The sequence below is a fragment of the Carya illinoinensis genome, chromosome 13, assembly GCF_018687715.1.
Source record: "Carya illinoinensis cultivar Pawnee chromosome 13, C.illinoinensisPawnee_v1, whole genome shotgun sequence".
Taxonomy (NCBI): Eukaryota; Viridiplantae; Streptophyta; class Magnoliopsida; order Fagales; family Juglandaceae; genus Carya; species Carya illinoinensis.
In genome coordinates, this window is record NC_056764.1 from 31,448,110 (window position 1) to 31,519,354 (window position 71,245).

The following is a 71,245-nucleotide window of genomic DNA, read 5'->3' on the forward strand; positions in this document are numbered from 1 at the left end:
ATGGGAGCTGGGGACAGCTTGGACTCTCTTTTGATTTCTAGTGGAAAATGGTAAAATATTTATGGCCATGTGGTCCATATATATAGCAATCTTGTTTTTATATATAGTTAATTAACTCCTACCTGCTGCTTCTCAACTACCGCTTCACACCTTGGCTAACCTAGGCTATGGTTCTAAACCTAATTCCTTAACTCCAGGGCCAAAGCCATGAAGGCCTTTCCTTACAATACATTGCCCCACTTACAGAGGTTTGTTGCCCTCGTCAAAGATCAATACATGCACATCACTTTGGTAACCAATTATATAAATTAAAGTATATTATATACGAAAACACCAGTATTATCTAAAATAGTTATTATGAAAGTTTGTACAAAACAAAAATGTGATCTTAGAGGTTCTTAAAAAAAAAAAAAAAAAGACATCTAAAATAATGCAGGTTTGATTTGCAAGGTTGATACCGACACTGCATCAGCACAGAGCCCGCATCATTACTGCCGTGTTCGTACGGTATCAATATGCATGAAAACAGCTTTTATGATGCCGGAGTACGACTGGGCTGCAAAGGCAAAGGTTGGTTGATCTTAAAGGATAAGTAGTAGTGTGGGATAGACAGCTAAAGAAATTAAGGTGGTACACTGTTCTTGTCACATAAAACCATGGAGGGTGTGAGAGATTTGGAAAGAGATCTAGATGAGATGAGGGAGTATTACAGGCATGGAAATACTAGGGAAGCATCATGGAGGAGGTCACAGCTCAAAGGGTTGCTCACTCTCCTCGAGGAGAAAGAGGGAGATATCTTCAAGGCTCTAATGCATGATTTGGGAAAACATCATGTTGAGGCTTTCAGAGATGAGGTACATGAGATGAAATGTCTTCTTGAAATACACAAGTTTCCAACTTTTCAAGGTTTTATTTCTTACATTTTTAGGATTTAGAATTGTTTTGGGAAAAAAAAAACAAAAAAGGAATGTTCAAAACAAGCTGGTTAGAGAAGAATCACAACCAAAAGGAATTGAAATGATATCTTTACAACGATGTAAATAGTGGTAAAGATTATTGAGTTCATTTTAGAGATACGAGATCATATGCATTTGATCTGATCTTGCTTTTCTTCAATTTCTTGTGTACACTGCCTTCATTTGCAGATAGGAACCCTGACAAAGTCGCTGCATTTTGCATTGGGGTCTTTGAAAAAATGGATGTCCGGCAGAAAGGTAAGCGCATCCATCAGTCTTTACATTACATTGAAGGAGTATGTTTCCATGGCCATGGGAATTAAGATGAAGGAGAACAGTAGAACCAACTTGTATGTGTATTACGTGATCATCACAATGAAACCCAAAAGAATAATTTACTGTGATTCAAGAAGAAAAATTTACTTAAAGTTGTCAAATCCGAACTAGTGGAGATCTTTTACTAACCACCACTGTAATAAGATGTAACAGTGATATTCGTTTGCTGTTACAATATCGTTGACAGGCTAAACTGCCACAAATTGCTTTGCTTACAACTGCAAATATTGTTCCCGAGCCGCTTGGCCTAGTCCTCGTTTTTTCATCTTGGAATTTTCCCTTTGGTGAGTAAATTACTTCCTAGAACAAGAAAAATAATTAAACCCTCCTATCATGACTGCTCCAGTCAGCCACGATAAGAAATTGTCGCCATTATGATACCAAATGTAGGACTGTCGCTGGAACCACTGATTGGGGCAATAGCTGCTGGAAACACAGTGGTTCTGAAGCCCTCGGAGTTGGCTCCTGCATGCGCTTCTTTTCTAGCAAATACTATCCCTGCTTACGTGGACAATAGGGCTATCAAGGTTTTCCAAGGTGGACAAGCCGTTGGGGAACAACTGTTACTGCAGAAATGGGACAAAATCTTCTTTACAGGTAAGACATAGTATGAGCTGATCTCTCATATTTCTTTGATTCATTTTGGTTTTTAAAACAACAAGAATAAAACAGAACTAAATGGCAAAAGTTAATGCCAGGAAGTGCACGCATTGGACGGCTTGTCATGTCTGAGGCTGCTAAGCATCTGACTCCTGTTACTTTGGAGTTGGGTGGAAAATGCCCTGCTGTTGTCGATTCTCTTTCTAGTTCTTGGGACAGAAAGGTAAGTGCAAGTAGCAGGACTAATTTTCATATCCCTATTGTGTCCAATAGTTATTGTATATGCAAATTATACATAACTACAATTTGCTGATCTTTTGTGCTGTTAATCACAAGGCTACGGTAAAGCGAATTCTAGCTGGGAAATTTGGTGCCTGTGCTGGTCAAGCATGCATAGCAATAGATTATGTTCTTGCAGAAAAGGAATTGGCACCAGCTCTGGTACGAAAGTAATAGAAAATACATCTAATGCCCATTTTGGAATTCGAGGTTTCTTAGTTTCCAATGCAGCAATATGTTGAAATGATGATATTCCTCTTCAGGTAGAGTCGATGAAAGTCAAGATCAATGAAATGTTTGGGAAGAACCCAAAAGACTCACACAGTATTGCAAGGATAATAAACAAACAACACTTCTTGAGATTGAAGAATCTTCTGGAGGAACCAAGGGTTAAAGCTTCTATTGTTTTTGGGGGCTCATTGGACGAAGATAGCTTGTAAACAACATAACCTATTCTTTTTTGTCCATGCTCATGCTGGATGTAATTTAAGCTTTTTTCTGTATATATATATATATATATATAGCATCCTCCCGCATAATTGAGGGACTAATTTCCTTCGACAGTGTACTGATTTCAAGTTAATGATTATATATAACTCTATTCTGCAATTTAATAAACTTTGATGCAGGTTCATAGAGCCAACAATATTGGTGAATCCCCCACTCGAAGCAGCTATCATGACAGAAGAAATCTTTGGCCCAATTCTTCCAATAATCACTGTAAGATACACACACACACGTCTCTTTGTTGGTTTTTGTTGCATCACAGCCTAATTACTTTGAACTCTCGTCTTCTCTCTCTAGTCTATAACAGAATCTTAAGGATCAAACAGCTTCTATACATCCTTTCTTCAGCTATGGTTTCTTGTCTCTCCAATTCCAATTCAGAGGCCCTTAGACTAGAGCCTGAATTCTTCCAAAAAAACTACAGTTTCTTTGTTAATTTAGTCAAACACCTGTAGGGAACTATCTGACCTCTGTGTTTTTTTATTTTCGTCACCAGAACACTTACAACACAGCCTGCAGGCCGCTTTCATCCTCAATGAACAAAACAAACGAGCCTACCAAGTTTTCATCATCATCAGTCCAAATTTTAGGAACCAAAATAATAGACACGAGCATATAAAATAGGCAAACAACATTTTATACCTGTCCAAGTGATTTTTTTGACCTACTGTTTTCAAAGGCCCAATTTCAACCCATAGCTTGCCCATTACAATCTAATTTTTGGGCCATCGTTGACCCAATTATCCAGCCCATAGTTTGACCCTTTCTAGGCTATTGTAAAACAGGTGGTCATCGTGTAAAATTACTATTTGTTCTAAAAATTTAAATAGATGAAAATAAGTAAATTTATTATTTTTAAATTTTTGATCCAATATGTGAAATATTTAATTAAGAGTTTTGCTACATACAGTCACTTTCGCGTACTCTTTGTGAACTCCACTAATATAATGGGCCAAAGTAGTTATTTTATATTAAAAAAAAAGTAATGCAACCAATCACATTAATAAAGTGTGCAATGAGTGCACAAAAGTGACTACATACAAAATTTTTGTTAATTAAATGAGGTAACATGTAGGGTTCTACCATGATACTATGAAAAATTACCGCTTGTATTAAAAGCTTAGCCTAATAGGAATATGTAGATTTTATTATTTGTATTATATTCTTAACACAGTCTAATGGTTGTATATTTAAAAAGGGGGGGAAAAAAACTCCCTTCCAGTTTGCAACTTCAAGTTCGATATTTTTTTCACCAAGAGTTTGAGGGGCATAGAGTATATCTTCGTAAATAAGAATCAGGGAATTTGTATATCTTTGCTAATATCATCAAAATATCAGAATTTATTTAGATAATAAAGATGTAGCCTTAGGGACTTTAAAAAATCTTGTCTTCTCTCTCATTATCTTATAATTTTTTTGATCTCTTATATTTATTATGAGCAGGCCAAGTAGTTACAGTACTAGTGAAAGATGAAGTTGCACACTAAAATATTCTTTAATCGGTTTGACAGTTGGAGAAGATTGAAGACAGTATACAATTCCTAAATTCAAGGCCCAAAGCGCTTGCCATATACTGCTTCACCAAAAACAAATCACTAGAGAGAAAGATGATATCTGAAACATCATCTGGAAGCATGGTTTTCAATGATGCAATTGTTCAAGTATGCTATCAATAACTCAACTGCTTTTGCTACTTTTTTTAGCTTTAAAACAGGGAATTCAACAGTCTCAAGATGAGACATCTCTATTGAGTATTGCTCATATATTTTTTTTTACAATCTTGTCTGCTTAAAGCCTTGTGTTGGCTATGTGCAGTATGCTGCTGATACCTTGCCATTTGGAGGAGTTGGGGGAAGTGGGATGGGAAGGTACCACGGGAAGTTCTCATTTGACACATTCAGCCATGAGAAGGCTATCATGAGAAGAAGCTTCCTCTCTGATTTTTGGTTTAGATATCCTCCATGGAACGCTAACAAGTTGCAGCTCCTTGAGAGTGCCTATGAATATGATTATCTTGGGTTGCTCCTCACCATACTGGGCTTGAAGCGATCTAGACGAGAATCTTATACCACTTAAGCATATTTTCACTGCCAAATACATTACTATATTCATCATCCTAAGATGCATGGGAAGAAGAAGAAGAGCATAAACATGTTTGTTTGAGTAGTGGTGTAATCGATTTAATCAATGAAAGTGTGCACATCCATTGCATAAGCTTTTAATGAACATTGTTGTGATGTGTCTTGAATATAGTAAGTTGAATGGATTGTTAGGCTCCAAAATAGTTTGTAAAGCAGTCTGTAAAGAGCTTACAATAAAAAAGAGTAAGATGTGGACTATATTTATTAAGGTATTTAGAATAAAGAGTTTTTTATTCTTTTTGTGATCTAGATGTGGAAGATTATGATCTGTCAAGTCCAATCTAGTCATTTTACTTCCAAAATTCTTATATTTATTTTGTATTCATTTAATAATAATGACACATTATAGTTAAAAAAAGGATAAAGAGAATTTTCAAAAGGACTTAATGCAAATCAATCATACTTTTTTGTCATCAACACAGTTGTATGATTGATGTGGAGAAAGATAAACACAATTGTAAATATTCAAGTGGAGTGTACTTAATGAAATAATTCCAAACAAAAATATTGAATATTATAAAACCAACCTAATGCATCTGCCAAATGCATATAGTTAATGAAATGTTAAGATAAGAGGATTATAAAAAGATCCAAAATGCATTTTAACCACAATAGTTTGCTAAATGTAGAGTGAACTGTTCATCTATGTAATTTTTCTATTCATTTTTCCTCTTTCCTTATTTCATTCTTTGTTTTTAAACCAAGTATGCGAGAAAAAAAAATTAATTATGGGAATATTCTCGTAAGAGTGATGCTACTTTGCCGCCCAGCGGTTACCATTGGGCGTGCATAGGCTAAATGTCACTTTCTATTTTTTTCTTCACATTTTTAAAATATATTTAACTATGTTTAAAAAATAAAAAAATATATCAATACATTAATATTCACTTTCATAATCATTAAGTAAAAAAAATTAAAAATTAAAAAATTAAAATACATGAGTAGTCAAAATGAGAGGGCAAATTCATGGGACACACTAGCATTTTCCTTTTTGTAATATACTAATTTTGTTTTCATTTTTTTTTAATTTTTGATTTAGGTAAATTTTGTTATTTTGATTGTAGATAGACACAGCACAATCATATTAACATATGAGGGGATATTGCAAATATTGAAAGATATGGAGTTCTTACAAATTTATTAGCAGTTAGAAGAAAGTAATATACTTTTTAGTTTTCAATATAAATTAAAAATAAAATTTATATAATATAAAAAAAATAGAAAAATTGATGGTACATTGCAAAATCTATTGAGAAATAAATTTGTAGTTATGCAAATCACACGTATTATTTTTTTTTTAAAAAATAAGTAAATATAAGATCTACATGAAAAAATTAATTTTTAACAATAGACTTTACTCTTTTTGAAAAACAAATGTCCGAATTTTACATGACTTATCTAATGTTGCACTTTAGATATACCATTGGTCTAACAAATACAATCATTAATTCTAATAAGCAAATTGGAATCCTAAAAAGGGAAAAATGAAGCCTATTCTCTTTGCTTCTGCGCAAAGGAGAGTGTTTCCATAGTTGGTGGGATTCGAGTGTTACTGAGTTTTCATCATGAATGATCTGAGTGATGCTTGGAAAAATCTTAATTTGCAGGATGAGGAGTGCAAGGAGATCATTGTTGAAGAGGCAAATGTTTAGGAACTCCATTGTTGTGAAAGAAAGAGTTTGGTGGGGAAGGTTTCTTCTAATAGGTGAGTTAGTTTAGAAGTGATCAGGGCTATGATGGTTAAGGTATGGAGGATCGACACAGCTATTACGTTTAAGAGTATACGTGATGACATGTTTGTTATTACGTTTTCAATAGTGACAGATAAAGACTGTGTTCTTGCTGGTAGATCTCGGTTATTTGATAACCATATCCTAGTGTTGAAGCTTGTTGATGTTAATGTGCAACCTAATTAGATGTCGTTTAAATCAAAGAGGTTTTGGATTCAACTCCACAATCTGTCGATGGCCTGTATGACTCGTCAATTTGGGATGCAAGTAGGGAGTTCGATTGGGTCATTACTTAATTTTGATATCCTGGATGATGGTATTGGTTGGGGTTGGTTTCTGTGGATTATGGTGGACATTGATCTCGACAAGCCAATGACAACAGGTTGAATGATCAAATGGAATGGAAAAAGTATGTGGATCCCCATTCAATATGAGAAGTTGTCGAAGATCTATTTTGCATGTGGACGCATTGTGCATAGCAAAACTGGTTGTGATTCTTAGTCTCTGAATGGGAATCAAGGTGGGGGAGGATAACTTGGTTCTTGGTTAAGGGCAAACATTATTGGTTGTAAGTGAGGCTTTGTTGATCAGGGATCACCATCCAACGACCATGGTGGCAGGAGGAGAGAGGGGTTGGGGGAGGCTGAGAATAGGGTGCAGGTGTCCTGGACTTCTTTGGATAAGTTGGAGGAGGTTGGTGACCAAGGGGTAGAGGTCGTTGAGTCTCCTAATGTTGAGTCTAACAAAGTCCATGCCATTGCGGTTGGAGTGTCATGCCAGTTAGAAGAGCGAAAGACACATGTTGGGGATAAGTGTGGGGGTTCAAAATTAAGTTAGAAAGGGGTTGGGGGCTGGAGTCAGTAGGAGAAGTGCATGATAGCCTGGATAGTGATTTGTGGGCTAGTTTGTCTTAGAGCCCAAGAGTTATTCACCAATATTGGGGCCTAGTGAGGCCCAAAATCAGCCCAAGCTTTCTGAAGACTATTCTAAATCGGGAAAGGGGATAGTTGGGAACAAGGTATTTGCAGAACAGGTTGTGATTGAGTAGTCGATACCAAATGAGGTTACTGTTCGAGGGAAGGTAATAGTGGTGAAAATGGGTAGATGGAAGCGGTGCGCTCAACTACAGGGAGAGCCAGGTCAATGTTCCACCATGAAGTCTAGTAATAAACGATTTGCTTCAATTGGTGGATGAGAAGAGTGATGAGGAGGGCTTGGGAACCTTTGGTCAGTTCAAGATCTTTACCTCTTGGTAAAGAATAAGTCACCCAAAATTCTATTTCTAACGGAAACACTTTTGGTATCTTCTAAAATGGATACCATTCATCGGAGATTGGGTTTTAAGGGGTGTATTTCGGTGGATCCTATGGTTCGAAGTGGTGGAGTGGATTTATTATGGGGAGAAGGTATTGATTTTGAGCTGCACAATTATTCACTGAGACATATTAGTGGATGCTTAAGGGGAATGGGAAGTATGGTAGACGACTTGTGATTGGCTTTTATGGTGATCCAGAAACTAGCAAGAGATATCACTCGTGGGAATTAATTTCTAGACTAAACCCAGGTTCAATGCCATGGTGCTTAATAGGTGACTTTAATGAGATATTATCTCAAGCTGAGAAGGTAGGGGTAGAAATATACCTAAGTTTTAGATGAGGTGCTTTTGAGAAGTTGTGGGTTTGAATGGCTTAGTGGATGTGAGTTGTATAGGAAACCCTTTTACTTGTAATAATTTTCATTCTAATGACAGTTTTAATAAGTTAAGGTTAGATAGGATCTTGTGAATGCTTTTTGGCAAGAGGAAGGCAATAAGGTGTTAGTTAAGGGACTAGTGGCTAGAAGTTCAGACCATAAACCTCTTTTCATTTCCTTTTTGAAAAGAGGTAGATGACTGAATAATAGTCTCAGGGGCTTTAAATTTGAAGCTGGTTGGGTTCATGATGCTGCTTGTAAAAGAGTAATAGAGAAGATGTGGAATGATAATGAAGAGGCCATATTATGGAGAGGGTTCAAGGGGGTCTTAGGAGATATAGTAAACACTTGTCTGTTTGGAGTAGGAACAGATAATCAGGAAGGGAGAAAAAAATTTCTGAGCTCACTAAACAACTTAGCAGGTTAGAAGATGATGGGAGGGGGGACCATAGCTAAAAAATGAGAGCTCTACATGATGAAGTAAATCTGTTACTTGACCAAGAGAACCTGAAATAAGGGCAGAGGGCTAAACAAAATTGGTAGAAAATCAAGAGATTATAATACTAGGTTTTTCCATAGCTGTATAAGCCAGAAGAAGAGGAAAAGTCAGATTTATGTTGTTAAAGATGGGTCTTCTACAATTTGGTCTGGACAGATAGGAGTGCAACAAGCTTTTGTGGAGCATTTCAAAGGGATTTTTCAATTGACAAATCCAACTAATTATGATCTTGAGGAGGGGTTGAAGAACATGGAGAAGAGGGTTAGTGTTTGAGGTTTTGAACCATGCTTTTTCCAGGATAGTTGATAGGTGGTGGGCAATTTAGTGTTTGAGGCAGTGTTTGGGTTCTTAAATGGGGGGCACTTTTGCAGAGGGGATCAATACGACTAATATAGTTTTGATCCCTAAAATTGAAAATCCAGAGAATGTGATTGATTTAAGGCCTTTTAGTCTTTGCAACGTGGTGTACAAAATTATTGCAAAGGTGCTTGCAAATAGACTGCAAAAGGTGCTGCCTGAGATAATTTTTTTGAACCAAAGTGCTTTTATTCCTGGTAGATTGATTTGAGACAATATTATGATAACTTATGAAGCTCTTCATACGATGAAACATAGACTAAAAGAAAAAGGGGTACGGTGGCTATAAAACTATATATGTCTAAGGCATAGATAGAGTAGAATGGGCATATTTGAAATTAGTTATGGAGTAAATGGGTTTCAGTAATAAGTGGATTCAGTTAATCATGTCCTATGTAACTACTGTTACATACTCAGTTTTGGTTAATGGAAGAAATAGTGAAGAATTTGTACCAACTAGAGGCTTGAGGTAAGGGATCCCCTACCCGTTATCTATTTTTATTATGTGCTGAGGGACTCACTTCTCTACTTCAATAGGCTGAGATTAGAGGGGCTGTTGCGGGAGTGGAAGTGAGCAGGGGGCACTAGTATAAGCCATTTAATGTTTGCTAATGATACCGTAATTTTCTGTAAAGGCTGACTTAAGTCAGTGGCAAGTTCTACAAGGGATCTTACTAGTGTATGAAAAGGCCTCTGGTTAACAACTGAATATGAACAAGACTTCCTCATTTTTTAGTACAAATACTAATAAGTCAGTAAAGGAAGAACTGGTTAGAGTGATTGAAGCAAGAGAGTTTGGTGTAGCTAAGAAATATTTAGGTCTACCTGCTATGGTTGGAAGGACTAAGTGTAAAACTTTCAAAAGTCTTAAGGATATAATCAACAATAGAAACAAATGTTGGCATAATAAATTTCTTACTCAAGCAAGTAAGGAATTCCTTATAAAATCAATGCTACAGGCTATTCCGTCTTATTCAATGTCAGTGTTTAAACTGCCTAATAAACTGTGTAATGAGATCTCATAATTGTTAGCTGGCTTTTGGTGGGGACATTTGGATAACAATAAGAAATTACACTAAAAAAAATGGAGTGATGTGGGTCTCCCTAAGGGGTTAGAAGGGATGGGTTTTAGGGATATGGGTAACTTTAATTAAGCTATATTGGCTAATCGGTTTTGGTGGCTTTTGATTAATCCCTGTAATCTAGTTGCAAGAGTTATGTCTGAAAAGTATTTTAAGGAAGGTGACATCTTGAGAGCTTATAAGGGAGTAGGTTCTTCTTTAATTTTGAAGAGCATATGGGGAGGAAGAGATTTGGTAAGGGTAGGTTTAAGGTGGAGAGTAGGGAATGGGGATAAGATAATGGTGTTGGGGGAGGGGGGGGAGGGGGGGTGGGGTTAAATGGATCCTAAATCCCATAACTTATACCATTCAATCTCCTATTATTGTATTGCATTAGGATGCTAAAGTGAATGCCTTGATTGATGAGAAAGGGCAGTGGAAGCATGAGATCATTGACAGGGTGTTCAAGTCTGATGAGACAGAGGTATTAAGGGCCTGACAGTGAGCAGAAGACAATCTAAAGACAAACTTATATGGGGGCATTCCAGAGATAGAAAGTTCTCAGTTAAGTTAGCTTATTTCCTACTTTATGATTAACAAAGGACAAAAGCTAGTGGTGGTTCAAGTAAATATGGTAATTTTGGGATGTGGAAGTAGCATTGGGCCTTAGTAGTTCCAAATGTGGTGAAAGTCCTCATATGTAAAGCAGTAGGGGAAGCTCTACCTACTAAAGGGAATCTATTAAAAAGGAAGATCACTAAGAATGGGCTATGTCCAGTATGTCAGCAGAAGATTGAGACAAGCCATCATGTGCTATGGAGTTGTGTGGTAGCTTGAGATATATGGGCAGACATATTGAGTCATCTACAGAAAGCTAAATGCATGAGAGGTGACTTTTGCTTGTTATGGGAAACACTATTACAGCAAAATACTAAAGATGAACTTGAAGTGATTGCAAGTGCATTTAGAAGGATCTGATTACGTAAGAACAAGATGGTCTTCCAAGGTATTTGTGATAGCCCTAGTAAGGTATGGTATGGGGCAAGAATGGAGGTAGAAAACTTCCAAAAGGCCCAGGAAACCATAAGGGTGCAACCTGAGGGACAGTGACAAATTAAATAGTTTGAAATGGTCTCCTTAGTTGAGAATTGGTTAAATTTGAATTGGGATGCAGCTTTAGATGTGGAAAAACACTTGATAGGTGGGGGGATTGTAATTAGGACCAAGGTTGGGGATCTAATAGCCTATGCAGGTTGGTCCAGGAAATATGTAGCTCATCCTATGCTGGCTGAACTTTTAGTCTTAGAGTAAGTATGAATAGTGAGATGAGAATTTTTTGTTTTAGATGAAAGTTTAAAATATTATTTTTTAATATTATTATTGTTTTGAAAATTGAAAAAATTGAATTGAGATTTGAAAAAATTGAATTATTTATTATATTTTGTGTGAAAATTTGAAAATGTTGTAATAATGAGATGAGAATTTTGTGTCTCATCCCACTTGCCAAATTTGTCCTTAGAACGAGCTATAGAACTAGTTAGTGAGTTGGGGCTTCATCAGATTGTCTTTGAACGGAATGCACTTAATGTGGCTAAAGAAGTAAAGAGCAATGATGTTAGTTGGGCGTGGTATGGCAAGAAGATTGAAATTTTGAATAAGTTTTTTGTCTTCATGATAACTAGACAGATTCGATTTATCCCAAGGAGTGGAAATCAAGCTGCACATATGATGGCCAAATCAACGATTAGAAGGCTATCACGAGAAAAAGCTTCCTCTATGATTTTTTGTTTAGATATCCTCCATGGAACACTAACAAGTTGCAGCTCCTTGAGAGCGCCTATAAATATGATTATCTTGGGTTGCTCCTCACCATACTGGGCTTGAAGCGATCTAGACGAGGATCTTATACCACCTAAGCATATTTTCACTGCCAAATACATTACTATATTCATCATCCTAAGATGCTGGGGAAGAAGAAGAAGAAGAAGAGCATAAACATGTTTGTTTGAGTATTGGTGTAATCGATTTAATCAACCAAAGTGTGCACATCCATTGCATTTTTGAATTGAGCTGAAAGAAGCTATGAAATTATATCTTTGTGGATATGTTTAGTACCCTCTGTGATCAGGCAGAAGCATTTTGTGAGGGTTGTTGTAATGTGTCTTGAATATAGTAAGTTGAATAGATTGTAAGGCTCCAAAACAGTTTGTAAAACAGTTTGTAAAGAGCTTTTGTTTGTTTGTTTGTTTGTTTGTTTTTTTGAGCAAGTTTTACATTGATATTAAACCAAAGTATGAAATACAAAGTTACGAGTATTTAATTATACAGATAGGAAAGGTGGGTCTTTCCCACTATGAAAATTCAGCAAAGAATGAAATATTTGGATTAAATGGATGTTACCAAAGGCTTGCGTCGCCGCTACCCATTGCCCTAGATTGTGCATGCATCAATTTTGTAATTGATGGATTTTTCTCAACTTCAATTCTTTAAAGGATTGTAGAAGGTGTTTGATGTCATTGATGATGGGGCACATGGTCCAATTCAGAACGGGAGAGAGGTTTGAGATTGTTTGGAGTCCCCTTCTAGAATTATTTTTTTTTCTAGATCCTCTCTTTTTGCTTCTTCAATGGCCATCGATGCTACGTTTGCTTCTCCAAGATTTGGGTTCACACTGTTGATGAGGTCTGTTTTTGCAAAAGTGATTTCTCCTGTGTCTTTCCAACATAAGGTTGCTAGTATGCTACCCTGTTTTCTGACTGCAATATCAAACATGATAAGATGGTAACCCCCTAGGTGTCTTTCTTCATTCATTTCAACCTATTTGTTTTTTATGGCCCATGCATTTGAGTGATGTTGAAAGATTTTTTGAGTCGACTCAACAAAAAGAGAGGGAGATGGAATGATCTGATTATGCTCCATTTTATTTCTAAGAAACCAAAGATTATCCATAGCAATTGTTGTAAAAATTTGAAAGGATTGATGCTCATCCTCAGGTATGTTGAGAATCTCAGAAGGGTTGAGAATGTTTTTGATCTAATTTGAGAATGGTTGCCTTGCAAAAAAGGTGGTATCAATTGGCCATTTTGAGTTTTTCCACACTATTCTAGAATAAATACAGTTGAGGAAGAGGTGGAAGAGTCTTTTGGTTCAATTTTACATAAGGGGTAGCCAAGTTGGTCATCATCTAGATGAATGACATTATTGATCAAAGTTTTAGTAGGAAGAAAGTTATGGCTTGTTTTCTAGAGGAATAATTTCATCCTATCTTGTAGTTTTAGTTTCCATAAACACTTCCAATTTATGGGATGATTGTTGGGATTTAAGGTGTTGTTTTTTATAACAAGAGCTGCATAGGCGGATTTAACTGAAAATTTTCTAGAAGAATGTTGGAACCATTTAATCTTATCTTAGATATTGTGGAAATTATGATTGATCGAAGGAATTTTTTGTATTTCCCTTGAGGAAGTTTTTGAGAAAATAGTGTTGAGGAGAAGTGTATTCCAATACCTTGGTTCCTCTAGAGTAAGCTCAGAGACTGTCATGTTTTGGTCTAGAACAGTGTCATTGGGGTTAGGCAGAGGTATGGAATAAGAGCTTGTAGGTATCTAGGGATCAGTCCATACCTTAGTTGAAGTCCTGTTATTGATTTGAAAGCATATACTAGAACTTAGAAAGTCTCTTTATTTGAGAAGACTTTTCCAGAACCAAGAGTCAGAGGACTTGGGAAGAACTTTCTAGAAAGTTTTTTACTGCAGGTATTTTTTAGAGATGACATCCTTCCAAAGGCTAGTTTTCCCAATAAGGAGAAACCAAGCATATTTAGTGACAAGAGCAGAGTTGAAAGATGCCATACGTTTGAGGCCAAGACCTCCCATAGACTTTGGTAAACAGATAGTCTTTCATGATTTGAGAGTAAATTTCTTTCTTCCATTATCCTCAAAAACCTACCAAAATCTGCGAAAGAGGGAGTCCATGTTTTTTGCCATAGCTTTGGAGATGAGTGTTGAGGATATGACATATGAAGGGATTGTACTAACAACCACTCTTATCAGGACAGTTTTTGCAGCTTGAGAAAGAACTTTTGTTTTTCAACCTTGAAGTTTGTTTTGGATTTTTTTCATTATTTCAGCGAGAAATTTTTTTCTTTTCAACACCATCTGTGAGAGGTAAACCCAAATATTTGGAGTTAGGAGGGGAAACTCTAAAATTAAAGTAGTTTTTGACATCCATAATAGAAGCAGGAGTGGTGTTCCTATTGAAATGAAGAGAGGATTTTTGCTCATTGATATATTGACCCGACCAAGAGTTGTAAACATCAAGGCAATCAAAGAGATTTTGGGCATTTGAATTCAGCAGTCGAACCAAAGAGGAACAAGTTATCCGCAAAGAGTAAGTGAGAAATAGAGGGGCCCTTCTTGAAAGTTTAATGCCTCTTATGTAGTTTAATTCTTCTTTTTTGGTGATGAGTCTAGAAAGAACTTATGTGCATAGGATGAAAAGGAAAAAGGATAAGGGATCACCTTGCCTGAGGGCTGAGACCCCTTGTAGGTTGGAAGTATCCATGAGGGGTGCCATTGACAATGTTTGAGTAGGATACAATTGAAATACACTCTTTGCTCCAATTGATCCATTGATGTTTGAACCCTACTTGGTGAAGAACAGAAAGAGCATGGTTCAAACAGAAAGGAGAAAGGACTATTCCATGGAGTCAAAGGCCTTTGCCATATCAATTTTGATGGCCAGTTGGCCTATTCTGCCCCCCCCCCCCCCCTCTTTTTTTTTTTCCTTTTTGTGGAAAATTTCTTGAGTCAAGAAGGTGTTATCTTGGATGAGCCGACTAAGCATGAAAGCACATTGACAAGGGGAGATGATGCTGGGAAGGATGGCTTTGAGGCTATTAGCAAGAATTTTTGCTATAATTTATAACAAACATTAGACAAGCTGATAGGTCGAAATTGATTAACATCATTAAGGTTATCCACTTTTGAAATTAGGACCAGGTTAGTATGATTGAACTCCTTGATAAGTTTGCCATGGATAAAACAAACTCTTTACAGCTGCAATCATGTCTATTTTAATGACTTCCCAAAACGTTTTATAAAAGAGACCCATAAAGCCATCAGAACCATAAGCTTTTGTTAGGGAGAGTTTTTTTTCACAATGAGAGTGATTTCTTCATCTTTTGGAATTTTGTACAGGAAGTCATTGTCCAAATCCGTTATCTTATTAGGAAACAAATTCTCCATTTCCTTAGGAGGGACAGGATAAGAAGTAGAGAAAATGTTTTAGAAGTGATTTTGGATCTTAGAGATGATGGGGTGTTGATCTACCGTCCATTTATTTCTATTTATTTTGAGACTCTCAATTTTGTTTATTCTTCGTCTAATAGAAGTAGAAGCATGAAAGAATTTAGTGTTAAGATCAGAGGATTTGAGCTAGGTTACCCTGAGTTTTTGCCTCCAAAGAATTTCCTCTCTTAGGAGCAACTCATTAATGTTTTCTTGCAAATAAAATTCCAGGGTGTTGGAGGAAGAATGAGAGTCTTGATCTTGGAGAGAGGATAGGACAGAAGCCAAGGATTTGAATTGAGTTTGGATGTGCCCGAAACAATTTTATTCCATTCTCGAAGATCTTTTTTTGTAGTTTTGAGTTTTTTTTTTTTGAGAGAATGAAAGATGGAGTTCCTATGAAATGGGAATTCCAGACAATGTTTTGAATATCGTACTGGTCAAGACATTGGAACAAAATATTTCGGTACCAGTACGTTTCATGTACCGTTTCGGGATAGTCGATATATAAATAAATTATATATATAAATATATATATATATTAATTATATTACAAAATAATAGTCTATATATGAATAAATTATACATAAATACATATATATTTATAAATTATAAATAATAGGGTCTGAATTGGGGATAAAAAAAATGAGCTTGTAGTTTAAAAAAATGAAAAAAAAAAAAAAGTAAAGGCCGAAATACCGGCCGGTACGGGCCGAAATATCGGCTGGTATAGCCGGTATTTGGATCGATACAAAACAGGTAAAATTTCTGTACTGGACCAATGACCAGTATGGCATGTACCGGCCGAAATGGTACGAAATTTAAAACATTGATTCCAGACCTCTTTGATGGTTTTAAAAATGGAAGGGTTTCGAATCCCGAATTCTTTGAATTTGAAAAACTTAGGAGAGCTTATCTTATTTGAAGTTTCTAAGAGAATTGGGGTATGATTTGACGAGACACTAGTGAGGGTGGTAAGAGAAGCTTGAGGAAAGAGTTCAGCCATGGAAGGTTAGTTATAGCTCCATTGAGTTGCTCTTTGATGAGATGATGGTCGAACCTGTTATTGGTCCAACTTTGGACTAGTGAAACCTAAGTCAACAAAGCCAAACATATCCATGAATAATTTGAGCCCTTTTGGATTGGAAGATTGAGCTATTGGTTTGCCCCCTGTTTTTTTAGATTGAGTGAGGATGGAGTTAAAATCAGTTTGAAAAAACAGGGGGCAAACTAATTGTCCAATCTTCCCAAAAAAGAATCAGCGATGTTGGTAAGCAGATCCCTAAATTGTTGCTTTTTTCTATAAGGTGTAGGGCAGTATGCCAAATTGAGAAGCCACGACATATGGCTGGGATCCGAGTACACCAACAGAGAAAATACAAACTAGTCATATTTGCAGTCTCCATGTCAACCCTAGGCCGATACAAAAGCTAAAGGCGCCCCATTTTCTTAAAGAAGGGGCGTGCACAAAATAAGCAAATCTCAACATATAAACAATACCAGCAGTGTCATTAGTAGAAAGTAGGCTTTCAGAAAGGAAAATAACCTCAGGGTTATGGATCATAATATTTTCCCTAAAAGATATGATAGCGCAAGGTCGAGCAATATCTCGACAGTTCCATGCTAGAAGTCTCATGTAGCTTTCAGTGGTAGTGAGGACCCTGCCACCTCAGCCATTGGACTCATGGGGAAGATATTCATAGTTTGAGACTGGACTTTGTTACCCGAAGCCTTTGATTCTTGGTGCTAGTAGAGAGCATATATGATTATGGTGGGGTCAATCTTCAAGATTTTCCTTTGGACTCTCTTCTTTTTTGGCTACTGTGAGGTCTTGTTTTTTTACAGGAGAGTTTGTTGTGCTAGCAATCATAACCCTAGCCTCATGAACTCCATAGCCTTATTCTCGGCAGTTATCTGCTTCCACTTGAATTGTGGTAATGAGATGACATTTTTTGTGGGGTAGGGAATGGTTGCTCTTCTCATTAGACATGTTTTTCCTCTTCTTCATCGTCTCGTTTGGAAGGTTGAATGTGGGATTGGTGATGGTGAGAGATGAGGTCAAAGATGAGTCTATTGGAGGGGTTTGATGGATTTGAGTGAGGATTTGGGTTGAGCTAATCTGGAAGGTATTAAAGGCTATGTAAGCCTTCCCCAAAGGGCTGACCAAGAATGAAACACTATGGTTGGGCTAATGAAATTCTGTTGGCCCATTCTTTTCTTTGAGTTGGGAGAGAAATTGTTTGAGAAATGAGGATTTGGGCTTGGGCTCTTCTTCTGGGGGGGGGGGGGGGGGGGGGCAAATGGCTCTATTGGATTAGCCAGAATTGAGAACTTTGAATTTGTTGTGTGTTGGCCCAGAGGAGACCTAAACTTCAGCATTTCATAAGGTTGGTTTGTTTCTTTTGATCCTGAGAGCAACGTTTGGAGGGAAGAAAAATCATTTGGTGTTAGAATTGTTGGGAAAAGAGAGACCTTATTATGTATGGTGACCGTTTTGCTGTTCTCCATAAATGGAAAGGTCATTCTTGTCTAAATGCTTCGATCATTGCTATGTGGAGATTGACTCAGTTTGCATGGAGCAAATCTCACAGCTTCCAGAGGTTGACTTTCATTGATATGAATAGTGACATTTGTAGGTTTGCCCTATTGTTGCTGGATATTACACCGAAAAGCTTTTTGATGCAGAATTCCTTTTTGTGGCCTTCGTTGGTATTGATGTTGATAGCTTTCCCTTTACCAAGATGTTCTACCTGGGTTTTCTTCCCAGGGGACTCACTGGTTTTTGGACGAGTTAGGGTATATGGATGTGATGGTTCTCTTATGCGCACTGGAGGGAGGGATGGAGGAATTTTTTTCATTTGTTCGAATTATGGGACTACCTGGGGGACTAATAGTGGTTGTTCTCTTAGAGGTTCTTTGGGTCTCATTAGTTTGCGAGGTTCTTGAGTGTTGGCTCTCATCTTGTGACCAAATAAAGGTTCCTCAGCAAAGCTAATATAGATGGGACATGCTTGATGAAGGTCGCCCAGTCTCCTATATCCATAACAAAATTTAGATAATCGCTCATATTTGAAGTTAACCTTAGCTGGACTCTTGTTGAACCTGGGTAGTATGAACACTTCGAAGAGGGGCTTGTCCGTGTTGATCTCCACCCTAATTCTAAGAAATTGTTTTAAACAGGTTTTGGGGAGGTATGCTTGGTCGACTTCCATTAAATGACCCAGGATTCTGTCTATTTTTTTGCGTTTTCTGTCGTCATCATTTCAAGGGGTAATCCATAGATATGGATCCAAAATGCAGAGTGTGACAGGTCTATTTCTTGGAGATTGAGGCTTAGAGGCCATTCTTTGAGCATCACGTGATACCTTTTAAAATTCCAAGGTAATTGGTTAAAGGCTATTTTTTCAAGTGGGGACAGGAAAGTGAAAAGATAGGTATTGGTTCCAAGTTCCTCAATAGTGAGACCAGACACAAAGCTCCAAAACACACATATAGTAGAGTGAAAAATATGTTTGTTGAGAGTTTTAGATGAGACCAATTTACTGACCAGTGTTTGGTTGGAGAACTTTATAGCAATTTCTGGAGCTGGTACCAGGATGGTGTCGTCCCATGTTAGAGTTTTTGTTTGTTCAACGAGTAGGTCAACACTTGATTTTTCTCTCTCTTTTGACATGGGTCGGTGATGGTGGGTAGAAGATGGGGGATGTTTAGTAGGTGAAAGATTCTGGAGGTAGGGTATAGGGAGAGGTTGGTGAGGGTTAGGTGGGGGTCGTAAAGGGGGAGACTACGAAAAGGAGGAGAGAACTCATCTTTAGGGAGAGAGCAGTGGATACCATTTCGATTATTTTTTGTAAAGAGTTTACAATAAAAAGAGTAATATGTTGAATATTATAACGTGCACCGAAATAAATAATTCCAAACAAATATATTGAATATTATGAAACCTACCTAATGCATATGCCAAATGCATATACTTAATGAAATGTTAAGATAAGAGGATTATAAAAAGATCCAAAATGCATCTTAGCCACAATAGTTCGCCAAATGTAGAGTGAATTGTTCATCTATCTAATTTTTCTATTCATTCTTTCTCTTTCCGTATTTCATTTTTTGTTTCTTAACCAAGTATGTGAGAAAAAAAAAACTATATTATGGGAATATTCTTGTAAGAGTGATGCTACTTTGTAATCATTGGGCGTGCCCTATAGACTAAATGTTACTTTCTATTTTTTTTTTTTCACATTTTTAAAATATATTTAAAAAAATAAAAAAATATACCAATACATTAATATTCACTTTCACAACTATTAAGTAAAAAAATAAAATTAAAATATATGAGCGGTCAAAATGAAGAAGTAAATTCATAGGACACACTAATATTTTCCTTCTTGTAATATACTAATTTTGTTTCTCATTTATTTATTTATTTTTGATTTAAGTAAATTTTGCTATTTTGATTGTAGATAGACATGTCACAATCATATTAACATATGAGAGGACATTGCAAATATTGAAAAATATGGAGTTGTTACAAATTTATTAGCAGTTAGAAGAAAATAATATACTTTTTAGTTTTCAATATAAATTAAAAATAAAATTTATATAATATAGAAAAAGAATAGATAAATTGATGATACATTGAAAAATTTATTGAGAAATAAATTTGTAGTCATGCAAATCACATTGGAAAATAAATTTGTAATTATGCAAATCACGCGTATTATTTTTAAAAAATATAAATAAATATAAAATTTATATGAAAAAATTAATTTTTAACGATATATTTTATTTTACTTTTTTAAAAAGAATGTATGAATTTTAGATGACTTCTTACTCTTTAGATATACCATTGGTCTAACAAATACAATCATTACTTCTAATAAGCAAATTGGAATCCTAAAAAGCAAAAAAATAAAAACACAAAGAAAAGGAAAATAAAAATAAAAATATGTAAAGTGAGGTAGATTTGATTCCGCATGCACACAACGGTTCATTCCAATTTCCACGTTCAAAAGGTCCCGAAAATGAGAGGGAACATTTCCCGCCAACCTTCTCTCTCTAGAAAACTCTCCCTCTCTCAAACCCTAGCACCACCACCTCGACACCCATCTCCACTCTACTCTTCTGCACCACGTCCATGGCGGATACCCCAAAGAAACCCCTCCGTTCCCCGAGAAACTCTAAACTCCAATCCCAGTTCAACTCCAAACCCTCACCTTCTCTCACCCCTGTGACCCCGCGAAACCTATCCCCTCGCAGATCCACCCGGCGAACCTCTCTACATTTCAGTCCGGACACTCCCCACAAACTCATCAACCGTACCGAAATTCCCAATGAAGACTCCGCAAGAACCCCAAGACATGTTAACAACATCGCGGACAGATCTGTTCCAACGTCCCGGGAACCGATCAATAAAGCCGAAGAACTGGGTGCATATTCCCCCAGAAATGCGAACTTGGTTAAAGCACCAACATCCGCGAAAAGGAGTGGAAAATCGAGACGCAAAGATGGTGGAGATTTCGTCGAAGTTGAGGTATCGTTCTCGCCGGTGTCACCAGAACAGTCGGAGTCCACGAGGAGGAAGAGGAAGAGGGGGGGTGGGAGGGAGGTGGTCACGAGAGCAATGGCTTCTTTGAAGTCCGAGAAGAAGAGCGACTCGGTACCGCCACGGAGGCGGGCCACGAGGCGGGTGTATTATAAGAAAGTGGTGTATGATGGGGGCGAATTTGAGGTGGGGGATGATGTGTACGTAAAGAGGAGGGAGGGAGCAAACTCGGATGATGAGGAGCCGGAAAGGGAAGAGTGTAGGGTGTGCTTTAAGACCGGCAGAGCTGTGATGATTGAGTGCGATGATTGTTTAGGTGGGTTTCATTTGAAGTGCTTGAAGCCACCATTGAAGGAGGTGCCTGAAGGGGATTGGATATGCGGGTTTTGCGAGGCTCGCAAATCGGGCAAAGACGTTGAGCTCCCAGTACCGCCAGAGGGGAAGAAGCGGGTGAGAACAATGAGGGAGAAATTGCTTTCGAGTGATTTGTGGGCTGCCCGTATCGAGAGGTAGTAGCCTTTTTCTAAGTTGAACGATGTGAATTTATAATTTTGCTCTAGTTGTAAACTGTTAACGTGTGTGGATTTGATGACTCATTGGTTGGAGGTTCACAGCATATGGAAAGAAGTGGATGGTAGCTTTTGGTGCCAGGTGCGTTGGTATATGATCCCGGAAGAGACTGCAGCTGGAAGACAACCTCATAATTTGAGGAGGGAGCTTTATCGGACGAATGATTTTGCTGACATTGAGGTGATAGACGATATTTTATCTTGATTATTTAGTAAAAATACTAACATGGTTCGGATTCTTTAAACTGCCTAGCATTGTGTTTGAGAAATTGCTCTGTGATGTGGTACAGTACATTATTCGTGCGCAGCAATTTGTGTGTATTTGATACTCATACAATTCTACACCTATTCTATAATATGGTAAATGCTTTCCTCAGTCATTTGTTTGAGGTGGGAATCTCAATTCCGTATTTGGAAACAAATAAGTGAGATAATAATGCCTAGAAACATATAAATTTAGGAGGAAAAAAAAAATGAGAGAAAGCGATGGATTTAACTACCATTATGGGTGTGAATGGATGTGGATGTGAATTGTATGCATTTAAATATAGTGACACAGAGTCACTGACATCTGGCCATTATTAAAGGCTCAGCAAACAAAAGAGAAATGTTGGACAACCAAAGTATTCATACCTACCAAAGCAAGTTCAAATTATCTAGTTTAACAAAGCATTTCTAAACCAGGTGTGGTAAAGTATATTGAGAAGCTTCAAAGTGACTTTTTGGAATTGTGTGGAGGATGAGTCTAAGTGCCATATAGTTAGTTGGCTACAATATGCACTCCGATTTCCTACAACTGTTTGGGGTTTAAGAACCTGATTGTGTTGAGTGAGTACTACTGGGGGGATCAGGCCTTGAAGGTCGGTACTGACAATTGTTTAGAATCTCTTCTTGCAAGGAGACATCAGTGGCAATCCACGTCAGTGTAGGATAGGAAATGGTTTGGTTTCTCCACTTCTTAATCTTCTCTAACATTTAGGATGAAAGAAACCGAGAGGATAAAATGGGGTGGATTCCTTCCAGCAGAAGGGAGTTTTAGGTCAAATAATTCTATCAAATTCACATCCTGCAACACCGTAGTCATTCACGGTAGCCTTGTTTGTTCGGATGATGGATCTAGGGAAGATCTTGATGATAATTTGAGGAGGGGACACATAATGGTGACAGATTGATTTTTTATGTGCAAGAAGAGTTTAAAAACCATTGACCATCTATTGCTTCACTGTAAAGTGGCAAAGACATGGTGGATCTCAATCTTCCACCCTTTTGGGTTTGAGTTGGGTGCTACCCCAACGGTTGGTGGAGTTAATGATGGCTTGGGGAGGTAAACTGAGAGACAACTTGAGTGCGGATGTATGGAGGATGACCCTTTTTTCATCATGTGAAGTATTTGCAGAGTCTCTGAGTTCTCTCCCCTTAAACTAGGCATCCCTCCTATGTTGTGCCCTAACAATCTTTTAATAAAACGAGATAGACTTATAAAATAATCACTGCGAACTGGCCAATATGAGCAAACATTCATCAATAAATGTTTCCAATGTTCCCATTAGCAGACAGTTGAATTTGCCCCTATAAGCAGTTAAAAGTAGGGCATCGTGCTAATTTCTGAACCTAAATTACCACTTATTTTTAAAAGTTCTCTGAACAATTTGTTAAATAGTCAATTTGGCTCTTAAAGTTTGGAAGTAGCGTGAAAGTGAAAATTCCTCTCAATTTCTTGAAGTAGCTTTTAATGATAGTTGTAAGCACAAGTTTCTATTCTCTCTTGCCTATTATCCTTACACTCGTAATAATGCTTATGCACATTGCTGCAGATGGAATCTATTCTTAGACAGTGCTCTATCATGAATCCTAAAGAATATGCCAAGGCCAATAATGAAGGGGATGATGTTTTCCTATGTGAATATGAATACAACATTCATTGGCACAGTTTCAAGTGTCTTGCTGATATTGATAATGGTGAAGAGGTAAGCATTTCAGATGATAGAGGCAGCATTTGGGGTCTCCTATGATAACAAAATTGGATTAGAATTTAAAATTTATTGCTTACTGCACTTATCAAGTTTATGGGCTTTCTGTTATTTGGTAGGATGGCGAAGAAGCTGACAGTGATGAAGATTGGAAACTGTGCAAAGATTCAGATTCTGGTACCGATGAAGACATTGAATATGAAGAGGAGAACTTAAAGAATTTACTAAACAAGCTAGCCCCTCCTCACGTGTTGGCTGCAGTATGACAGCATTCTTTACTGTGAACTTGTGTCTTTTTAGCTAGTTTTTGTTTATTCAAAATTGAAGTAGTCTGTAATTAATACAGAACTCAAGGAAGGGGCAATTCTTTGGGCTTCAAAAGATAGGGACCAAGAAAATCCCTGAGCATGTAAGATGCCACAAGCAGACTGAACTAGAACGAGCAAAGGCAACACTTTTGTTAGCATCATTGCCTAAATCTCTACCTTGCCGGAACAAGTATGTGATAATTGAGATGTCATAGGCTTTCTTTGATGTTGAGTTTGTTCTTACTTTCCAATGAAAGACACATGTTTTTTCAGAGAAATGGACGAGATAACTACATTCATTAAAGGTGCTATCTGTGATGATCAATGTTTGGGACGTTGCCTCTACATTCATGGTGTTCCTGGAACTGGCAAGGTAGGCTCTAGCTATAATGAGTAAAACAGAATTCTGTTGTCTGAGACATGCTTCAGATTCTTTTAATTTTCTCCATGCATAAGCAAGTTTTATTTATTTGATAGTATCGTCATCATAAAACTGCAGACAATGAGTGTATTAGCAGTAATGAGGAATTTGAGGTCCGAAGTTGATGCAGGAAGTGTGAGACCCTACTGTTTTGTGGATATTAATGGTCTAAAGCTAGCATCCCCAGAGAATATATACAGGGTAAACATAAACAACGGGCCCTGTTTTCTTTTTGGGATTGCATTCTCTAGTTGCTATATAGTGTACCCTATTTTCTTTCAGGTTATATATGAAGCATTGAGTGGGCACAGAGTCAGTTGGAAAAAGGCTCTCCAGTCGCTCAATGAACGATTTTCGGATGGAAAGAAAATTGGAAAAGAAGATGACCGACCTTGTATTCTCCTCATTGATGAACTTGATCTTCTTGTTACCAGAAATCAGTCGGTAACTGGTTTATTTTGTGATTTGAAAATTTGTCAATCATAACTTAGTTATTTTGTTTTAGATATTTGATCAACTATAGAATGTGAAATATCCATGACCTTTTATGTCACAGGTTTTATACAACATCCTTGATTGGCCTACTAAAGCACATTCCAAATTGATTGTGATAGGTATGGTTTTATGTTAGTTAAGGATCCTTCCAGCTTAATGATCTATTCTTATAAAACTAGCAAAAATAATGATATTTTCTATTACAAGAGGCATCAAGAAAGTTTTAAGTAAGAAAATGAAAAATAAGATATTAAGGACAAAGATGAGGATGCTGATGGCTGCAATGTTATTTCTTTGTATGGATATAAAACCAGGAATAGCAAATACCATGGATCTTCCTGAAAAGTTGCTTCCTCGTATTTCAAGCCGTATGGGTATCCAAAGGCTTTGCTTTGGCCCCTATAACCATCAGCAACTTCAAGAAATTATTTCCAGTCGCCTTAAGGGCATTGATGCATTTGAAAAACAAGCTATAGAATTTGCATCAAGAAAGGTCAGTGTTTTGCTCTTTGTTTCATAACTGAAACTTGATTATTGTTTTCTTTAATTTCTCCTCCGCTGAATTGGTCGCACATGATAAAATCTCAGTGGATATATATCTTTTGTACTCAAATTTAACATTCTGTACTTGTATTCAGGTTGCAGCAATTTCAGGAGATGCGCGTCGTGCTCTGGAGATATGCAGGCGTGCAGCAGAAATAAAAGATTACCATATCAAGAACCTAATCTCAACTAATAATTCCGTTTCTTCAGGTATTTGGACTTCTGCTTTGTTTGCATGCGGAGGATTATCCCTCCAAACTTAGTTGAGTTTTTGGTTGTCGATTAAAATCTTTTCCTGGGTACATTGTGCTCATGTGCATGTAAAATGCTTTAACACATTTGTTCAGCGAATGTTGACTTTACATTGGGAAATAGATACTCCATGATTTTTCTTTGTCAATTGTATTTTTTCTTTATCAAGATGTTGTGATGTTCCATGTCCACTTAACTAGTAAAACTGTGTGAAGAAACGTGTGCCTGATCCTTTCCTGACCCACAGGGCGGAATCAAACCTGGCCAGCTTTAGTGGCTTTAAAGTAAAGCCACTGCACCATGAGAAGTCGGTTTTGTGTTGTTTTCCCACTACTTATATTTAATACATCTCTGCTTTCAAGGAAAATCACTTGTTGGCATGGTTGAGGTTGAAGCAGCTATCCAGGAGATGTTCCAGGCTCCTCATATTCAGGTGGGTTTCACATTTGGTTTATAATACGCTGAGAATAACGAATAGTGTTCTATTTTTGGTTCACAAATACACTGCATTTAGTTAAATGATAAATGACATGTTGGAAGATACCAAAATTTTCCAAATAAGGCATGTAAGGTTATGAGATATATATATATATATATATATTAATGTCAATACGGTATGAGACAAATTAGATGTGGATAGACAGACCATCTCAAGTTTAGCGTGCCGAGGGGAGAAGCTGTTTTCTTTTGAGATACCAGAATGGGTCTTGGAGAGTTGATTTTTTGTGAACATGATCACAGTTTGTTTCTTTAAGAACTGTTACAGCAGAGCAGCTACTCCTGAAGGATCAAAACTAGTACATGGCACAAATAATTAAATAACCACTTTCTGATTGCATGCCTTTTCTGCCACATCTGTGCACAAACAGGATTCAATTGCTAGTTTTGGCAATTACTATTTCTATAGGGGTGAGAATAATATTTTTTATTTATATTGTCCCTCTTGCAGATTGACAACCACCTTTTGATCTTCTAGTAACTACCTTCACAATGTTTTTTTTTTTTCTTTTTCTTTTTCAGGTAATGAAGACTAGTTCCAAACTGAGTAAAATTTTTTTGACAGCTTTGGTGCATGAGCTTTATAAAACAGGAATGGGCGAAACTACCTTTGAAAAGGTCAACTTCTCACTTAATCTTTGTGTTCTTCATTCCTGATTTGATGATCTTATAGATTTCTTTGCATCTTTGTCATTTAACGATGTGTAATTTCAAAGCAAAAACATTTTTGACTAATTAAGCTTGCTGACTAGTGGAAACCTTGGAGAATGTTTTTTATTCCTTTTTGTATCAGTTGAATATCTGGTACTCACGGACGAATATGAGACTAGGGGAAGACGCCAAGGTCTTAATGTAGTATTTTTTTACACAAAGCGGTTACAGGGATCACTGTTATTGAATATCTGGGGGTTTTATATATACTGAATTTTGCATTGTCCTTGCATGATTGACAAATTAGGGAACTCTGCAAAAATAAAAATCCTAGAGTGATTAGTTCGGCTGGTAATCCCTGAATAGCACGATTAGATACAGAATAAGCATGATTTTAGTTCACTGGATAACCAGCTGAGAATGTGGAAACTTTTCACTGAGCAGGAAGTTTTGGGTTACTATATGTGTGTATATCTTTAATGAGGTTTTATTTCTCTTGCAGTTGGCAATGACTGTATCATGTCTCTGTACAAGCAATGGAGAGGCATTCCCTGGATATGACACACTCTTGAAAGTTGGGTAAGTCATGTTATACTATTGTTTTCTTTCAAAAGACATTAGGAGGCAACATTTGTCTTGCAGTCGTAACCTCACTATTACTTTGACGTATAATTCAAGAAAACTACCGGTGACAAAGGGATCCTATAAAAAGAATTCTAAAAACTTACGTGACAAAGTGCCACATCATCAAACTTTTTTTTTTTTTTCCAATTCCCCCCCACGTCCTGAGTGACTAAGTTCCCCCTCCTCCTTTCCCAAACCTCTCCAGACCTGAGCCCAGAGAGAGAGAGAGATGAGATAGACGTGTACCCGCTGGTGAGGGGCAAAGGCGTCATGTCCTGCTAGAGAGAGAGAGAGAGATTCGTACCTTCTGGTGAGGGGTGACGACATCGGTGAGATGAAGATGCCTGGCGGTGCAGAGACGTTGGTGTCACGGGAAGTAGCGGCGGTGCTAGGTGCACGAATGGGGGGTCTTGGGGGTTTGGGAAAAGGGAGTGGGGAGGAGGGGAAGGGCAGTAGGGAGGGGGGAAAATGATTATAAAAAAAAAAAAAAACCTTAAACTGACATGGCATTGTGTCACATCAATTTGAGTAATTCAAAGTGCTTAAGGGAGTATGGAAACCACAGCTCACACACTCGTATGTTGGCGCACATCAATTTGTGAGTCCCTTTGTATTGCTTTATGTTGTCTCGTATACATATTTGATATCAGTTTTTTCAAAAACAATAATCACTCGTGTTTCACTTTGCATTCCAGGGTATTTTCTGGCCATTTTAGGGATGGCCCTTAACTTTTAGGGGTTAGCTCAGGTGGTAAAGATCTTGGGTTTGAGGGTATGCTCCCCTCAAGTCTATAGTTTAAATTTCCTCGGGTGAAAATAATTTTTAGGAGTTTTTGGACTGAAGAATTTTTCTCTTGAATTATTCGAAGTACACTCAGAGAAAACTCATTGTCGAAAGCCTGTGCACTCTTGGGATTAGTCTGGATGTTGTACTTAGACACACGGTGCCAATTAAAAAACAAAAATTAGGGATGGCCTTTTTATAGGTTTCTTATTATCGATTTGTTTAGATGCATCTGAATTTAAAATGGATTTCCATTTTATAATGTCATTTTGCTTATGAGTAATGCTACTCATTATCTTAATTCTCATCATCCTTTCATAATCTTATGATAGAACATTAGATGATGGGAAACTATTTATTATATTTTAGTTGTGAACCTATTATCTAATTGCACATCATGAAATGATGTAAAATAGATGGTGAATAGATTTTTTTTCTTTGCCTATATAGTGTGATAACAAAATGGTACTACTTTTGCTTCAATGGCCCCCTAAAATCTATAGAATGAAATGGAGCTCATTTAGCCATTGATGTTAATTTATTCCATGTTGAGTTGCGAAACTAAAATTCTAGTCTATTTTTTGGGGCAGCTGTAAGCTTGGTGAATGCAGAATTATTTTATGTGAATCTGGTGCTAAGCACAGACTCCAAAAGCTGCAGCTCAATTTTCCAAGGTCAGTTGTCTATCAGGCCCTCAGCTAAAACTGTTTGGAATTAGTGACCTGGCAAATTTTAATTAATGTATCTAGTTATACGAACATGAAAGGAAGGGTCTTCCATCCGTGCTTACACTAAGCCTCATTTTCTCGTCATTTTGGATATATTTGCACGTGCAAGAGCCACTAGAGTAGGGGATGTCAGTTGGAAATATATTCTATTCAGATAATACACATTCATTTACTGAAGTATAACCTCATTGGTCCTCTAAATACTGCATCTAGATTAGGAGAGTAATTTCTTTTCCAGATTTAAACTACCCCAGCAGGATCCTGCGCAATTCTGGAAATTCGTCAACCTCCTAGATTTATTGTTTATGATTGGATTGCCCTGTCCACCACAGTGCATGTGGCCTGTGGATTTGTTGGGCAATTTTGTAAGAATAGAGGTGGGAAGAAACAAACGTTTTCTTGGGTTAACAAATTATAACAATTACTGCATCACTATATTCCCTACTAGTACATTTTGTAATACTATTGAATGCTTTATACTCATGTTTCGATGTCAAAAGTGTAACACTATGCTTTCTTCATTAAATCGATCATTTATCCATCACAAAACTTGGACAGCAATTTAATTTTGAATGATTTCATTCTGTTCCGTGCAGTGATGACGTGTCATTTGCATTGAAAGACAGCAAGGATGTTCCTTGGTTGGCAAAGTATCTATAATTCAAGACTCCGGCAATACAAACAGAACAATTTTAGCCTTGGTCTACATTACTTTATTCTAAACTTCTATTCATTTATGTTATTTCCAGATTGGGAACTCACAATATCTTTATTTCCTTCTCTTAATTATAATAAACACAAGTTTATCTGGAGAAGGTGTATCTTGTTTTCTGAGGCATTGCTATATCCCCATTGGAAACAGTATGAGACAAACTGAGCAAAATCTGAGGTGAACTTTTGTTTCTGGACTACACATTCATCTGCACTATCCGTAACATTTTCTCTGCAACATGTTGCCTCACATCATTAGACTTTAGTTGAATATTGACCATCCAAATGTAAATTAATCTGGATTCTTTAGCATTGGCCTGTGACTGCTAGCTAGGGACATAGATTGTTCATAAATTATTTTCTGAACAAGATTGAAAGAAACACTACTGCCTTATTTGAATGTTGTGATGAGATGAGAAATCTGTAAATAGTAATGAAATGAAATGTGAATAGTAATAAAATAGTTTGATTTAAAATGTTTTATGGAATTTTGGAAAATGAGAGAAAATGTTGAATACAAAATTATAAAAGTTAAATATTGTTAAAATATTATTTTTATTTTGAGATTTAAAAAAGTTGAATTGTTTTTTGTATTTTGTTTAGAAATTTGGAAAAGTTGTTATGATTAAATGAAAATTTTGAAATTGAAAAATATTTATATTTAAGTGATGTTCAGATGTTGAGATGAGATAAGATAAAATGAATTGAGACAATCTCAACATTCAAACTAGGCCTTATCATAATAAATTAAGCAAAAGGTCCATACAAATAAATAGTGTTATCACGTACCTAATTTGTTGAATGAATTATTAAAGTCTCATTTGACTCGTGAAGGATAACGATCACTCACCCTAAAATTGGGACATTAAGAGCATATTAGTACAACATTTTTTTTTTATTGGTACCGGGTGTTCGAAAGAATAAAGTTTCAATTAATTTAAGAATAGTATAGGACTTATGTTTGGAAACACTAGTCATTTCATCTCATTTCTTAATTTTTTTTATATATAATTTTTTTCTTAAACATCACTCAAACACATATTTTTTAATTTTAAATCTTTGACTTTTTCATCTAATTATTATAACTTTTCTAAACTTTCAAATAAAATACAAAAAATAATTTAATATATTTTCTAATTCTAAAAAAATAATAATATTAAAAAATTAAATTCTAACAATATTTTAACTTTATAATATTTTTATTTAATTTTTTTCTTATTTCTCAAAACACAATACAACATCTTAACTCAAACTATTTCATTATTATTCATAAAATTCTCACCTCACCTCATTTCCCAAGCATTCATTAACTTTCTAGTTAGTTATATAAAACATACCTTATTATAATCATTAAATAAAATTATCAAAATATTTCATTTAATATATATATGTACTAGGTGAAATAACTTTCACGTTTGCTTAGTTTATATTTGTTAAGAACTAATTGTTTATTAATAAGGACGTAATGGTTTTGGTTAATTAAATAATGATGTAATGTTTATGTAATTTGTAAATAATTATACGCTGTGATATATTATAAAAGAAGAGCATTAATAGAAGCTATAACATGGTCCTATAAATAAACATCGCTTACAGTTTTAGGAAAATTATTTGAGATAATTTTGATTCTAAAATGACGATCCAGCATTTTCCTCATCTTGCATTGCCTCAATAGAGAGGACATTAAAATGCCTATACTTTTTCTCCTTCAATTTCTTTGGTTCTACATAAACTTGAATCTTCCAATTTTTTTTTTGATAATTTCTCCACTACGCTTTTAATATATGGTCGATGTTCCTATAAAATAAATTTTGAGGCAATGTTACATAATTAATAAAAACCCAATTTCTTTTTTAATTAACTCATTATAACCAAACTCAATTTTTGAATAAAAATTTTAAAAGATACCTCTCCAGCATGTTCCATCAACTCAACTGCTAAACAACCAAATGCCTCTTCTACTACTTCACCAAACATAGTATCACCAAACATGCATGAGTTTATGACAAACTACGAGCAGCAGAATAAACGTAAGCACGAATTTATTCTAACAACTTAAAAGACATGCATGAGTTTTACATAAAATGCAAAATCAACGGGTTGTGTGACGATGAACTCACTGAGAGAAAAGGCTAGGGACGATGGAAGTAGCGGCTAGACAAGATTGAAGGTGTAAGGGGTGTTTGAGGAGTGACTGTGCAACGGCGAACTCATCGAGATAAAAGGCCAGGGACGACGGAAGCAACGGTTCGACAAGATCGACGGCGCGTTTGAGGAGCATGAGATGGGCAACAAACAACGGACTCGGGTGGCAACGGTCGGCATTTTTTGGGTAGGTAATGACAACGTCGACGCCGCTGGACGTCACCGTGTCGTGGTTGGAGGTTGAGATGTATGTTCGGAGAGGGCTGTGGATGGCTTTGGGGTGCTCTGTTTTGGGTGAAAGAAAGCAGAGGTTGGGTGGGTTGTTGCTGTGCTTGAAGGAATTCACGTGTGTTGCTTGTTGCCTAGATGACTAACACAAGAGGGAGTGAATTGAGTTGTATTAAAAAAATAACAATTATAAATCAAATATAGAATATAAAATATAAACAAAATATGAAATAGCAATAAATATAAAGAGTAAGGGTAAGAGAGAAGCAAACTCAGAATATTAACAAGGTTTGACCCCACTGCCTATGTCCTCACCTCAAGCTACCTCTTGAGGATTCCCAAATTCACTGTTCAACCTCCTTCAGGTAGAGATAGAAACCTGTTACACCTTTGAACAACAAAGGATCCGTGTAGAACACCCTCTATACTTGCAATCACCTTACACGTAGTGATTCAACTATTCCCTGTATATAACACTTTATACACGCACAAGAGTTATACACACACTTTTTCTGATACAAGAGCTGATAGTGAGTAGGTTATCAGAAAACACTCCTTAATGAGTGAAATAAGAACAATACAGCGCAAACTATATCTCTCTCAAAATGAACAAAAATTAAGGTTCAATGCTTAGAGAAGAGAGAATGAAAGCTTTGAATGAATGTTGTATGCTCTAGATATTATAAATGTGAAGCTCTTAAATGATCTATTTATAGGCATATAAGACTTCATATTCAAATTTAAAAAGATTCACATGTCAAAGACAACATCATTCACTTTTTCAAAAAATTCAAATAAAATGTTCTTCTTTTTTTATTGTCAAAAACAATATCATTCATTTTTCAAATACTTCAAATCTAATATTTTACTTTTGGCATATGACAAAAGGAGCACACTTTACTTTTCAAAAAATTCAAATATAATCTTTTACTTTTTGTATATGACAAAAGGAGCACACTTTACTTTTCAAATATTTCAAACAAAAACATCTACCTTTTGCATAAGTAAAAAAAAATCAATCACTTTTGAAAATATTCAAATAAAACATGCACATGTGAAAAATGAAAATCAATCATCTTTCAAAAGTTTTAAATTTAATTTTTAAAATATTCATGCACATGTAGAAAATGTATTTTAATGCTTTATGATAAAATATTAATTTTGAGCCTTAATCCTAATTTTGAATTTTTAAGAGATTTACAACATTACTCTATCACTTTAATGTGAACTTGTTCCCTTCTTGCTCATACTTGTTTTCTTGATGTGCTTGACTCCATTGTGTAGACAACTTGAACTTGAGACTCCTTTATTCTTTGAATTCATTTGTTATCATTAAAATTCATGTGTAGATATATAATTACACAAAACTTGAAACATTGGGTTCAACATTGCCTTTGGGCGGCAATAGCTCTCGGAGTGGCTGGGGTGTTTGCGTTGCTGGACTTCATGTCACAACTCCTATGAGGATTGCTTGGGGCCACACCTCGACATAGCTCTTGGAGGGTCAGGATAGTCATATGGCTAACCTGCATGTATACCTTAGCTCATGCTCGGACATGCAATAGGCGCCCATGGAGGCTTGCGCATGCGCATACGTGCTCCAACACCACTTAGCAAGGTTAGTGGTGTGCCCTCATAGGCACGCTATCCAGCGCAAGGCTCCAACCAGTGCTTTGCAGGCAAGGCTAGTGGCATACCCAACAAGCATGCCATCCAGCGCACGGATTCAGCCTGTGCCTTGCAGCCCTAGTGCCCAGACCATCAGTTTGGGCCATGCATGCCCATTGCCCAAGCAATCAGCCAGGGCAAAGACCAACACCCAAGCCACTTGATTGGGTCTTATAGCAGTAGCACGGCACCACCCTGTGCCCACCATTAGGCCTAGGTATGGCACCATGTCATGCCCACCATCAGCAGACCACGCATAGCATTATGCCGTGCCCACCACCAGACCAACGCATGGCACCATGCCATGCCATGCAACCAGTCATCAGACCAGACCAGGACTAGCCCAGCCGTGGGCCATGCATCATCCTTACCCACCATGGGCCTTGCATGCCACGACTACCATAGGGCCTTTTATCTATTATGTTTATTTTATTTATTTGCTTTATTTATTTAATTTAATAATTTGTTAGGGACCTTTAGGGTGTTTTCAATTTGTAAGCTCTATAAATAGGACCCTTAGTCATTTCATTTGCATCTTTTGAATATTAGACATTTTGCCTTGTGTGGCAGGCCATTGTGCCTAGGATTCTCTATTCGGTGCTTAGCACTTGGGCTTCTTGGGATAGAATTCGTTAATCTCCAAGGAGAATGATCATATATTACAATTTGTAAATAGGTATGATTCTATTTATCTTTATTTATCATTTGAAGTTTCCTTTTGTTGCCCAGATGACTAACACAAGAGGAGGTGAATTGAGTTGTATTAAAAAAATAACAATTATAAATCAAATATATAATATAAACAAAATATGAAATAACAATAAATATAAAGAGTAAGGGTAAGAGATAAGCAAACTCAGTATGTTAACGAGGTTCGGCCCCACTGCCTACGTCCTCGCCTCAAGCTACCCCTTGAGGATTCCCAAATTCACTATTCAACCTCCTTCAGGTGGAGATAGAAACCTATTACACCTTTGAACAACACCGCTACAAAGGATCCGTGTAGAACACCCTCTACACTTGCAATCACCTTACACGTGGTGATTCAACTATTCCCCGTGTAGAATACTTTCTACACGCACAAGGGTTATACACACCCTTTTTCTGATATAAGAGCTGATAGTGGGTAGGTTATCAGAAAACACTCCTCAATGAGTGAAATAAGAACAATACAACACAAAATATATCTCTCAAAATGAACAAGGATTAAAGCTCAATGTTTAGAGAAGAGAGAATGAAAGCTTTGAATGAATGTTGTATGCTCTTGGTGTTGTAAATGTGAAGCTCTCAAATGATCTATTTATAGGCATATGAGACTTCATATTCAAATTAAAAAAGATTCACATGTCAAAAACAACATCATTCACTTTTTCAAAAAATTCAAATAAAAGGTTCTTCTTTTTCAATTGTCAAAGACAACATCATTCACTTTTTCAAAAAAATCAAACCTAATATTTTACTTTTGGCATATGACAAAAGGAGCACACTTTCCTTTTCAAAAAATTCAAACCTAATCTTTTACTTTTTGCATATGACAAAAGGTGCACACTTTCCTTTTCAAAAAATTCAAATCTAATATTTTACTTTTTGTATATGACAAAAGGAATATACTTTACTTTTCAAATTTTCAAACAAAATCATCTACTTTTTGTATAAGTCTAAAAAACATCAATCACTTTTGAAAATATTCAAATAAAATATGCACATGTGAAAGATGACAATCAATCATCTTTAATATTTTTAAAGTTTAACCCTTTAATCAAGGTATGCACATGTAAAAGATGACAATCAATCATCTTTCAAAATTTTCAAATTTAATTTTCAAAAATATTCATGCACATGTGGAAAATGTATTTTAATGCTTTATGATAAAATATTAATTTTGAGCATTAATCCTAATTTCGAATTTTAAGAGATTTACAACATTACTTTATGACTTTAATGTGAACTTATTTCCTTCTTGCTCATGCTTGGTTCTTTGATGTGCTTGACTCCATTGTGTGAACAACTTGAGTTTGAAACTCCTTTATTCTTTGAATTCATTTGTTATCATCAAAATCCATGTGTAGATTTATAATCACATGAAACTTGAAACCTTGGGTTCAACACCTTTCAATCTTTGTACAATTCGTGAATCAAAGTTGATTGGTTATCTTTTGTTTTTTGGAATTTATATTTGTTATTGTTATAGAGTGTTGTTGATTAGAGGGGCATTGTGCTTCTCGGATTTGTAATTGCGTTCTTCAAAGTTCTTCTTGTGTTCATGTATTTTCTTGCATGTTCGTAAGTTTTCCTTGAAGTTTCTCGAAGATTCCCATTTACCAAACACCGATTTGGCCAACCCTAGTCCCACCAGTTTCCATACACACCCACACCACTTTCCATAGTTGACCATCAATCCAAACCTTATTTACCATATTGAGCCATTTGGCCATAGCCTAATTGGCTTGATCGAAACCCTACTTCCCATATTACCCCCACCTTATCTTTCCATATATTATTTGATTAGTCATTATTCCTTAATTGACTCAATCAAATCTCATCCCCAACCAAATCAAATCCAACTCTATTTTTATCCCTATATTTGGCCAACCCATTCCAAATTGAAATAAAAATTCCAATCCTAATAATTTAGATCACCATCCACCTAAACCCATTCCAATCCTAATAATTTAGGAGATCACCATCCACCTAAACCCTAGCCGAATTTCATCACTACCCTTGGCCGAAACACACATCCAACCCTAGCCTAATTCACCCATCTTCCAACCCTAAACCACCCAAGTGGCGCCTAGCATTCAAGAGAGACCTTGTTGTGCCCCATTACCACCATACCCTAGATCACTATAGCCCATACACCATCATTAGTCTCACCATTAAACACTAGCCACCATTTACCAAAGCTTCCATACTGGGTTACACGTGATCAAGACCAAGTATAGGAGTCCATTCGGTCAATTAAGGAGCAATAAGGAGAGGATAGAACCCTTAGTGTGTGAGTACTTGATTGTGTTGTGTCTCCAGCCTGTCCAAAAATCACACAAGATGATAGAGAAATAATATTTAAGTGGTTCGGCAACTTGCCTACGTCCACTGAAGCGAAAATTCAATATTTTCAATATGTTTGTACAAAATTACAAACACTCATGAACAATCTCTCTATCTCTCAAATGGCACTCCGTTCTGGCTTTCTCCAGAACCCAAATTTCACCCTCAGCCCTCTGCCCGATCTCTCACCTCAGTGAGGATGATTTTTATTTTCAGAATTCATCTCCTTTTATAGGATAACCATGGGGGACAAGACACATGCAATTTTCAAGTCTTCTTTCAGTGCAGCTTGATCAAGAACTCTCTTGGTCAATATTTACTGTAAAATTATGGTGGAGTGGGTGGGTGGCTGGGTAGGTAGCTGCACATGCAAATTCCATTTCACACTTGGGGGGTTTTCCAACAATCACCCCCTCCACCCAAGTGTGCCATATTAGGATGCTACAAACGGTTGCATCCTTCAAATGATTGCACTCCTTCATTGGAATGCTTCTTGCTTTACTGCACAATCTCAACTCTCTAGAATTCTTCTTTCGTTCGAGTCCATGCGTCTGCACTCATGCACACCTTGAGCCAACTGAGCTTCACTCGAGCCACATCCGAGCGAACAATCTGCCTGGTGCCTTTACAGCTTTCAAACCAGACTCCAAAATCCTACAATCACACCAATCTCCAACTGGGAGACTGGTTCTCAACATGCTAGCCTCTATCTCTAGCATGATCCCTTATCATCTATACAATTTTACAGCTCATGTCTTTATCTTAGAATACTAACTAAAGTGATGCATAACTTTAGTTCATCACGTACAGTGCCCTTAATCAACACATCTATATAGGGCAACACATATCCCACTGCACTGGGAATCAATGGTCTCGCACGGACCTTGACACATATTAGAGAACTTGTTGCTGAGGTCTCCATCTCTGATTTGACTGACTCATCCTGCTGCTGCTGTCTTCAGTCGCATGTGCCCATCTTGTGTGCAATCTCCGACTTGCATAATCTCCTTTCTTGCAAGATTTTTCTTCATACCGTAGTTCACTACCTTCATTCAGCAGGATATAATTTAAGGTAGTAACCACCATGGATGTCTGATCGTTTTGGCAGTTATGTGATCATCAACTTTAGGTGTAGACGTCCCTGGAACATCTGACGTTCTATTCCCATCTCTCACAACTTTGCTTCATGTCGTGGTCTAGGGAGATTTCTTCATGTCCTTATCTAATTCACACGACTATTACCACAAGCCAAGACCAATAAATCATTTGTGACCTTCCACGCTCTTTTGAGAAAACACACCTGAATGACTGTTGTCTTCAAGCTGTCTTTAACAGCATTGTGCATTGCAAGAAATACAACGTCTTGTATTTCTTCAATCACCATATTCACAACATCATTCTCAGTTTTCTCCTAATTTTAGCAGTTTCTTGTGGTCTGTCTTGCCACAAACTCGAGATCTTGCCAGAATTTCTTCTGTGTACCTTCTCATCTAGGATAAGATCTCTTCAACTTCGTCTTCTTTGCATAATTACTCATAGCCATTCTCATGACCTCCCAACTTTTTGACCGCAACGCCAAATACTATTGGGCAACAATAGTACCTTCTACCTTTTCTGAAGTTGAACAATTTCTTCATCAGCACTTTGTTATTTGCAACTGGCTTTTCAAAGAAAGCCACAATGAGATCCGATGCGGTTCTCCTCTTAATAACAATATGCTCCATGAATTGTATGACTGCCAAAACCTGCTGATATAACAAGTTAATCAGCATCGTCCAATGATCTGAAGTTTGCTCCTCAAACTTCACGATCCCAACTGGCTTAAATCAAGCTCAAAACAAATGAGTCTGGCACAACTCCAACTGGCTACGATCAAGCCCAAAACAAATGAGTCCGTCACGACTCCGACTGGCTACGATCAAGCCCACAACTGGTCTGCAACTATGAACGGTTTAGATCGAAAGTACCGATGGTGAATCTCAACATTTCCACCGTACCGATGAGTTCGGAATGATCCAAATAGTTTGTCAGCACTATTTGATCATCGCAATGGAACTTCAACTGGCGTGGATCTAGCTCAAAATGATCTACAACACGTGGACGGTTCAGATCGAATGTACCGATGGTGAATCTCAACATTCCAACTATACGGATGAGTCTGGAATGATTCAAATAGTTAGAAACCACTATTTGATCGTTGAAATCGGACTCCGAATGGCTTAGATCTAGCCCAAAATCGATCTGCAACTTTTGGACGGTTCAGATCAGCCTTTCGCTACAGTAGCACGTGGGAGCGCTTGCCTGAGCGTGGTGGCGCGTGGGAGAGTGTATTCCATGCGTCTTCTTCCTCCAGACGCGAGTGGGGGCACGTGGGCGCGTGTTTCCCACTCGTCTTCTTCCTCTGACGCGATTTAGGCGCGTCTGTGCACTCTCCAACTTCCAGGGGCGCGTATGGGCTCCTCCGGCATCCATTTTTGATGCCGTTTGCGGCAACGGATTCTTCTTGATGCGAGGAACATCATTGTGTGGTCAAAAGTTGATTTTAATTAACTTGATTTTTCTAGACAGTACGAAATCAAAGCTCTGATACCAATTGTTGTGCCTCCGGCCTATCCAAAAATCACACAAGACGATAGAGAAATAATATTTAAGTGGTTTGACAACTTGCCTACGTCCACTGAAGCGGAAATTCAATATTTTCAATATGTTTGTACAAAATTACAAACACTCGTGAACAATCTCTATCTCTCAAATGGCACTCCGTTCTGGATTTCCCTAGAACCCAAATTTCGCCCTCAGCCCTCAGCCCTCTGCCCGATCTCTCACCTCAGTGAGGATGATTTTTATCTTCAGAATTCATCTCCTTTTATAGGAGAACCATGGGGGACAAGACACATGCAATTTTCAAGTCTTCTTTCGGTGCAGCTTGATCAAGAACTCTCTTGGTCAATATTTGCTGCAGAATTACGGTAGAGTGGGTGGGTGGCTGGGTAGGTAGCTGCATATGCAAATTCCATTTCATACTTGTGGGGTTTTCCAACATATTGAGGTCCCTAAGACTTCACTTGCCGTGGCTAGTGGCACCGAACTGGTTGAGTGGTACTCTGTTTTGAGATGCAAAAACAGGGTCCTTCGGTGGGGTTGATAACTTCGTTTCAATCAAAATACAATATTTAATGAAGTTTAATTCAAATACGATGTTTGATCCGTAATAACTTTCATACGCTCGTTACATTCATAGTCTACGGACGAATTTAGGCGAATACCGTCAACTTTAACGGGGAAATAACAAAAATCATTGAAACAAGATTTGCCATTTGATCGATAGGCACTTTATGTAGCGTTGAAAATTTTTGGACGAAAGAGTTCTATAAATAGGTCGACAGGAGTCACTGCACGTACAGTACATAAGTCAAAAGGATAAGACTAGAGATCTACACGTACGGACCATTCACAAAAAAGGTTTGTGGAGACCGAGCAACGTGCATGCATGGTTGGCTTTCATTTTCAAGAGCCAAAATGGCAAGTTTTAGCAATATCTCAGCTAGTTGCCAAAAAACCGAGCGCTCCATGCAACCCTTAAACGCACACGAATCGGCACCAAAATCTTCCTTCGTTCGCCCTACCAATATTGTACAAACTCTTCGTTTTTGGAATCATTCTTCTCTCTCTCTCTCTCTCTCTCTCTCTCTCTCTCTCTCAGTTGTCTTTTCTTCGTTCTCTATCCCATAGCAGGCAGGGCTTAAGGCATGGCGATCCCAGCTGTGCTTGTTGTTGTTCCTCTGGGCATAATTCTCATTCTCTCAGGCCTCATTGTCAATCTCATTCAGGTATTTACTGTAATAACCATTTGGTTTTGTTTATGCATGTCAAATTATTTTCCAATATTTTTATTCGTTTGTTTTCGTACGTGTCTTTTGCTACGTATAATTTAGCTTGTTTTCCAGTTTCGGGATTCTTTCGGAAAGACTTTTTCTCATTTTTGTTGTCTTACGTTTGGTAGTTTCTATTTCTATTTCGAATTATTAATAAGATTCTGATTCTACTCCTTCTACCTTGAAGGAAGATTGGTTAATGTTAGACCAAAAAAAAAATAAATAAAAAAATAATAATAATAATAATTAAAAAATAAAAAATAAACGATTACATTGCATCTTTCCTTCTACAAATAAACAGAGCTAGCATTTGAATCAATAATCTGGTCATTGGAAAAAGAATAAAAGAAAATAAAAATATGAATAACTGAGATATTTACTCAACTACTTGCTTGTTGAGATATTTCATGCATGCAGCATGCATGGCATATTGGAAAGTTCCACGGTAATTGAATGGCTCCAACGTGCATGCACTGAATCTTAATGGTATTTGAGTCCTTGAAATGAATTGGAGCTAGCTGATACCACAGCACTGATGCCTGCCGGTTTCATAATGATATGAAAGATCATGACTTGAATTCCTTTTTGGGTTAATTTATATGATATCATATAAATGATAAAGTTGTAAGTTGAAGTATAATTTAGAGGTCACAAAAAAATTACCTTAAATGAGTTTCTTGAAGGAGTTATGAGGCTATGAGCTATAGTGGGTATGCTTGAACAAATTAACTACTGTTCCTAAAATTTCTGCACAAGTTGTAGTGCTGTGGTAGCATTCATGCATATACATTTCTTCTTCAGGCAGTTCTCTACATCCTTGTTCGTCCGATATCAAAAAATATGTATAGAAGGACAAACAAAGTAGTTGCAGAATTGCTGTGGTTAGAGCTTGTATGGCTCTTTGATTGGTGGGCTGGTTTCAAGGTGATTATTTCTTTCTTAAAACTGTTTATTCAATATTTGCTCATTTGAATTCATATTTATTTACATATATATTATTTAAATGCATGCATCCCAGATTGGTTATGTAAGCTTAATTCATAATATATTGACAGGCGATTAGAGAGTTGACAAGCTTAGATTAATTTGTGGGACAAGAAACTATGCCACTGGATATTGTTAGGTTATTCTTATAATTTGAAGAATGCTAAATATGATATATGCTGGCAGCTGAGACAACTTGTACTCCTACTCTCAATTATAAGTTCACAGCACTGTTTGTTTCGTGGGTGCTAGCAAGCTCTGTAGAATTTGTTAGTAATTTTCCAAGATGTTGAATTAAATTATGTCATCACGTATATGTTTTTTCTGTTCATGTACAGATATCCACTTACATGCTACATTAACACTAAAACCACTATAGCTTGAGAGATTGAGAATTTGTTTTGAATCTTGTTATAATCCAAGTGTGTCACATCGATCCAGGGACACACTTGGATTTCCTCACTATTTGCATCTACTAGTGTTTTTATATCCGCATTGCAGTCTAACAAGTTAGACTTTCTGGCTGCAGGTTGAGTTATATACAGATTCCGAAACCTTCCAATTACTGGGTAATATGAAACTTTCCTCGATCTCTACTTTTTATTTTTTTTATTTTTTCCAATTGTGAAAATGGTTGCCAATTTAACATATGGTGAATGACCTTTTATTTGAGATATATTCAGGTAAAGAACATGCACTTCTCATATGCAATCATAGAAGCGACATTGATTGGCTTGTTGGATGGGTCTTGGCTCAGGTGCTTACACTTGAGAACTAGAATCTAGATGCAACTCTCCTACAATATCGTGCCCATAGCTGCCTAATATTTCTATTTTTCAAAATTCTGCTAGAAGCCTAAAAATTGTCTCAATTTATGGAGAAAATTTGGAGTTTCTGATCAGGAGATAATTTGAGTGCATGCCATGTAAGCACCATATCTAGAATAGCTAGTTTAACATCAAAACTCAATTGCTCAACTCATCAAAACACCACTCTTGCCCTCTTCCTTTGTCTAAGAAAAGCACAAGCTTAGGTAAAAGTTGGCTCATGTATCTATTTTTGAAAGTTTTTGTCTAAAGACATTTGTTCCTCATGATGGACTGAATTTATTAAAAAAAACGAAGAAGAAGATGAAAGAAACATAGTACATATAGATTAACATGAGCATGTTGTATGCTCCGTAGTGCATGCACATATATATATATATATATATTATATTGATTTAACATATTTTATGTTAATGTAAAAATACCATGTTGCCATATTCTTACGACAAACCTTAGTTCAATTGAGTAATAAATATGCTTAGAGTCTAGGTTGAAATTGGAACATTATTTTTCATTCATTTTATATAGAAACCATACTTCTTAAAGCATGCATGGTTCACTGCTCCTTTTATTTTTCTTATTGGTGTTAACTATTACAGCGTACCGGCTGCCTCGGTAGTACACTAGCCATCATGAAGAAAGAAGTAAAATGTCTTCCTGTGAGTTCTAATATTCCTTTGCATTGAATTTGAAGAGTGAAAAGTCATGAAAAAATATACCAAAAACAAAAGGATTTCAGTTGAATGTTTATTTTAGCTTTCATTGGCAATTAGCAAATCCAGCTTCATTGATGAAGGTAGTCGCACTCAAGATAATTCATGCAAAGATTTCTAGGCCTTCTGTTTATATTTTAGCGAGGGTGATACCATTGAAAGTATTGTTGGATGTAACTGATGAAGTGAAAGAGAAAACATACTAGTTCTGCCACATTGATTTGACTGAACAATTTGATTGGGAAAAAAAATACATCCTGGACTTCTAGTAGTTGTATCTGAGGAAACTAAAACCTGCCTGAACTGCAATAAGTGCAAAGCGAATTATTTCGTTTATTTAAGTTGAAATTCATTTGCTGGAGGCTGAAAGAACAAAACTCATAAACTTTTACATACCGCTAGTAGATTTTCCTTTGTTTATGTATTGTGAAATTCTGTTACACTTCAACATGTCCCTGTAGTATTGTGAAACTTCCCTATTCCTTATTCAATGCATTACTCATCTACTTTCTTCTCTTTACTGTTGCTAGCTTATGACATATTTACTCCCTCTGCCCCAAATTCTTCTAGATCAATTGAATCATCAAAACCCCCACTGTAGTCCCTGTTGTAATAATTGTTTTGAATCATCCTATCATTAAACTCCAGTGATCGCTCCTCCACAATAAGTTACTTGGAAATTATATTTACTGTCCGGTTTATTCATTGGCAAATCTTTCGACCGGGTTGAATTATTTGCCTACCTTTCTTATTTGAAGTAGCAGGTCATAGTTTATGTGTCTTTTTTATGTTCTTTTAATAAAGGGCTATAGGAAATGGTAAATTTATGCAGATCATAGGTTGGTCAATGTGGTTTTCTGACTACGTTTTTCTGGAAAGAAGCTGGGCCAAGGATAAAGGCACATTGCAGGTATCCCTTTGATTCGTTTGAAAGAACACGAATACATCAGGATTGAATGGTGTGTCACATTTATATCCTATATGGTTCTTTGCTGCAGTCAGGTTTTCAAAAACTGGAGGATTTTTCCTTGCCTTTTTGGTTGGCTCTTTTTGTGGAGGGAACTCGCTACACAGAGGAAAAGTTACTAGCAGCTCAGAGGTATGCTGCTTCAAGAGGATTGCCTGTTCCTAGGAACGTTTTGATTCCCCGAACTAAGGTGAATTTAGTATAAAATTTTCCTAAGATTTTCATACTAACTAATTCTTTGGTCATATAGTGTCTGTTGTTTGCTCTGTAAAAGTTTTTACAGGAATTTTCCTTTTAGGCTGGGGCTATTGTAATTGGTCTGTTATTTTATTTTTCCCTTGTAGAAAGAAGGGAAAATACTTTAATTGCAAAAAGAAATGAAATCTAATCTGAAATTAGCTATAAGCCATGTGGGTTAGAAAATTACTGGTACATCTAATGGCATGTGGATTTTGCCATTTATTCTTTTGTCTTCATTTGTTTTTCTTGTCATCTCATATATCTACCTTTGACATTGCCTTAAATTTCTCTCAGGGTTTTGTTTCAGCTGTAACGCATATGCGCTCGTTTGTTCCAGCAATTTATGATTGTACAGTGGCCGTTTCCAAAAACCAGCCTCGACCTACAATGTTGGGAATATGTAGAAGACAATCTTCTGTGGTATGAAGATAAAAACCAGACTACTACTTCATTTAACAGCTTAATATTACTTGATAGTACTGTAGTGGATTCATTGATTCATTTACCAATGTTGAAATCATATGACCAGATAGGGGTCAAGTTTTTATGCTCATCTTAGCCCAGCAGAAACGGCAAAGAAATTCCTGTAACTGACATGCACAGACTGAGTCCTGGGTTTGTTTCTAGTAGCGCACACAAGATGGATACTTTGATCTAAAAAGGCTGGTTTGGAAATTGGGACCAGAATGGTGAGAATATTATCTTCCAATTAATAATTGGTGTCACTTTTTTCTTTTACAGATGAAGGTGCAAATCAGGAGACATCCAATGCAGGAGTTGCCAGAAACAGCTGATGGCATTGGACAATGGTGTAAAGATCAATTTGTTACAAAGGTATGGACATTGATGTTTCAATATAATTGTTGAGATGTTTGAGCTAGATTTGCTGGAAAATTCTTTAGTGGACCAATCTGAATCTACCTCGTGCATGCTTTATTTTATATTGCTAATCTTACCAGCCATCATTCTAGGTTTCTTTTTTAATTAATGTATATAATATATATTCACTTTTTCTTTATTTCTTTCTTCATTTTTCTCAAACCTTCCAGGATGCTGTATTGGAGAGATACTTTTGTATGGACTCTTTCAGTGACTTACCTCAGCACGACATTGGTCGACCAAAAAAATCTTTCTTTGTAAGATACCCTTCTAATAATTTAAAGAAAATTAATGATAGCATCCGTTTTCTCAATCTATAATCTCATTTTGTTTTGCAAATAGGTTGTCATATCTTGGATATGTGTCCTTGTATATGGTATAACCAAACTCTTTCAATGGTCTTCTCTCCTATCCTCATGGGAAGGCATTGCATTTTCAGCCATATTCTTGGTCCTCGTTACCATTGTTATGCAAATTCTCATCCAATCCTCTGAGTCCGAGCATTCTACCCCTGTCAATACAGTGACACAAGACCCAATGGAAGAGCGGCTTCTTCAGAAATAATTACTCAATTATCTGTAGCTATTTCTTCTGTGATCAGAAAACTCTTCTGATATCATCCTTGGAATTGGTCAATCTACCTATTCCCCTGTTAAATATGGTTTGAAAAATGTAGTATATATGCATAGCTTACATGTGAGTCTGTTGAGCCTACCAATAGAGGTTAAAACTCTTTCACCTTGTATGATTAGCATTACAGAACCTTGTTTTCAGTGCATAAAAGCAGTGGTGATTAGTTAAAAATCTGGAATGCAATATTTACAGCTGCTATTTTCTGCCATCCATCAGGTCTTATTAAGGCAACCCTCGACTTACTGAGGCAGCCCTTATAATGGACAATCCATTATTTATGCCACAGATTGCGTTTGTAATGCAGTTACAAACAAAAACCAATTAACACTGTTTTTCCCCAACTATACAGGATAGACTTTGGATGTGCAGCATTAATAAAGGAAACCCAGCAATCAGAAATTCTCAAAAACCAGAACAAACTTTTCCCTTTTATTATTATTATTATTATTATTACTCTCATTTTCTCTGCCTATACAGTATTGAACCCATTAGGCCCCCTTTCCTATGCAGTGGCAAATTGAAGCCATATGCAAGTGAAATGGGTCCAGAGAACTGTCATGTTTGAGAAGTATACATCTATGCTTTAATTCTTTACAAGTGAAAGTTTAGTTAGAATTTTTTTTACCCATAAGAAGTACAATATGCTATTTCTAGCTATCTAAGCTAGTCAGCTTCATGTGCTTCAAGTGCTGCAGTTCTCCAAGTTCATTTACTTATTTCTTAACCCGATCTCTACTGCTCAGCCTGTGAAAACTTTGTCCGGTAGTCAAGACTACCAAAATGGATACTACTCGCTTGTTCCACCTATCGCTGTTTAATATAGAACAAACATCTTCTTTAGGTTCACTGGAGATGGCAGCAAAACCACCTTCCCACATTCTTCTCACTGGGTCCACCTACATTCTTTTCTAGCTCATCAAGTTTGTGTTCAGCCTCGTTATCAATTTCGCTCTGCAACTCCAAAGTTTCATCAAGCTCTCTTTGCACCTCATCCACCCGCTGATGTTCCTCTTCCCGTTCCTGCTTACTTGGACCAACATCTTCACCAGGTTCAGAGGAGATTACAGGCACATCATCTGCAACATTTTCCATAATCTTTGCTTTTCCAGCAAGGCGGTTTCGTTCAGCCTCATCCTCAAAATTTATTTCATCAACCTTTCTTTGCACCTCCTCATCCCCATGCTGAAGTTCCCCTTCCTGTTCCTGCTCACTTGGATCAAGTTCAACACCTTCACCACCAGGTTCATAGGAAATTACAGGCACATCCTCTGCAACATTTTCAATAATTTTTGCTTTTTCAGCAAGGCGCTTTCGTCCAGCCTCATCCTTTCTTTGCACCTCCTCATCCCCATGCTGAAGTTCCCCTTCCTGTTCCAGGTCACTTGGATCAAGTTCAACACCTTCACCACCAGGTTCATAGGAAATTACAGGCACATCCTCTGCAACATTTTCAATAATTTTTGCTTTTTCAGCAAGGCGCTTTCGTCTAGCCTCATCCTCAAATTTAAAATAAAACTCCAAAGCTTCATCAAGCTTTCTTTGCAGCTCCTCATCCCCACACTGAAGTTCCCCTTTCTGTTTCTGCTCACTTGGACCAACACCTTCACCAGGTTCAGAGGAGACTAGAGGCACCTCCTCTACAACATATTCCTCAATCTTTGCTTTTTCAGAACGGAGCTTTCTTTTAACCTCTTCCTCAAATTTCAAATAAATCTCCAATGCTTTATCAACCTTTCTTTGCACCTCCTCACCCTCGAGCTGAAATTTTTCTTCGTGTTCCAGCTCACTTGGATCAACATTTTCGCCAGGTCTTGAGGAGATAACAGGTACATCCTCTGCAACATTTTCCATAATTTTTGCTTTTTCAGCAAGGCGCTTTTGTTTACCATCGGCCTCTAATTTGGTCTGAAACTCCAAAGCTTCATCAATCTTTCTTTGTACCTCCTCATCCTCATGGTGAAGTTCCTCTTCCTTCCCCTGCTCCATTGGACCAACATCTTCGCTAAGTTTGGAGGAGACAACATGCACATCCTCCGCAACATTTTCAGCACTGGTTCCCCCCACGATCTTTGCTTTTTCAGCAAGGCGCTTTTGTTTAGCCTCATCCTCGAACTTCCTCTGAAACTCCAAAACTTCCTCAAGCTTTCTTTCTACCTCCATATCCTCACGCTGAAGTTCCTCTTCCTGTTCCTGCTTACTTGGACCAACATCTTCCTGTTCCCGTTGCTCCAATTCATCCGGGCTTATGGGAATCTCACTGAAGCAAAACAAAAATGAAAACACATTGAGCTTTACAGGAAAATGTGAACACTCACGCTGACAAATTTTAAGCAATGTACATGTGTTTTAGCAAAAAAGAAAGGAAGTTTCACAAAGCAATTATGGTGGTAAAAACAAAACAAAGACTTACTATTGTTCGACATTTTTGGGATTAAAGGGATGCCGGTCCTCACTACCACCAGTTCCCTACAATACAGGTGTTAAGAAATCAGTTTACACAAAAGATTTAATACACAAGAACGCTAATTGACATGATAGAAAGAAATAGAACAAAACCAGTAATTCAAACCTCAGAATTCTTTGCCTTGCTATGATATTTTCCCTTCTTTTTGCGCTTTGACTTTCCCTCTCCTTTTTTTGAACCAACACCTCCTTTATCAGTGTTTTTCTTGACATCGACAGCAAGCTCTGCTGACAGAGATTCTGCTGCAGTAGTAGGCTTCTCTGCAGCATCTTTGTCAGCCATATCCTGTAAGCGTTCTTCTTCCTGTTCCTGCTTACTTGGACCAACATGTTCACCAACATTTTCTTGTTCCCCTTGCTCCAATTCATCCGGGCTTATGGGGATGTCATTGAAGCATAACAAAAATGAAAACACATTGAGCTTTACAGAAAAATGTGGACACTCACGCTGACAAATTTTAAGCAATGTACACGTGTTTTAGCAAAAGAGAAAGAGAGGAAGTTTCACAATGCAATTGTGCTAGGAAAAACAAAACAAAGACTTACTATTGTTCCATATTTTTGGGATTAAATGGATGCCGCTCCTCACTGCCACCAGTTCCCTACAATTAAGAAATCAGTTTACACAAAAGATTCAATACACAAGAACGCTAATTGACACGATAGAAAGAAATAGAACAAAACCAGTAATTCAGACCTCAGAATTTTTGGCCTTGCTGTGATATTTTCCCTTCTTTTTACGCTTTGACTTTCCGTCTCCTTTTTTCGAACCAACACCTCCTTTATCAGTGTTTTTCTTGGCATCGACGGCAAGCTCTGCTAACAGAGCTTCTGCTGCAGTACTAGACTTCTCTGCAGCATCTTTGTCAACCATATCCTGTAGGCGTGCCTAGAAAGCAGAAATTCATCCCAAAACCATAAACACATTGACCGACAAGAAGTTAGACGTCCCTATGAAGCCAACACAAACCTGCACAAATGACTTCAACAGGGGAACGATAATGAACCGATAGTCATGAACTAAAACGCTCCAAATTTTCTTCCCCGTCTGCCCGAGGGCGAATTTAGTCGCTAGGATTATGACATCAAGTCTGTAAACCTGAAACACTTGACTTTGTGAGACAAAAAGGGAACAAAAATATCTCATTTTATCTTCATGTTAATTTTGAATATTATATAGTTCAAAAAGCAACACATCACACCCAAGAACCACAGAGAAAACATGAATTTTCCCAAATAACTTGGAACAATTCACATGTTCGTAAATCAATTAAACACAGAGATATAGATTGTATAAGTAGCCTTCACCGAGAAAAAGATAGGAATAAATTAGTAGTTTACCATTACCCACCTCTCGAGATATATGTTCCCTCTGATTCTGAATTGCTTTGTTTATGTCAGAGTCTGCTTGTGCTTCTTCTAGAATACCAAGTATGATATCCATCTCATTGCTTGTGCTATCTATCGCAGCATCACCCTCCATCTCAAGCTCCTTCTTCCTCTTCGACAATAGAGACTCAAAACTCTGTGGGTCGTAATCTGGAATTAGTTCCCTTTTCCTATTTTCCTCGACACATATTCTCTCAACACTAAGCAATGTGTTCTCGTATCTCAAAATCCTGAGTTTTCTGGCTAACATTAACTGCTCACGAAACAATTCCGTCTCAAGGATCTTCATCAAATCCTTTCCCTGACTTTTGGTGGGTTCTCTCATACTTGTCCATTCCTTCCACTGCTCCCCAATTTTAGGAACTCCAACGCATAATTCATATACAATAGCGTCACTATCTGCAGACAGCTCTGCCTCATCATTACCACAATCCTCCGCAATAGTTGAAGCCACTGCTATCCCATCATCCGGGGCATCAATCCGTCCTCGCAGCAATCGCTCATCCAGATGGAGGCAAGAGAAGTCGCTGCTGAAAACAATCCTCTCTTTAATGCAAGGTCCCTGATAACCTACCGATTCTTCTATCGAGAAACGCTCACAAAGTAAACGCAACGGGCAAGCACCAGCCAGATCTTCCAAGCAATCAAGAACGTGTTCAAGTTCCGGCACTTCCAATAAGCATATCGAGCGGAGTGTCTGGTGCAGTCCATGATCCTCGAGAATCGATCTTGGGATGCGATTTTGCAGCATGTCCATTGTCATGGTCAGAAGCATGGTGAGATGGCTAGAAGCAAGACAATTTATTTGCATAAACATTTGCAGGCATGAGCGAATTTTCTCGATGATATCAGCGCGCTTTCTATCATCACAATAAGGCCACTGACTAACAGTAAAACCTTCAGAGCCATTATCTGCAGTAGACGGCAGGTCTTCCATAATCTTGGCCGCAGAAATAGAATCCACAGGCTTCCATACATCAGCTTGAAGCATGTTATGTGCCAAGTCAGGAGCTAATAATTCCGGAGCAGCGGATTGTATGTTCTCGTACAGGGGAGCTACATGCATATTCCCAATGTGGTCCAAATTGGATTCATCGACCGAAAACCTTTCTTCGCAACAACAACACTCCCAAAACTTCCATTTCTTTGTCACTTTAGCGAAATCTATCGCTTCCACCAAAGCCTCCTTCACCATCGCCAGCTTGTTCTTATCCAAATACGCTATGAGATCTTCTATTCCTATAGTGAATAATTCCTTCCTCTCTTTGATATCCATGTTGTTCCAGTAAGTCCTGACTCGACCTGTATTGCCGACGCTGGACATCAGTTTCTTGAGATTTTGTTTCTTTCTCTTCTCCGTGAACCGATCATCCCCCGAGGCTCGACTCGACGCTGGAAATTTGACCTTCAGCGGCATCGGATCTGTGATCTCTTTCCTTAACCGTTCCATGTTTTCAAAACCCTTTTTTATGCCCGACAGAAGATCATTCTCTACAAGCTTCTTCAACCAGTCCTTACTATTTCCACCTCCAAGAAGACTGATCCTCGTCTTGGCCTTCTCGATGACCATTACGAAGGCCTTTCTCACCGACAAGACTCGCTCAGCCTTGGTCTTTCCCAAGCGACCCTCGAGGGGGTCCGCTGGGTTTTTTAACATCAAAGCGTTCTCGCAATGCCGGATTACTTCTTCGTAATTGGAAACTGAACTAGGGGAGGCGATCTCCGTCAGCTCGAAAAGCGTGGTGACGTTCAGTCTAGCGCAGGAGATGGAGTTCGGTGCCACAGCGAGGGCAAGGCCTGCGAACTCGGCCGCTTTCTTCAGGTATTCAACCTTGAACTTATAGTCTCTGATCAAGGAAGCGGCTCTGTAGCAAATGACGTTTCGGGTGCAGTGTAGAAGCGCCGAATCCGGGTAGCGGGAAATGGCGTCATCGACGAGCTCCAAGGCTCTGGCATGGTCCCCAAACATGACAGCACCGACGGCCCCCTCGTATTCACCCCGATACATGGCCGGAGAATCATCGGACAGAGGCGGATCGGGGGATGAAGACGGTGCAGGGGACGCTTGTTTGTGGCGCGAGGCAGGGGAAAAATTCTTGTGGGCCATATTCTTGGAGGGAAATTGAGAAAAAAGCGGGGGGTTTTTAAATTTTTTTTTAAAAAATTAAAATAATGAGTTTGGATTAGTAAATAGGTTAATAAAATCCGATGAGAAACTTATCCATTTATTTTTCGAAAAATTTGCATCTCATGTAATTAAATTAATTTATATAAATATTAGTTTTAATTCTATAATAAAATAAAATATCAAGTAATTACATTTTAAAAACACTTAATAATTACTCTTTTACTTTTTTATCTTTATTTATCTATTTATTAATAGATAATATAAAAGAGTGCGTGATAGTTTTAAGCATTAAAATTATATCTATCATTACTTAACTATAAATCAACTTTTAAGAGATTAATAGTAGAGAGAGAAGCTCCTCCATCTCTCTAGAACAACTAAGGCCGAGTTTCATCTGAGGGAGGTGGGAGCCTAGCCATCTCTATGTTTCCCTCTTAGTTTTAAGGTCTTTTCCTGTTCCTTTTTTCTGTTTGTGTGTTTTTACGTTTACAAGAAAGTGTTAGTTTGGAGGTGGAAGCCATCCTCCCGGTCAAGGAGCCCGAAGCCATCCTTCCTTTTATATCTCGTAGTGGGCGGAGTGATGCTTGCACGGTGGTGAAGGAGGGCCTCGACGTTGTTCTTGGCCGTGGTCATGGTATGGGCCTCGACATTCGGGGATGCTTTTAATAAGAGCTGCTCTGTCTTGTTTTTGCTGAGTTTTTTGCTCTGTTTGAAAGACCATCACAAGGCCTGGGTCCGTGTCCTTACCCATATCATTTCACCCAGTTTGGGCGGAGAGTCATTCTCGGTGGGAAATGGAATTTTCGGATATGTATGGCCGGCGTCCCTGACCATGTGGTGTTGGTCTTCTGAGGGGATGGCAGCGGGTTCACGGTGTGGCTCGGTCAGTTGCTGTTCGGGAGATGGACATTTGCTTACTGTTTTGGGGTGCTTCTCCATGGGGTATTTATACTCTGTTTTAACCATGGAAAACAGAGGTTTTTTTGGGGGATGCATGCCGAGCGGTATGGAGGGGATAAAGCATCTTTGGGGTGGAATCTGGCATGAGTTCATGGTGGATGTTTTTGGGGATGATGGTCGAAGCTTTTTTGAATCAAAGTCAGGCGGTTTTGTTTGTTTTTCTTCTTTTATTTCTTGCATTAAATCTGGTTAGTCTAGTTGGTTTTTGTGTGTGTATGGAATAAAGCTCTCGGTGGCTCTGCGCATGAGGTCTGAACGAAGAGGAGGAGGTTGTTTGGCCTCTGGGCTTCGGTGCATAAACGAAGTTGAAGATGTGCATGTGCATGTGAGAGGAGATGGCGACGGGGCTGGTTTTTCCTGGGCATGGGCAGCAACGGGCATGGGCACGGAAACGAGCATATGCAACAGATAATTGTTCTGTTAGTGGAGAGAACGTTGCAGTCAGTGGGTTAGAGTAGCACAGAGTATACGGTGCAGTTAGTGGGGTTGGGTAGTGATGTACTATGCTACTTCGTTTTACTTTTTCAGTTACGGTTGTTAGTAGATTTTATTAGGGTAATGGAAATAAATTGAAATAGATTATTCCCTTTCCTCTTTTGGAGGAATAGGGTAGTGAGTCCCTTTCCTCTTTTAGAGGAGTAGGGTAGTGAGTCCCTTTCCTCTTTTGGAGGAGTAGGGTAGTGAGTCCTTTCCCTCTTTTGGAGGGTGGGAGTGGTGTGGATTGGTGTCTCATAGACAAGTCGAGATGGATATCTCTGTTTATACAGAGTCTCGCATCTCAAAAGGGCTGTGTCATCAGAGAGTTTCAAAAGTTTTTTAGACAGTGTCCGTCACTTATTGTGTGCGGGGGAGCTTAAAACAGATGAGTAGTTGGCTTGTAATCAGGGTTGGTATCCAAACTTATTGGTCACAGCTGTAACTTTCTTCATTCAGGAATTGAATTGAAGTCTATTTCAAAAAAAAAAAAAAATCAAGAGTTGATATTTTTGCTTGCACAATTTTACTCTAGATTGAGATTAAAATTATATTGCTCATGACATTCACGAATAACATTACTAATTTCATGGGCTAAAAGGATTATCACAAGTATTTCTTGAGAAAATCGTGACAAGCACCTCATAGGAACCTATCATTTAGGGATGTTTGAATTTAAAAATATGTCTTCTTAACTCATTTTATCATTATAATTTTTTAAAATTTTTACATAAAATATAATAAATAATATAATTTTTTTAAATTTTAAAAAAATAATATTAAAAAATAATATTAAAAAACATAATAAATATTAGATGATGAATGACAATAAATAGGCAAGAGGGCGAGCAAAGAACGAACAAGCAACAAACTAGGTAAGCCCACGAGCTAAAATTTTATTGAAGTTGGCTAACAACTTTAATTAAGCTATAAGTCCAAAAGTCTTGTTTCAAGCCCGTTAAGGTTTAGTGGATGATTTTGGAGGGTATTCTTAGGCAAATATTTATAGAGGCTCAATTGAGGTTTTTGAATTGGTCACAAGCCTAAGATTTATTATGTTGAATTTTTGAATTTTTATTAGACTCAATACTTGGGTTAAAGTCTAGTTAATATTTATGAACCAAGTAGACCGTATTTAATTGGTGACAGGCCCAATAATTAATTCAAAAGTCTAAAAGTATTAGATTATTTTAGACTCAAGACTAGGCCTGTTAAAATTTATTGACTACTAGTCCTATGAAAATATGAGCAAGCCTAAGTGATTATTTGGATAATTAGAAGTGACCCATTTGTTAGACCCAAAACTAGTGAAAAGCCCAAACTCACTTTCAAAAATCATCAAATCTAGACTATATACCGGTTTTATATTTTTTAAAATAGATTATATATTAGTTATCCTCCTAAATCGGTATTCTGGTTTTATTGATTTTCGGTCCAGTTTGATTTGATTTTTCGATTTTAATATATTATATTGTATATTATATAATATATATTTATATATATAATATAGTATTAATACTAAAGTGATAATATATTGTACGTAGTATATTATAATATATATTATAATTGTATTATAGACTATAATGATATATTATAATATATAATATAGTGATATAATATGGTATATTATAATATATAGTGATATATCCATGAAGCTAATTAACAAAGCAAAAACTTCTTCTCTCTAGAGGCTTGAGAAAACCTCCTAAAGAAGCGCCAACAGGGAGGTGGGAGCCTTGGCTCCCTCCTCCCCTCCCCCCCTCCTCCCCTCTCTTTTTTCTGCTTTATTTTTCTGTTTTGCTAGCTAGTTTTTCTCTGGTTTCCTGGTTCTTAGAATAAGTTTGCTTGGTGAGGGACTGTGGTGATACGGTGGCTCTGCGCATAGGCCAAACTCCCGGTGGCTCATTCCCCTCTCTCCCCCTTTTTTTCGGCTGATGAAAGAGTTGAAAAGTAGTGATGGCCACGCACGAGAAGTGGTCAGAGGAGTGAACGGAGAAAGAAAGAAAGTGACGGAGGTTCTCGATCGGTTGCTCCCGGTCGGGTTTCTTGAAAACGCTCTGGTTCCAGAGCTTAAAACAGAGCATATAACAGAGTAGTTTTCTTGAAAATGCTTTGGCTATAGATGTGGCTGGCCTGCCCAGCACACGGCTGTGATGACCCGCTTTTAAGTGTATTTTCGCTGAAATAATTGTTTTTATTTTAATTAATATATCAGTTATTTATTTTAATTTATTTGCGTTTTAAAATTGGGTTTTAATTTAATTTAATTTATTTGAGGTTGTGTTTCATTTCTTTAAGTTGTTTTGTGGTTTTTAATCTTTTTGGCGGTTTAGTTTCGTTTTCCGGAATGAGAATTGGACCTCATTTCTGTTCACATCTTTTTTTCCTTTTTCTCTTTTTTTCATTTTTTCTTTTTCCCTTCTTTTCTTTTTCCTTTCTTTTTCTTTTTTCTTCTTTTTCTTTTTTTCTTTTCTTCTCCCGCTCGACCGAACCCCGCCCCCCGTGCTCTCTCTCTCCTCCCTCTCCCTCACGCCGGCGTCCCCTTCTCTCTACCAGACCGCCGCCGTCCGGCCACCAATCGACCTCCCACCGGTCCCATTCTCTTCCTCTCCCTCCGGTGCACCACCCCTCCAAAGCCCACCCCCAACCGGCCGGCCATTTGGCCGGAAAAAGCCCAGCAAAGCCGCACGGTTTTGGCCCCGATCCGCCGTCGTCGCTCCACCTCCGGCCACCATTTCTTCACCACTTCATCACCGGTCCCTTGCCGTCCTAACCCACCCATTTCCGGCCTCCAACGACCACCGGAACAGCTCCTACGAGCTTAGTTTCCGTTTTGGGTAATCCGGCCATTTCCGGCGATTCCGCCGCCACCCACGGCCAACCACCACTTCCAATAGCTTCACAACCATCCCTAGACCTTTCCCTATCAATTTCGTGTCCTAGTTTGTCCCCGTTCAAAAGTGGGTTTTTCAAACCCACGGCCACAGTGAATTTTCACTGTGACGTTGCTGTTTTTCCGCCGTTTGCAACACCGCTTGTTTTCTAAAATTGCCATATAGCGCTGTAAGTATTTTCCAAACCCTATTTTCAGATTTTAATATATATTGCTCATTCAATTATTTACTGTTGTTGGTTGTTGATTCCGGACTGAGTCCGAGGAGTTTCGGGGGTCGGATGGATGGAGGACGGAGTTGCCTGTTTATTTGATTTATGATTGTTGGATTATTTTATTATGCATTGTTATGGCATTACATGGTGCATGCACGTGTGTTTGTGGATTTATGTGAAAAGCCTGTGTTTTGGCGTAAGTGTATTGCGGGTGCGTGTGTATCACGAGCCCAAGCCGGGATGGGTTATTATCCCGGTGGAGCTCCTCTGGTCACTCGGGAGCGGAATAAACTGAGTGATGTCCCCTGAGTTGTCGAGAGAGATGACGGGAGCGGGGCTAGGGGATGCTTGGCTACGAACGCGCCGGGCGCGGAACCGGGCATCGCCCTACTCACCGACTCCGTGGCCCTTTGCTGGCGAGGGCTAGAGGATGCTTGGCTACGCACGCGCGGGGCGCGGAACTGGGCATCGCTCGTTAGGTGTCACATGCGTGGTGGTACTCTACGGTGTGACACTGGAGCCAGGGTGTGCGGATGACCCCTAGGGGAGGTCATGGTGCATACGGTTAAAATTGGATAATGGTTTGTGAGGCCAAATGGGACTTTTGGCGTGGGCCAGATGGACTTCTGGCGAGATATTGGGCCAAATGGACTTTTGGCGGCCAAATGTGACTTTTGGCGTGATTTTCAGAAAGGATGTGTTTTTGGGCCAAATGGGTTTTTGGCGTGTGTGGAAAACTTGTGTTTTATGGGCTTTGTGCATTGGGCATGGTTCATGCATCTTGTTTGAGTTTTATGTGTTTTTATCTGGTAGTGTTTGGGTTTTACTTATCTGCGGTACCATTCGTGGTTCTGTAGCTTTTGGTGCAGAGTTAGAGGACGAAGAGGAGGAGGCTGAGCCCGAGGATGCGGCTCCGCCGGGTTGCTGATGCTATCTTTTATATTTGTTAAAACTGTATTTGTGTTTTGTAATATTTTATCTATGTACGTTTTAAACAGCTTGTATTACGTTAAGAAAAATTCTGGTACTTAGTTATGACTTCCGTTATCCGCTGCGTGTTTCTCTGTACACATATGTTGCCTCACACACACTCGGCACCCGTCGATGGGATGGTGACCCCGGTTGTCACCATCCGGACGTCTCATTTTCCCCGTGTTCGGGCGTGGGGATTTGGGGGCGTCACAGGTGGTATCAGAGCGGTTTGGCTCTGGGTAAAACCACATGTCCCGTAGGTAGTACCAGAATGTTTTAAAAGTTGTGTTTTGAAAATTATGTTAAGTATAGTTGTTTTAATTGTTTTATTTGTGTGAGCTTGTTTGTTTGTTTTTATTTTATTTAGTTATGTTTTGGCGTGCTGGTTCCTTTTGTTTCTTGCTGTGTAGTGCTGTTTTTTTTTTTTTTGTTTTTGTTGGTTTTATGATGGTTTTATTTGTTTTCTTAAAGGAGGGTCAAGAGTGGTGTTGTGATAAGAGTATGGGGAGACCAAGGAAAAATACTCAGGAACCGTAAGAAAATACCTCCAGAGATGACTCCATAGCCGAAGCAATTCGGCAGATGACGAAGTTTATGCAACAGAGTGCGAGGTCTCAACAGGCAGGGCCTTGGCCACCACAAGGACCTTGGCCACCACAAGGGGGTCCTTGGCCACCATTAGGAAGGCCTTGTCCACCATTAGGAGGGCCTTGTCCACCATCAGGAGGGCCTTATCCACCGTCAGGAGAGCCTTGTCCGCAACAAGGAGGGTATTGGCCACAACCAGGAGGTCCCTGGCCATATCAGGGAGGGCCTTGGATGTATCCAGGAGGGTCCAGTAGCATGGTGCAAGCCGGATGCACCTATGAGCGCTTCTTGGCGCATAGGACTCCTCACTTCACGGGAAATGAGGATCCAATTCAGGCTGGAAAATGGATCAAAGATCTGGAGAAGACTTTTGAGGTGTGTGGGTGCACTGAGGCACAGCAAGTACTTTACGCCAGCTATCTCTTGCAAGGTACCGCTTCAGATTGGTGGGATACCAAAAGGGTGCTATTGGAATCTGAACTGGGATCTTTCGCTGCGGTGACCTGGCAGCGTTTCAAGAAAGAGTTCAATGACCGCTTCTTTCCCGCATCGGTAAGGAAGCAAAAGGCAAGAGAGTTCTCCAATCTGGTCCAAGAGGGCGCGACAGTGGAGCTGTACGCCCGGAGGTTCATAGAACTTGAGCGGTTTGCTCCTCACCTTGTCGCCACTGAGGAGATGCGAGCAGATCGTTTCCAGGAGGGGCTGCGTCATGACATACGCCGTATGGTGGTCAGCCATCGGATATCCACTTTTCAGGAGTTAGTGGATGTGGCCACCCTTATAGAGAGGGAAAATAACCTGAGTATGGGCTCCCCTCCAGGGCAAAAGAGGCGGAGTTTTTCTAGTGAAGGAAGCAGCTCGGGTTCGCCTCAGAAGTTTGTTCAGTGGACCGGAACTCGACCTCAAGCATCCTCAAGTGTTCGCATGGGAGGACGTATGCCTGTTTGTGGAGTTTGTAATAGAGCTCATGAGGGCGAGTGTCGGACGAGTAGCGGACCCCAGTGTTATCGGTGCGGCCAAGTGGGACATATCGCTCGGGATTGCCCCGTCAGAGTTCAAGGAAGCCGTGGAGGTAGACACGGCGGAAGAACCAACCCGAGACAAGCAGTGCAAGCCCGGGTTTACGCTGTCACACCCGGAGAGGTGGATGATGAGGCACCAGCGACCCATGATGCTGGAGTAATCACAGGAAGAGTCCGTTTGTATGAGTTTTATGCTTGTACTTTGTTTGATTCCGGTGCTTCACGATCGTTTGTGTCTTCCACGTTTGCTCGGGTGTGTAACTTGGTCACGGAACCGTTGCCGAAGGCTATGGTAGTGGCGCTACCCGATGGTGAGATGGTGTGGTGTTCCAAGGTTGCTTTGGGGTGCCCGTTAAATTTTGAGGGAAGATTTTTGGATGCGGATTTGGTGGTGTTCAAGCTGTTGGGTTTTGATATCATCCTCGGGATGGATTGGCTATACCGATATTCTGCGAGTATTAATTGCAGAAGTCGGATAATTAGCTTTCAGCTTCCAGATGGTGATTGTCTGGAATTTGTGGGGAGTAGATTAAAAGAGAAACCGATAATTATATCGGCGATTCAGGCAAGACGAGAGATTGCATGGGGAGCGGAAGCATTCTTGGTGCAGATGGTGTCCACGCCGTCTGAGAAGAAGTCTTTGGCAGACATTCCAGTTGTGGAAGAGTTCCCCGATGTGTTTGTGGATGACTTGCCCGGACTACCCCCTGTTCGGGAGATGGAGTTTGTCATAGACTTGGAACCTGGAGCGGCTCCTGTGCATAAAGCTCCTTATCGCATGGCACTGGCTGAATTGAAAGAGTTGAAGACTCAGTTGCAAGAACTGGTAGAGAAGGGATTTATTCAGCCTAGTACGTCGCCGTGGGGTGCACCAGTTTTATTTGTTAAGAAGAAAGATGGAACCCTCCGTATGTGCATTGACTATCGGGAATTGAATAAGGTGACCATCAAAAATAAATACCCTCTCCCGCGGATTGATGATTTGTTTGACCAACTTCAAGGAGCAGCCGTGTTCTCTAAGATTGATCTGAGGTCGGGATATTACCAGCTGAGAATCAGAGACCAGGATGTGCCTAAAACTGCTTTCAGGTCGAGGTATGGGCATTATGAATTTAAGGTGATGCCGTTTGGGTTAGCTAATGCCCCTGCAGCGTTCATGAATTTAATGAATAGGGTGTTTCAGCCTTACCTGGATTCCTTTGTGGTAGTATTTATTGATGATATACTGATTTATTCCCGAGATGTTGAAGAGCATGTGTATCATCTTAGTCTGGTACTTGAGAGATTGAGAGAACACCAGCTATACGCCAAGCTCAGCAAGTGTGAGTTCTGGTTGGAAGAAGTTAAATTTCTTGGGCATGTAATTTCCCGGGGCGGAGTGGCAGTTGATCCTAGTAAGGTAGAAGCCATTTTGTCATGGCCACGCCCGACTACGGTGCGCGAGATCCGGAGTTTCTTGGGGCTCGCCGGTTACTACCGAAGATTTGTAGAGGGTTTTGCTCGCCTATCCGGACCTCTCACCGCTTTGACTCGGAAGAATACAGAATTTGTTTGGTCAGAGAAATGTGAGAGAAGCTTCCAGGAATTGAAGAACAGGTTGACAACGGCACCAGTGTTAGCACTCCCAGAACCGCATAAGCCATTCGTAGTCTTCAGTGATGCGTCTAAGTTTGGTTTGGGTTGTGTCCTTATGCAGGAAGGATGGGTTGTAGCCTATGCATCTCGTCAGCTAAAGGACCATGAAAAGAATTATCCGACGCATGATCTAGAATTGGCTGCGATTGTCTTTGCCCTTAAGATCTGGCGGCACTTCTTGTATGGGGAAGCTTGCGAGGTATTTACCGATCACAAGAGCTTGAAGCATTTGTTTTCCCAGAAAAATCTGAATATAAGGCAGAGGCGATGGCTGGAGCTAATCAGTGACTATCAGTGTGAGATCAAGTACCACCCGGGGAAGGCTAATATAGTTGCTGATGCTTTGAGCCGGAAGTCTCATTTGGAAGATGAAGCCGAGTCGTCAGAATTGGAATCGTTGCTTTGTGGGATGAGAAGGCTCCTTATAGAGAGTTCGCAGCAAGTAGAGATTTTGTCTTCAGTTCTTGATATTCGGGTAACTGATTTTGAGGAATTGAAAGCTCTCCAAAGAAAGGATCCGAAGCTGCTGAACATCAGGAAAAGAGTCCGAAAATCTCGAGGGCCGTTGCACTATAGCCTGGATAGTGATGGGATACTTCGGTTCCGAGATCGCAGAGTGGTCCCAAAGGACTCAGATTTCAAAGAACGGATCATGGCGGAAGCTCATGCGGCCCCGTATTCAGTTCATCCCGGCAGTACAAAGATGTATCGAGACTTGAAGGAAAATTACTGGTGGGATGGAATGAAGAAGGACGTTGCCTTATATGTGGAGAAATGCCACACGTGCCGTCAGGTGAAGGCCGAGCATCAGAGACCTGCAGGTATGCTCCAACCCCTCCCTATTCCTGAGTGGAAATGAGATGACATCACGATGGACTTCGTAGTGGGTTTGCCGAGAATGCCTAGTGGGAAGAATTCTGTTTGGGTGATCGTGGACTGGTTAACGAAGAGTGCTCATTTTCTGCCTGTTAATAACACCGACTCTTTGGGTAAGTTGACCCGCTTGTATGTCAAGAAGATAGTGCGGCTACATGGCATACCAAAGAGTATAGTGTCGGATCGAGACCCGAGATTCACATCGCAGTTCTGGAAGAGTTTGCAGGCAGCTTTGGGTACTAAGTTGAAGTTCAGCATTGCTTATCACCCGCAGACAGACGGCCAGTCAGAGCGCACCATACAGACCCTGGAAGACATGCTGCGAGCATGTGTCATGGAGTTCCAAGGGAGTTGGGAAAATCATTTGCCGCTCATTGAGTTTGCCTACAATAACAGCTACCATGCGACCATCCAGATGGCTCCCTATGAAGCTCTTTATGGGAGAAAGTGTAGGTCGCCCTTGTGTTGGGATGAAGTTGGGGAGAGTAGGGTAATTGGACCCGAAATAATTCAAGAAATGCAAAGCCAAGTCCGGATCATCAGAGACAAAATGGCGGCAGATCAGAGTCGCCAGAAAAGCTATGCTGACACCCGGAGGAGAGAGTTGTCTTTTGAAGTTGGTGATTGGGTTTATCTTAAAGTCTCTCCCATGAGAGGTGTTAAGCGTTTTGGTAAGAAAAGGAAACTAGATCCGAGGTACGTCGGCCCTTTTCAGATTCTGGAGAGAGTAGGGTCCGTCGCCTACAGAGTTGCTTTGCCAGATTATTTTGGGAATGTTCATGATGTCTTCCACGTATCATCCCTGAAGAAGAGCTTTGGGCAGCAAGAGCCACGTTTCGTCGACCCAGCAGGTATTCAGTTGCAACCGGATCTCACTTATGAGGTTGTTCCGTCGCAGATTTTGGATTGGAAGGAGCAACAGTTGAGGTCCAAGACGATACCTTTAGTTAAAGTGGCTTGGGGAGATCCGTTAGCTCAAGACTTCTCTTGGGAGCGAGCAGCGGACATGAGGGAGCAGTACCCGTATCTGTTCGAATGATGAAGGTATGTATTTTAATCTTGATCTCAGTTGGATTATGAGCGTTTATGTGGCTTGCTTTAAGTTGGTGGTTGATTTGCAATTTCGAGGACGAAATTGTTTTTAAGGAGGGGAGGATGTGATGACCCGCTTTTAAGTGTATTTTCGCTGAAATAATTGTTTTTATTTTAATTAATATATCAGTTATTTATTTTAATTTATTTACGTTTTAAAATTGGGTTTTAATTTAATTTAATTTATTTGAGGTTGTATTTTATTTTTTTAAGTTGTTTTGTGATTTTTAATCTTTTTGGCGGTTTAGTTTCGTTTTCCGGAATGAGGATTGGACCTCATTTCTGTTCACATCTTTTTTTCCTTTTTCTCTTTTTTTCCTTTTTTCTTTTTCCCTTCTTTTCTTTTTCCTTTCTTTTTCTTTTTTCTTCTTTTTCTTTTTTTCTTTTCTTCTCCCGCTCGACCGAACCCCCCCCGTGCTCTCTCTCTCCTCCCTCTCCCTCACGCCGGCGTCCCCTTCTCTCTACCAGACCGCCGCCGTCCGGCCACCAATCGACCTCCCACCGGTCCCATTCTCTTCCTCTCCCTCCGGTGCACCACCCCTCCAAAGCCCACCCCCAACCGGCCGGCCATTTGGCCGGAAAAAGCCCAGCAAAGCCGCACGGTTTTGGCCCCGATCCGCCGCCGTCGCTCCACCTCTGGCCACCATTTCTTCACCACTTCATCACCGGTCCCTTGCCGTCCTAACCCACCCATTTCCGGCCTCCAACGACCACCGGAACAGCTCCTACGAGCTTAGTTTCCGTTTTGGGTAATCCGGCCATTTCCGGCGATTCCGCCGCCACCCACGGCCAACCACCACTTCCAATAGCTTCACAACCATCCCTAGACCTTTCCCTATCAATTTCGTGTCCTAGTTTGTCCCCGTTCAAAAGTGGGTTTTTCAAACCCACGGCCACAGTGAATTTTCACTGTGACGTTGCTGTTTTTCCGCCGTTTGCAACACCGCTTGTTTTCTAAAATTGCCATATAGCGCTGTAAGTATTTTCCAAACCCTATTTTCAGATTTTAATATATATTGCTCATTCAATTATTTATTGTTGTTGGTTGTTGATTCCGGACTGAGTCCGAGGAGTTTCGGGGGTCGGATGGATGGAGGACGGAGTTGCCTGTTTATTTGATTTATGATTGTTGGATTATTTTATTATGCATTGTTATGGCATTACATGGTGCATGCACGTGTGTTTGTGGATTTATGTGAAAAGCCTGTGTTTTGGCGTAAGTGTATTGCGGGTGCGTGTGTATCACGAGCCCAAGCCGGGATGGGTTATTATCCCGGTGGAGCTCCTCTGGTCACTCGGGAGCGGAATAAACTGAGTGATGTCCCCTGAGTTGTCGAGAGAGATGACGGGAGCGGGGCTAGGGGATGCTTGGCTACGAACGCGCCGGGCGCGGAACCGGGCATCGCCCTACTCACCGACTCCGTGGCCCTTCGCTGGCGAGGGCTAGAGGATGCTTGGCTACGCACGCGCGGGGTGCGGAACTGGGCATCGCTCGTTAGGTGTCACATCCGTGGTGGTACTCTACGGTGTGACACTGGAGCCAGGGTGTGCGGATGACCCCTAGGGGAGGTCATGGTGCATACGGTTAAAATTGGATAATGGTTTGTGAGGCCAAATGGGACTTTTGGCGTGGGCCAGATGGACTTCTGGCGAGATATTGGGCCAAATGGACTTTTGGCGGCCAAATGTGACTTTTGGCGTGATTTTCGGAAAGGATGTGTTTTTGGGCCAAATGGGTTTTTGGCGTGTGTGGAAAACTTGTGTTTTATGGGCTTTGTGCATTGGGCATGGTTCATGCATCTTGTTTGAGTTTTATGTGTTTTTATCTGGTAGTGTTTGGGTTTTACTTACCTGCGGTACCATTCGTGGTTCTGTAGCTTTTGGTGCAGAGTTAGAGGACGAAGAGGAGGAGGCTGAGCCCGAGGATGCGGCTCCGCCGGGTTGCTGATGCTATCTTTTATATTTGTTAAAACTGTATTTGTGTTTTGTAATATTTTATCTATGTACGTTTTAAACAGCTTGTATTACGTTAAGAAAAATTCTGGTACTTAGTTATGACTTCCGTTATCCGCTGCGTGTTTCTCTGTACACATATGTTGCCTCGCACACACTCGGCACCCGTCGATGGGATGGTGACCCGGGTTGTCACCATCCGGACGTCTCATTTTTCCCGTGTTCGGGCGTGGGGATTTGGGGGCGTCACAACGGCAACCCCACGGTGGCTGCATGAGGGATAGGTGGCGACATGCGTTTGTTGGGTGGTATTGGATCTCGGTCGGGGGGGTGAGCTGCGTGAGGGATAGGTGTGGAAAAGGTTGTCTCGTGGATGTGCTGAAGCCGGTGCCCTTGCCGAAATGCAGTTCCAGTAAACCGTCTGATGCCGATGTCCGTGTGCTGGTATGCCGGTTTGAAGAAGGGGAGGCGGCGGCAAAGTTTATGATGAAACCCTAGATCCCTCTTGCAATTAGACATGGTCCGTGGGCTTAGTTGTCTAATGGGCCCACGTGCTTAAACTGGGCCCATATGTTTTATTTTAGACTGGATCATGTATTTTGTTATTAGGTGTTTTATTTGCTTTACTTTATAATAATAAGAAATAGGCTATTGGACTTGAGATCCATAGCAGTGAAGTCCCACTCCTCCTTTGGAGGAAGGTGGGTGGCTGTCTCACTCCTCCTTTGGAGGAAGGTGAGTGTTTATACTTCTCCTCCTAGGGAGGGTGGAGCGTGTTAGTACCTCTCTTTTCGGAAGAGAGGTCATTTCAGTTCTGTTTTTTAACAGAGCATTTTCTCAATTGACTGTTGTCAATTGAGAGTATATAGAAGTTAAGACAATGTCCTCCATAAAAAAATTTATGGGCGGAGGAGCCCTTCACAGTTGAGCAGTTTGGCTAGTAATCTGGATTTTTCTGTATTGATTAGTCACAGTTGTAACTTTGGTTTCATTGGATGGAATGAAGTCTATTTAAAAAAAAAAATAATATATAGTGATATATTATTAATATAACTATTAATATGCACTATAGAATATTAGTATAATTATTAATATAATAAACTATAGTGATATAAGATTTTAAAATTTAATATTATATTAATTAGTAATTTATTATATAATACAAAACTATTTTATAGATAATTATATATTGTATATAAAAATTAAATACAATATAAAAAATTAAAAAAAATATATATATATAAACCGGATCGATTTTGATCGATTTTAAGAAAAATAAAACTGGTATCGAACTGAACCAAACTCTGTACCATACCAAACCCACTGGTTCGATCCAGTTTACCGGTTCACCAAATTTTTTTTTTTTACACCCCTAATTAGATCGTGTGTATATATAATAACCTTTTATACATTATATATCATCTTCCAGCTAGAATTAGGGTTGCCACACCATAGCCTCAACCCATGATCCAAGCTACGTACAACAGAGACCCATAGCCTTCGTTACACCATCACGTAGCACCTCTCCATGCAAGCCGCTGTCCAAACCAATGATGGAGGCCAACCCAAACCCTGCAACCAATGGGAAAGGAGCGCAACCACACGCTAGCCCTCTGCATGTAGCAAACTAGAAAACCATACATGGAAATGTCAATATCCAGTTCACCATCCCTTAGCCTTATACCAATGTCGCAACCACTAGAAAGTAGTCATTGCATGCTTCTCCACGTCCATAAACCCTAAACAGCGAGAAAACCACCCAAAGCGATCTGTCCCATGCACAATAGCCACCACCTCGATCGACACCCTCACCTTGAAGGGCATGTCGGAACAAGCTTTGCACCGTCCAGAACCCATCCCTCTAGCTACCTCCACACACAACGACCAACACAGCCCCCATTTTTATAACACAAAGACAGCAAGCAAGCCTATTTATGTGCTATGCATGTCATGATATTTGTAAGCACATCATTTATCTTAATATATGATCGAGTTTAATTCCACATTTGATAGTTATGTACGTATTATGTATGTCATGCATATCACATTGCATAAAATATGCAAGTTTTCATAAGATCAAGAGTACGTGTAAGATAAAGATCTGATTAATAAGATCGTCATTCAGATGAATGGTACCATTGTAGTCAGGGTGGTTGTGTAAGCCACGAACTCAAGCATTGTCCACCACATACAGTATATTACTATTATATCAACGGTTTTCCTTGTGGGCATAAGATGTGGGACAGGTGCACAGCCTTTCAACAAGCTGTAAGCATCTTTATGAGGATGTGTGTTGGGCAATCAGATCGGTCAAATAATTCAAGATCGTTTATGATAAGAGAAAGTCATGCATGTCATAAGTATATGTATGAGTAGTCATATTTTAATTCTCTCAAGCATGAAAAACTTTACGTTTATTATGTTTACGTTATGATGATTTCTTATTGTGTTTTAACTCATTTTAATTTAATTTAATTTTTTAAAATACTCTAGATGAGCATCTTTATGAGGATGGAGTTATAGGGCATGCAGGACTTGACCCAAGGAGACGTGACAAAAGCTTAGATTATTTGCACAGAGCTTTTAAGTTATGCTTTTTAGAGTGCAAGTTTGAGAAGTTTTAATAGAATCTTCCACGTATTCTCTTTTAATATTTTAGTATTTTGAAAGATTTTATTTATTATAAGAAATCTTTGTACCTAATGCTTCTTTTAGAGTAAAAGAAAATATCTTTTTAAGTCAAAGTAGTAGCACACTAGTTCCCCCATATTAAAAAAAAAAAAAAAAAATTATGTTAGGAGAGTGGGTTGCTACACTTTGTTAGGACCTCGTACGGTAAGTTTCAACAACTCTTTTCTAGTTTTGATTTTATGTTGCTAGGTAATAATAGAGGAACTTTAGTCATATTTGAAGTTTAGTCATATTTCCAGCCCTGGATGAGTAGCCTCTATTCTGAAGCCTGTAATTTGTAGGCAATGTTGATTAAACCAAACAGTAAGAGAAATGTATTTTGGGTGAACTCTGCCTTCATAACTTTTGTAAAGGCAAAAATTGGCTAGGATTAGATGATTAAATGATAAGATTTATCTTATCATTATTTGATTAAATTTGGATGAATGATAAGGTTTATCTTATCATTATTTGATTAAATTTGGATGAATGTAAAATAAGTATTGATTTGTATCTAAACAATATTGAGTCTATCTAGAAGTTTTAGGAGTTGTTTAGATAAGGCCCTGAAGTCAAAATCGAGTTCTGATAGTTTTGCCCTTATCTAGAAGAAATCTGAAACAGAGTTTAGTATATATCAGAAGAAGTTATCACGAAATGTTAGCAGTCCGTCGGGACGCGTTTTCGCGTCTGTTGCTAACCGTCAGCAGAGTCCTACTGCAACTAGAACTCTTTTCAGACTTTCTATTTAAAGGAATTCGGTTTTATATCTTCTGAAGGACTTCAAGCCACGAATTTTACAGAGGAGATTCTGAGCGTTTATGAAAGAAAATTCACTTGAGAATTTTCATGGGATTTTTCATATCTTCTTGAGTGTGATTGTGCTTTGAGTGTGAAGCAACATCGATTAGATTTCAGCCTCTGGAGTTCCAGAAGAGAAGTCAACATTTGAAGATTGCCAGAGGTTCTGGCTGCTACTGCGGTAGAAGACAAATGGGTCGTTTGTTTAGGCAAGTAAGAGAGTCGAATTGCAAAGGTTTTGTAATTGATTATTGCTTGTAATTGTTCTTCAAGTAATAAGATTGACTTTCCTGGGTTTGGCTGCCCTGTAGGGTTTTACCTTTAAAGAGTTCTTTAAAGGGTTTCCCTTCGTAACCAATCATTGTGTTTTGCAAGTTTGATTATTTATTTTAAAGTATTTGATTCGTTTCATAATCTTAATAATTGAGATCTAACTTATTTGTTCAAGGAAATTGGTAGATAATTTCGTGGTTTTACAGGGGTACGTTGGGAATTTCAATTGGCATCAGAGCGTGGTTCATTCATTCGAGTGTGATCCGTGCCCTTGTAGATCATGTCAACGTCACTATACGTTCCACCATACTTCAATGGGGAAAACTATGCTTATTGGAAAGTTCGTATGAGGGCTTTTCTCAAGTCTTTGGATGAACGTGTATGGCATTTGGTTGAACGAAGATGGACTAAACCTGAGACATCTATAGATGCTTGGACAAAAGATGAAATCAACAATTGCAATTTGAATAGCAAAGGACTTAACGCTATTTTCATGGCGGTATCCTCCGAAGAATTTAAAAGAATCTCCATGTGTGAGATTGCTAAAGAAGCTTGGGATATTTTGGAGGTTACACATGAAGGCATAAGAATAGTAAAAAATTCGAAATTGCAAATGCTAACCTCAAAATTTGAAAAGATTAAAATGTTGGAAGACGAAAATTTTAATGATTTTTATGCTAAACTGAATGATGTTGTGAATTCTAGGTTTAATCTCGGTGAGAAGTTGGAGGATTCAAAGATCGTGAGGAAGATTCTAAGGTCTTTATCTGAAAGATTTCGACCCAAAGTTACCGCTATTGAAGAAAGTAAAAATCTTGATACAATAAGGGTAGAAGAATTGGTAGGTTCTTTACAAACGTATGAATATTCGCTTCCTCAAGCAAGAAAAGGTAAGTCTATTGCCTTAAAAACTATAGAAGAAAATCAAGGTGATTTTTCTGATAAAGAAAATCTTAACAATGAGGATATAGATCTTATAGTAAGAAAGTTCAGAAAATTCATGTTTAATAAAAAGTATAGTGGAAAGAAAAAAAGAGGTAGAGAATTTTCTGCAAAGAAAAATTATTTTGAAAAATGGAATAAAGAAAAATCTGATAAAGTAAAGTGTCATGAATGTTCTGGTTATGGTCATATAAGAATTGAATGTCCAAATTTCAAGAAAAGAAAAGGAAAAACATTGAATGTTACACTTAGTAATAGTTCAGAATCTGAAACTTCAAGTTCATCATCTGATTATGACAATACTTTTGTGGCTTTTTCTACTGTTGTTAATGATTTTTCTGATATTGAGCTAACAAAATTTAAAAGTGATGATGACAATAGTGATTCGGAGGTTGCTCTAGTTGTAGATGATCATGAGTTGAGTTTACAAGAAGTTTACAATGATGTGTGTGAAGAAGTGATCAAATTAAAGAAGCTCAACAAGAAGCTGTACAAGAAATTCACTAATATGGAGAGTGAGAAAAATAACTTGTCTGAGGCATTCAAAATTTCTGATATTGAAATAGCAAGATTAAGGGATCAAAAAATTGCATTAGAAAAAGAGTTGGAAAAGGTTCAAGAAAAAACAGCAACACAAAAATTAGAAGAGATGTTGAGTATTCAAAAATCTAGTTGTGATCGCACCGGTTTGGGGTATATGACTTCCCAAGGTATGGAACTTAAAGACTCATCATCCGCTGCCACCTCATCAAAAGATATCATTTTTGTTAAAGGAAGTCAAGATGAGGAAACTCCAAAGAAGGCCGTGTCTACAACTCATGTTCCAAGAGCCTCACATGATATATCAATGACAAAGAAGCCCAACCAAGATAAGTGCAAAGGTAAGTTTATTCCTATTTTTCATTGTTGTGGTGTTATTGGTCATATAAGACCAAATTGCTTTAACTTGAATAAAGTGAATAAAAATGGATGTGAAAGAAATTCAAAAAGGAAAGGAAATGGTCTAGAGAATCAAGTTTGTGATATAAGTCAACAAATCAATTTTTTAAGTTTCAAAATTAGTGACATAGCAGATTTTTGCTTTCAAAATAAAGAAAAGATCATACAAAGTGATGTTAATAAAAAGAATAGGCCAAAATTTATAGCAAAGTGGGTGGTCAAAGAGGATGCCATATCACATTAATGGATAGGACTACTTGCATGTTCTTGCATCCTTTATATTATTGCATTAGCCTAGGACATGCATTTTATTTTTCTGTTTTATTTTATGTTTCTGTTTTTCAGTTTTAAATAAGAAAAATATATTATAAAAAAATTCTGGTTTGGTTCAAAACTTTGCTTTAAGGAAACTGTATGCTTGATATGTCAAAGTTTGAGCAATTGTGTTCTTACATAATAAATTCCTGAACCTATGCATCTTTCTATTTTGTGCGATTCACTTTGTGCATACTAACCCTATAAATTATCTTGGCAAAGTTCATTTATAATGCACTATGAGGAACCTATATGTAAGCATCCTATAATTAATATGTTTCTTTTTTAGATGCTCATCAAAGGGGGAGTTCATGTCTTGAATTGACTAATACTAGTTGAACCTAGTACATATATAAAGAGCTCTCTTCTTGCCAAACACAAAGAGTGATCCATATAGAAAAAGTCGGTGTTAATTCGTTGCGGAAAAAGACAAATGCCCTACACGGATTTGCCACCTTGAGTTCTTACAGAAAAAATCGTTGCTCTAATCATTATGGAAAAAGATGAGCAACCAACATGAACAAAGGGGGTGTACAAACTAGTGTTTGGAGGAGATGCTCATGTATCTAGGCCCTAGCATAAAGTTTGACTTTTAAGGTCAAGTAACAAACTCTTGAGAGCATCTATCAAAAGTAATCTTTCTTTGAACAAAAGTCTCAAAGATATATTAAAAAAAAAGGGGGAAGCAAAACGAAAAAAAAAAAAAGGAGTTCATAACATGCTATGATATAAGTATACTCACTCACAAACTCACATGAACTTTCACATTGATGATCTTATGAGCAGTGAACATCCATAGTGATTGTTGCAAATAAAAGGGTGTACTTTATTGAATTTGTTTTGTGAGTTACACTATGTTTGAACTAAGATGCATTTAAGCATGTTACTTGCCC

At 38.5% G+C, this 71,245-nt stretch overlaps 4 protein-coding genes and 1 non-coding gene across 5 annotated transcripts; 4 read left to right on the forward strand and 1 right to left on the reverse strand.

Moving 5' to 3' along the window:
- Positions 1-396: 396 nt before the first annotated feature.
- On the forward strand, positions 397-5,068 carry LOC122291245 (aldehyde dehydrogenase family 3 member F1-like). Its single transcript, XM_043098898.1, has 10 exons — positions 397-854; positions 1,146-1,214; positions 1,480-1,576; positions 1,683-1,889; positions 1,991-2,115; positions 2,229-2,333; positions 2,435-2,607; positions 2,801-2,891; positions 4,190-4,339; positions 4,494-5,068. Exons 1-10 carry the CDS (start codon positions 657-659, stop codon positions 4,752-4,754), a joined length of 1,476 nt encoding a protein of 491 aa, XP_042954832.1. The 5' UTR covers positions 397-656; the 3' UTR covers positions 4,755-5,068.
- A 15,370-nt stretch (positions 5,069-20,438) lies between these two features.
- On the forward strand, positions 20,439-29,745 carry LOC122292986 (origin of replication complex subunit 1B-like). The gene is made up of 16 exons (XM_043101579.1): positions 20,439-21,500; positions 21,606-21,741; positions 23,375-23,527; positions 23,650-23,790; positions 23,877-24,028; positions 24,112-24,211; positions 24,338-24,460; positions 24,542-24,703; positions 24,816-24,873; positions 25,069-25,247; positions 25,393-25,507; positions 25,912-25,982; positions 26,570-26,665; positions 27,201-27,277; positions 28,697-28,780; positions 29,431-29,745. Exons 1-16 carry the CDS (start codon positions 20,584-20,586, stop codon positions 29,492-29,494), a joined length of 2,628 nt encoding a protein of 875 aa, XP_042957513.1. The 5' UTR covers positions 20,439-20,583; the 3' UTR covers positions 29,495-29,745.
- Positions 23,435-23,512, forward strand: LOC122293076. Its single transcript, XR_006237133.1, has one exon. It is a non-coding gene; the product is annotated as a small nucleolar RNA snoR28 (small nucleolar RNA).
- A 10,524-nt stretch (positions 29,746-40,269) lies between the features above and the next one.
- On the forward strand, positions 40,270-45,960 carry LOC122292813 (1-acyl-sn-glycerol-3-phosphate acyltransferase 3-like). Its single transcript, XM_043101335.1, has 11 exons — positions 40,270-40,464; positions 41,311-41,433; positions 42,023-42,062; positions 42,177-42,250; positions 42,920-42,979; positions 43,866-43,943; positions 44,032-44,190; positions 44,535-44,660; positions 44,982-45,074; positions 45,290-45,376; positions 45,462-45,960. The coding sequence occupies exons 1-11, from the start codon at positions 40,384-40,386 to the stop codon at positions 45,681-45,683; spliced, it is 1,143 nt and encodes a 380-aa protein (XP_042957269.1). The 5' UTR covers positions 40,270-40,383; the 3' UTR covers positions 45,684-45,960.
- A 198-nt stretch (positions 45,961-46,158) lies between these two features.
- On the reverse strand, positions 46,159-51,735 carry LOC122291481. Its single transcript, XM_043099213.1, has 7 exons — positions 49,567-51,735; positions 49,186-49,314; positions 48,913-49,104; positions 48,762-48,817; positions 48,322-48,589; positions 48,163-48,218; positions 46,159-48,009 (listed from the first exon to the last, which is right to left on the reverse strand). The coding sequence occupies exons 1-7, from the start codon at positions 51,709-51,711 to the stop codon at positions 46,596-46,598; spliced, it is 4,260 nt and encodes a 1,419-aa protein (XP_042955147.1). The 5' UTR covers positions 51,712-51,735; the 3' UTR covers positions 46,159-46,595.
- Positions 51,736-71,245: the final 19,510 nt, after the last annotated feature.

What these genes read in the sequence shown, in the direction of transcription:
- LOC122291245 (XM_043098898.1), top strand. Translation starts at nt 657, where the DNA reads ATGGAGGGTGTGAGAGATTTGGAAAGAGATCTAGATGAGATGAGGGAG. An exon ending in TCATTGGACGAAGATAGCTT is followed by an intron (nt 2,608 to 2,800) that starts GTAAACAACATA and finishes ACTTTGATGCAG; the next exon opens with GTTCATAGAGCCAACAATAT. An exon ending in CAATTCTTCCAATAATCACT is followed by an intron (nt 2,892 to 4,189) that starts GTAAGATACACA and finishes TCGGTTTGACAG; the next exon opens with TTGGAGAAGATTGAAGACAG.
- LOC122292986 (XM_043101579.1), top strand. Translation starts at nt 20,584, where the DNA reads ATGGCGGATACCCCAAAGAAACCCCTCCGTTCCCCGAGAAACTCTAAA. An exon ending in CTCCTCACGTGTTGGCTGCA is followed by an intron (nt 23,791 to 23,876) that starts GTATGACAGCAT and finishes TAATTAATACAG; the next exon opens with AACTCAAGGAAGGGGCAATT. An exon ending in CTGCAGCTCAATTTTCCAAG is followed by an intron (nt 28,781 to 29,430) that starts GTCAGTTGTCTA and finishes TGTTCCGTGCAG; the next exon opens with TGATGACGTGTCATTTGCAT.
- LOC122292813 (XM_043101335.1), top strand. Translation starts at nt 40,384, where the DNA reads ATGGCGATCCCAGCTGTGCTTGTTGTTGTTCCTCTGGGCATAATTCTC. An exon ending in AAGAAGTAAAATGTCTTCCT is followed by an intron (nt 42,980 to 43,865) that starts GTGAGTTCTAAT and finishes AAATTTATGCAG; the next exon opens with ATCATAGGTTGGTCAATGTG. An exon ending in AGGATAAAGGCACATTGCAG is followed by an intron (nt 43,944 to 44,031) that starts GTATCCCTTTGA and finishes TCTTTGCTGCAG; the next exon opens with TCAGGTTTTCAAAAACTGGA.
- LOC122291481 (XM_043099213.1), bottom strand. Translation starts at nt 51,711, where the DNA reads ATGGCCCACAAGAATTTTTCCCCTGCCTCGCGCCACAAACAAGCGTCC. An exon ending in GCAAGGCAAAGAATTCTGAG is followed by an intron (nt 48,219 to 48,321) that starts GTTTGAATTACT and finishes CCTGTATTGTAG; the next exon opens with GGAACTGGTGGTAGTGAGGA. An exon ending in CCCAAAAATGTCGAACAATA is followed by an intron (nt 48,010 to 48,162) that starts GTAAGTCTTTGT and finishes GTTTTGCTTCAG; the next exon opens with TGAGATTCCCATAAGCCCGG.